The sequence below is a fragment of the Cololabis saira genome, chromosome 17 (genome assembly GCF_033807715.1).
Source record: "Cololabis saira isolate AMF1-May2022 chromosome 17, fColSai1.1, whole genome shotgun sequence".
In the NCBI taxonomy this organism is placed as follows: domain Eukaryota; kingdom Metazoa; phylum Chordata; class Actinopteri; order Beloniformes; family Belonidae; genus Cololabis; species Cololabis saira.
The window spans coordinates 1,342,812-1,414,056 of NC_084603.1; the positions used below are offsets into that span (position 1 = coordinate 1,342,812).

Below are 71,245 nucleotides of genomic sequence, written 5' to 3' on the forward strand. Positions count from 1 at the left end.
AAATGAAGGAAGTATCTTTTAAAATAATTCACAGAGTCGACCCATGTAAAGTTTTTCTTTTCTTTCTTTTTCAAAAAAACTGTGTGTTGTTTCTGTGAAGGATCAATGAAGATGTTTCATTTATTTAGTTGATCTTTCACTAAAACATGATGGAACAATATCTCTAATTTTATTTGTTTGTGTTGAACTACATTTCTCTCTTTGCTTTAAACATTTATCGTTTTGCTTCATTGATTATCCATCTGTTCAAAAAAACTATTTATATCATTAATCATATTATACTATTGGCAAAATGGTTTATTCACAAATGAAACCCCGTTATATTAATCAAAATCCTCTTTTTTTGTATTTTTGAAAATGAGGGGGGACAAAAATAATAGTGATAGTGACAAATAAAAATACTACCGTTAAAGAGTAACAAAACAACCATAACAAATGTATTATATGCACGGAAGACAATCAGGGCCATGCAGGAGAAAAATATTTGAGAGGATTTTTTTTTATTGTGCACTTCGCGAAAAATAGTAAAATGTTGAAAAAAAAGTACAAATACAACTTCAAGAATAAAGTCTAAATTTTGCCTTTTTTCTCAACATTTTGACTTTATTCACGAAATTTTTACTTTTTTTTAAACAATATATTAGAACCATTAGTCTCTCCACCAATCAAAGGCCGTCAAGGCCTTAAGTTTGTGTCTCTTTAATGTATTTCTATAGTTCATTGTTTAGATTGTGTCCTGATTTTCCACCGCTGAGAGAGTCGCCCCCTGGTGGTGGATTTGGTGTTTGCAGTTTGTCTTTCAATAAAAAAAAAATAATAAATTAAAAGAAAACAAACCCCGCCCTCTCTGTTTTTCAGCGACTTCCTGGGGGCGGAGCTTCCCACGGAACCATGACGACCAGCACGGCGACCACATCACCCCCCCTCACCCGGACACTGGCTGCTCGGCACACAGGGTTACCGTGACGACCGTCTCCACGGCGACCGTCTCCACGGCGACCGTCTCCACGGCCACCGTCTCCACGGCGACAGTCTCCACCCCGACCGTCTCCACCCCGACCGTCTCCACGGCAACGGACTGTTTTTATTTGTGCACGTAGGAAGTGCACGGCTACGTTTTTATCTTTATTTTATCTGTAAACTTGAGTTTGTTCTGAATGATTGAATGATTAAAGATCGGTTTTACGTAGCGGGTTGAGCCGTTTCCCACAATCCACCACACCCACCCAGTTTCCCATGATGCACCTGTGAAGTCGGGGGTTTCAGGTCAGGATTTTAACTCCAACCAGGAGATTCCTGCAGGGCCTTGAAATCCTGGAAAGTGCTTGAATTTCAATGTTGTGTTTTCAAGGCCTGAAAAGTGCTTGAATTTTAGTTTAGGTGCTTGAAATTATAACTTTGGGAGCAGACTGTATAGTTTAGTTTTTACAAGGAGAAATAAAATCAGTCAGAAGAAACATAACCAGATGTTTACAGCACCATACCATGAACATAATTGTGATAAAAAGCAGAAAAAATAATTCTGAGTATAAATATTCCTGTAGATATTTTACCCCAGCGATTAAGGTGCTTGAAGATTTTGAAAAGGACCCTTGAAAGTTCTTGAAAAGTGCTGGAATTTGACCTTGAAAACTGTGTAGGAACCCTGTCCAACGTCCCCAAAGCTGGTCCAGGTAACGGTACCAGGTAACGGTACCAGGCCCGGCCACACGGGGCAGCGGGTCCGAGGTCACGGGACAAGGATGCGGAACGACCCGGAACCCGGCGACAGACATCATAAGGACCAATCAGACAAAACAAAACAGGAAGTAACTTCCATTTCTGGTCCGGTTCTGGCCGGGTCTCTAGGTGGATCGGGACTCTAAGTGGGTGTGGTCTGGATCTGGTCCAGGATCTGGTCCGGTTGCTGCAGGAAACAGATGCATCAGAGATTTTAATAAACCACAGTGCTGGACACGCCCCACCCACGACCCACCGTCAATCCGACGATCCACCGACGACCCAGCAACGAGTTCAGTTATCAGAGTTATTAATGATTGTCCTTCTTTGAGTCTGATTTTGATGTTTATTTATTATTTTCCAGATAAGTCAGGTGGTGCCCCGTTTTGATTAATTAAATTTGATAAATAATTTTGATAAGTAATCTTCTTTTTTAATTATTAATAACTATCATAAGACCACTATTAATAACTCTTTAATAACTGAACCAGAACAAAGAACAAATCACATCAAGACTCCGCTGCAACAAACTCCCTGATTGAGAGGAGGTTTAAATTCCTCTGGCTCCATCTGCTGGACAAAGGAGGGAATTGCAATTAATTGATACAAATAGTAAATAGTGATTGTTTTTTCTGTTCACAGAACGACTGGTAACATTAAACGTTCAAAATATGACCCACTGACAATCCGACGACCCACCAACGATCCACCTGTTACAAAAGAGGAAGAGAGAGAATTCAGTTAATGGAGGAAACGAAACGAAACTGAAAGAAACCCAGTTAGAAGAATTCACGTGACCGCAGAAGTTCTAAACCGACCCGTCAGGCGGCCACTGGGAATGCAGAAGAGCAGGAGAGCGGGTCGGGACAACTTTCTGTCACATGACCCAGTTCCACCTCACCTATTATCTGAACAGCTCTTTTTATTTCACACTTGTGCAACAAGCTGTTTAACAGGTTAGGGTTAGGGTTAGGTATGGATACCCGCACACCGCAGGTACGGATAAATACACAAAAGAAACTACCGGCCGGTCTCACTGTTCCCGTTCTTGTCTAAACTTCTAGAACCTGTATGATCCACATCAGTCTGGCTTTAGGCCACTCAACTGAAACTGCTCTCCTGTCAGTTACTGAGACACTACGGGTTGCCAGGTCTGCTGGTCTGTCCTCAGTCCTCCTACTGCTTGACAGTGGTGTAAAGTAACGAAGTACAAGTACTTCGTTATTGTACTTAAGTAAGATTTTTGAGAATTTTTACTTTTATTGATACTTTCATTTTTCTGTACTTTTACTTTTACTTCGTTACATTTTCAAGGAAAAAATCGTACTTTTAATCCGCTATATTTAAAATTGGACACGTCGTTACTCGCTACAAAGAACAGCACAGCGGGGGCTGATTTATGGTTCCGCGTTACACCGGCGCAGAGCTACGGCGTAGGCTACGCGGCGACGCACACCCTACGCCGTAGCCTACGGCGTAGGGTGTGCGTCGATTTAACGCGGAACCATGAGGCGGACGGGAAGGAAGGGGGGCGCGTGAATATACCGAGAAGGAGCCGCAGCTCCCGGGAGAGTTGCGCCGCAGAGGCGGGCCAGAAGGCCGGAGGAACCGCCGTCGCATCGAGTACCGATGAGGACTGAAGCCTGAATTATGGTTCCGCGTTAAATCGACGCAGAGCCTCGCCGTAATGTACGGGCTCTGCGTTGGTGTAACGCGGAACTCGTGTCCATGCGCACCATTCTTTGATTCCACCCCTTCTAAGGTGGTTTTGGCATTTAAAAATTCAAAAGTCTCATCCTTTATCAGCTGGGGTTGCTTAATGTTGTCACTGCATACTACAGGCTGGGGGTGGACCTGTCAGCGGGGCCACTGGGGGACAGCAGCAGTGATGAGCAAAGGGAGAAATTATGGAAACAAACGCTAAAGGGGTCAGAATAATATCACCATTATTTAGAGTTCTAAGCAAATTCTTGGATTCTTCATTTCTTTGCAATCTTTAAAAATAATTTTGTACTTTGAATTTTGTACTTTTTACTTTTTTACTTAAGTACATTTTACACCATGTACTTTTGGTACTATATTATATTTAATTTGAGGTACTTTTTACTTTTACTTAAGTAATTTTCAAGCAGAAAATTTGTACTTTTACTTAAGTACAATATTTTTGTACTTTTTCCACCTCTGCTGCTTGACCTGCTTCCTTACACACGGTCAACCACCACATCCTCCTCTCCACATTCTCAAAGCTTCACATTTCAGGATGTGTCCTGGTATGGTTCATGTTTTACCTCACAGGAAGATCCTTCAGAGAATCAGGACAAGGATGAGTGTCCAGATCACATGATCTGGCAACAGGAGTGCCACAGGGATCTGTGCTGGGCCCCCTTCTCTTTTCACTACACACCTCTTCACCAGGTGAAATCATCAGCTCTCATGGCTTCTCCTACCACCTCTATGCTGATGACACCCAGCTCTTCCCACCTGGTGACACGGCCGTCTCAATATCGGCCTCTTTCCGATATCTCTGCATGGATGAAGGACCGTCACCTTCAGGTAAATCAGTCGTTCCTCACCTCCTCAGATAAGCAGCTGGATTCCACCACTTGTGCCCACGTCTTCTGCCAGGAATCTTGGTGTCGTGTTAGACAACCAGCCGACCCGCATTCCTGATCTGCTGCATTCCCAGTGGCCGCCTGACGGGTCGTACCTGCTCGTTTGTTTACGGGTTTAGAACTTTATATCCAGCAAGTTTCCTGATCTGGCTGTGACACATCAATAAACAATGAATGACACGCCCACAGGTGTGTTCTGAAGCCACGCCCCTCACGACTAGTTTAAATCGGGACCGAGCGCAGAGCAGCAGGACAGAGGACTCGCAGAGCCGGCGTCTTATTTAACTGATCACACACCAGGTTGTTGTTTAATAGCGAAAGAGAAAACACGCTGAACCTGTTTCCTGCAGCGAGATGGCACAGACTTCTGAGGAATACGAGGACTTCTTGCGTGAGTGGTTGTGCAACAAGCCGGTGACGGCGATACCAGGGATCGGGCCTCTGCTGGGCAGTAGGCTGGAGGAACGGGGCTTCACCACGGTGAGTCTTCCCCCCAGGTACATCCAACTGTTGTTTTGTGCTGGTCCTGAACTTTTCTCCTGTCTCCGTCTCTCAGGCCGAGAAGGTTATGGAACTTTTCGTGCAGTATGGGAGAGACATGGAGAGCTTCAAGCAGTGGCTGATGTGCGTCATCGGCTCCCCCCCCTACCAGGCCGAGATCAGCGCTCGAGCCCTGTGGCAGTGGTGCAACATCCATCTCTGAGCCCCCCCTGCTGTGCTTCTGGGACCAGGGATCTGGTCGTTTTTATGAGATGTTTGGAGGTTTTCTGAAATAAAACGAGTTTCTGTGACGAGAAGTTTGAAGAGTTTCTTTTTTTGTCTCTAACACTCAGGGGTTCCAGCACTGACAGCTCAGAATCCTATAAACCAATTTTCTCATCATTGTATGAAGCTTTTTTCTTTAAACATAGACTGTGTTTTGCCACAAAGGGGGTGCTGGTTCAGTTATCAGAGAGTTATTAATGATTTAATGATTGTCCTTCTTTGAGTCTGATTTTGATGTTTAGTTTTTTTCTGATAAGTCAGGTGGTGCCCCGTTTTGATGAATTAATTTTGATAATTAATTTTTTTTATCCTTTGGCTTGGTTTGAATATTTTTGTGTTTTTATCTACTGATGTTTTAACGTATCTTGATTCTTATCTTGGGGCCGTCCTTCTTGTTCTTTGTTCTTTTAGCCAAAGCACTTATATTATCCTGTGTTGTTGAGTGTTTGGTTTTAGATTGTATGAGGAAGCACTTACTGTAAACCAAATTTACCCAAGGGTACTATAATAAATAAATCTATCTATCTATCTATCTATCTATCTATCTATCTATCTATCTATCTATCTATCTATCTATCTATCTATCTATCTATCTATCTATCTATCTATCTATCTATCCATCTATCCATCTATCCATCTATCTATCTAATTAATTTTGATAAGTCATCTTTTTTAATTATTAATAACTATCATGAGGCCACTATTGATAACTCTTTAATAACTGAACCAGAACAAAGAACAAATCACATCAAGACTCCGCTGCAACAAACTCCCTGATTGAGAGGAGGTTTAAATTACTCTGGCTCCATCTGCTGGACAAAGACGGGAATTGCAATTAATTGATACAAATAGTAAATAGTGATTGTTTTTTTCTGCTCACAGAACGACTGATAACATTAAACGTTCAAAATAAAGTTAATAAAAATAAACAGACAAACAGAATAATCAAAACACACATAGAATTGATTAATTTATATCAATTTTTTTCAGATTCTTGTGATTAAACTCTGCTGATTTGGAATGAACTCTCTACTTTAGTCATGAGGTGTCAGATGGACATGAGAGGTTTCCTCTGATCAAGTCTCTTCTTCTCCAGATGTCGTGATCTTCGGTCAAATCGAAATTCCCCAAATGGCAAAAGCGGAATTTTCTCGAGAAAGTATTCTTCTTACATTTTTTTTATTTGTTTATGTTCAAGGAAGATTGTTTATTTATTTATTTATTTATTTATTTATTTATTTATTTATTTATTTATTTATTTATTTATTTATTTCAGTGTGTGTTTTTTGTTTCTTGTTTTTTTATTTATTATATCAGTGTGTATTATAATTATTTTAATATATTTACTTATTTTCCAGATATTAATCAATCATCTGTGTGTGCATGTGTGTTTTTTGATTAATCTGTCTGTTTATTTTTATTAACTTTATTTTGAACGTTTAATGTTACCAGTCGTTCTTAATCATAATTGCAATTCCCGTCTTTGTCCACCAGATGGAGCCAGAGAAATTTAAACCTCCTCTCGATCAGGGAGTTTGTTGCAGCGGAGTCTTGATGTTCTTTGTTCTTTGTTCTCCAGAGGGGGATTTATTCCAGAAAGCAGGTTCAACAAACTCTGAGTCTGAACCTGAACTCTGAGTTTACCCTGAGATAGGAAACTCAGAGTTTTGGGTTCCAGAACAGGATATGAGTTAGTTCAATCAACTCTGAGTTTGTTAAGCTCGAGTTAAGCGCGTGCGTGAAGAAAATAAAAAGCATCATCAGTAGAGCCCTGATACAACGATTCACCATGGCAACCGGCGACAACAAAAGATCCACATACTTCACGCCACTGGAGTAAGTCTTAATACATGCGTATCGGTAGGCTCGCCACCCGTCCCTATAAATACGGAATTGTTACGTAATTGGGAATTAAAAGTTCCGTATTGAACCAATACGGAACGCAGTTTATTCCGTATTTCACAATTGTCCCATGCACGTCTGTCACACACACACACACACTCGCACACACATGAACAACAAACTAACAATAATGAACAAAATAAAGGACAGGATATATTAAAGACAGCAGCATGTGTTGGTGCGCTCTCTGCCTGCCCTGCAGACGGCCCGCCGCTTTGCGCTCCGTTGCCTAGTTAAGCCTAAATTATGGTTCCGCGTTAAATCAATGCAGAGCCTACGCCGTAGGGTACGCAGTGACACCCACCGTACATAGTTGGTCTAACATAGAAAAAAAACGTTTGTACATGTTATGAGAACGCATTAAATGGTTAAGTTCGCCAAACCCACATTTTATATGTTTTATTGAAAATATTACCGTAATGGCCCGAATATAAGGCGACCCTGATTATAAGACGACCCCCTCTTATTCAAAACTCAAGTTTGAAAAAAGACTTTTTGAACACCAAATTAAATTTTTATACAGAAAATAATGACAGTACATCTGAAACAAATGATTATAAGAATCTATTGGAGAGAAAAAGCCTGTTATTTTGCCTCATTCAAACCATCATGTTGAAGTTTGCATCATAACTGGCCGATCTTCAACCAGATTGTTGCTACGTTTCTCCATTTTCTGTTATCTCTTCTTTTATTTTATTTTCTTCTCTTTTCTTTCTTATACTATTTTTTATTTTTCTTCTTCATGACGGGGGTTCCTTTGGCCTGGGGAGTTAAGTACAGCATTTGCTTTAAAGATATCTGGCGCCATCTAGTGTGTAAATGGGTATAACGTCTAGACCCCGAATGTAAGACGACCCCCACTTTTTCAGTCTTATTTCAATGCAAAAAACACCGTCTTATATTCGGGCCAATACGGTACACTGTGGTCTCTATTACCCATCATGCATCTCATCAGATTCAGACAATAAACTCATCCCTTTTGTCAGGTGTTGTCCCCAAGACCTTGAAGACCTTGAAGAGCTTGAGGACATTGAAGACCTTTAATACCTTGACGAGCTTGAAGACCTTGAGGACATTTAAAGACGTTGAAGGTCTTCACGGTCCTCATTGGAGGAAAACATTGAAGACAGAACAGAAAAAAGACCAGTCGGGACAAGTTGCTGATGCCGGTTATTGAAAAAGTTTCGTCTCATCAGTGAAATTAAATTAAATGAAATTCAATAAGCTTCATTTATCCCTGAAGGTCAAATAATTCCGTCCACGAGAAACAAGTAAACAGACCACGTAAGACCTGGGTAGACGGGTGTCTGAGGTCGCAGCTAAAGAGACCAGTGTCTTTTCTCAGAAAAGAAAAGGACGACATCACTGACGTCACGGGTTTGAGTCTCAGAGGACGGGGACGACTTTGTTTCAACAGGTAACTTTACACCAGAATTAACCACTAATACAGGTGGGGTTCCCCAGGGCTCTATCCTAGGACTCCTCCTATTTAATATCTACATGTTTCCACCAGCTGAGATGAGAATAAACAGCAAGATAAGTTATAATAACTACGCAGAGTTGGAACTAATGAACGAGTGGATGTGACATAACGTTCTTCTGTTAAACATAAACTAAACTGATAATAATAATACATTTTATTTGTAGAGCACTTTTTTTTTTTTTTTTAATATTTTTTTATCCCGGTTTTTTTCCCATTTTTACCACCCCGTGCTCCTACCTACTGACAGTCCTGGGCATTGCCATCCTCTACCAACCCTGGGAGTTCCTGCACTGAGCTCAGGTCTCCTCCTTAACCTGAGGAGTGATCAGCTTCTTTTCACCAGACAGGGTGGGGATTCTCCGGCCGAAGGTAGCGCGTGGAAGGATCACGTTATTCCGGCCGGATCCTCCCCACCCCATCTGTTCCCCGGTTGGCCAGAGGGGGCATGTATAGCCCAGGACTGTGTGCATGTTTTTGTGAGGGTAGCTCCCATTAACTACCCAGGGGAACACGGGGAGAACATGCAAACTCCACACAGAAAGATCCTTTCACCAACCCCACCCATGGTGTGGGCACTGAAGTCATGGGGGAACTAACACGCACTTCAGCACCCACAGCGTCCCCCGGCGGGAATCGAACCCAGGACCTTCTTGCTGTGAGACCGCTGCACTACCAGCTGCGCCACCGTGCACCCTGTAGAGCACTTTTCATTAAATAATCTCAAAGTGCTACGGATACAAAATAAAGTCAAAGTCAAAGTAGCTTTATTATCGATTCTTCACATGTCAGACATACAAGGAATCGAGAGGACGTTTCGCACTTCCATCGGTGAAACATATAAAGTGCGCAGGCACAACAGATAAAGATTTAAAAAAGATAAAGATAAAGATTTAAAAAAGATTTTAAAAAAGAGTTCACATGAATAAATACAACACAACACAGACATTTACTGGAACTGACCTGAGTGCAAAAGGCAATTTTTGTACAAAAATGTAAAACAGTTTTATAAATATATATTAAAAACACTCACTCACTCACTCATCTTCTCCCGCTTTATCCGTTGCCGGGTCGCGGGGGCAGCAGCCTCAGCAGGGATGCCCAGACTTCCTTCACCCCAGACACTTCCTCCAGCTCTTCCGGGGGGAGTCCGAGGCGTTCCCAGGCCAGCCGAGAGACATAGTCTCTCCAGCGTGTCCTGGGTCTTCCCCGGAGTCTCCTCCCGGTGGGACATGCCTGGAACACCTCCCTAGGGAGGAGGGACATGCCTGGAACACCTCCCTAGGGAGGCGTCCAGGAGGATCCGGTACAGATGCCCAAGCCACCTCAGCTGACTCCTCTCAACGTGAAGGAGCAGCGGCTCGACTCCGAGCTCCTCCCGGGTGACCGAACTCCTCACCCTATCTCTAAGGGAGCGTCCAGCCACCCTGCAGAGGAAACTCATCTCTAAGGGAGCGTCCAGCCACCCTGCAGAGGAAACTCATCTCTAAGGGAGGAAACTCATCTCTAAGGGAGCATCCAGCCACCCTGAGGAGGAAACTCATCTCTAAGGGAGGAAACTCATCTCTAAGGGAGGAAACTCATCTCTAAGGGAGCGTCCAGCCACCCTGCGGAGGAAACTCATCTCTAAGGGAGCGTCCAGCCACCCTGAGGAGGAAACTCATCTCTAAGGGAGGAAACCCATCTCTAAGGGAGCGTCCAGCCACCCTGCGGAGGAAACTCATCTCTAAGGGAGCGTCCAGCCACCCTGCAGAGGAAACTCATCTCTAAGGGAGGAAACTCATCCCTAAGGGAGCGTCCAGCCACCCTGCAGAGGAAACTCATCTCTAAGGGAGGAAACTCATCCCTAAGGGAGCGTCCAGCCACCCTGAGGAGGAAACTCATCTCTAAGGGAGCGTCCAGCCACCCTGCGGAGGAAACTCATCTCGGCCGCTTGTATCCGGGATCCCGTTCTTTCGGTCACTACCCAAAGTTCATGACCATAGGTGAGGGTAGGGGCGTAGATCGACCGGTAAATCGAGAGCTTCGCCTTTCGACTCAGCTCCCTCTTTACCACGACGGTCCAGTACATCGACCGCATTACTGCGGACGCTGCACCGATCCGCCTGTCAATCTCACGCTCCATTGTTCCCTCACTCGTGAACAAGATCCCGAGATACTTGAACTCCTCCACCTGAGGCAGGACTTCTCCACCCACCCGGAGAAGGAACACCATCCTTTTCCGGTCGAGAACCATGGCCTCGGTCTTGGAGGTGCTGATTCTCATCCCTGCCGCGTCGCACTCGGCTGCAAACCGCCCCAGCACATGCTGGAGGTCCCGGTCTGATGAAGCCAACAGGACAACATCATCTGCAAAAAGCAGAGATGAAATCCTGAGGTTCCCAAACCGGAACCCCTCCGGCCCCTGGCTGCGCCTAGAAATCCTGTCCATAAAGATTATGAACAGGACCGCTGACAAAGGGCAGCCCTGCCGGAGTCCAACATGCACCGGGAACAAGTCTGACTTACTGCCGGCAATGCGAACCAGACTCCTGCTTCGATCATACAGAGACCGGACAGCCCTTAGTAGAGGGCCCCGGACTCCATACTCACTCAGCACCCCCCACAGAATGGCACGAGGGACACGGTCAAATGCCTTCTCCAGATCCACAAAACACATGTAGACTGGTTGGGCAAATTCCCATGAACCCTCGAGCACCCTGCGGAGGGTATAGAGCTGGTCCAGTGTTCCACGACCGGGACGAAAACCGCAATGTTCCTCCTGAATCCGAGGTTCGACTATCGGCCGTATTCTCCTCTCCAGTACCCTGGCGTAGACTTTCCCCGGGAGGCTGAGAAGTGTGACCCCCCTATAGTTGGAACACACTCTCCGGTCCCCCTTTTTAAACAGAGGGACCACCACCCCGGTTTGCCACTCCAGCGGTACTGTCCCCTTCCTCCATGCAATGTCGCAGAGGCGTGTCAACCAAGAAAAACAGTGAGCAGTAAATGAAGTGAATTTAAAGTGACACAGTGGTGATATTAAAGAGGCAGTTGTTTCGTAGTCCTGAGTCCTAAACAAAAAGGAATAAAATCAAAACACATAAAAAACCAGAAGTAAAAGCATAAAAGCACAGAGACAATAAAAGCATCTATAAAAGACCAAAGACCAGTCCAGTTCTGAGAAGTTTATCCTGCAGAGTCTGCAGACTGATACTGGACCCTGATTGATTAGCTGATTGATTGGCTCTGTTTTCCTGAATCGTAACGATGACTCATCATTGATACTTCATCATGTTGCTATCTTTGTTTCATCGTCATTCTGCATCGAGACGCCTGATGGAGGTTCTGACCCGGTTACACCGACTCGGATGTGAATAAATAAAGATATAAATAAACCTGCCTTGCTGTGCTTTGCCTTGTCTTTTCTTGTTTTGTCAATTCAATTCAATTCAATTCAATTTTATTTGTATAGCGTCTAATACAACAGATGTCTCTAGACGCTTTCCAGAGATCCAGAACATAAACATAAACATAAACATAAACCCCGGCCCCGAGCAATTATTACATAAACAATGGCAGGTAAAAACTCCCCTAGTGGGAGAAAAGCCTTAAGCCAAACAGTGGCAAGAAAAACTCCCCTTTAGGAGGAAGAAACCTGGACCAGGACCAGGATCATAAGGGGGGACCCTCCTGCCGAGGGCCAGACTGGGGGAGTCGGGGACGTCAGCAGCACAGCAGGCAGGTGGAAGCAGCAGCGGGATGACCAGGGGTGGGGACCGCAGGCCAGCACGCAGCTCCCGAAGCTCCGGCCCAATCAGCAAGTCCCAGGTTGGGGTTTAGGGTCGGGGAAATGTTGAGAAGGGGCAGGGCCAGGGAGAGGAGTCTTGACGGACAAACCTCTCCCCCGCCTGACCGGGCTGTTACCCTGACCCTCTCACTCCCACACTGCAGGATCCGGTGTTTTGCATTCAGAGATGCTCTTCGCCACCAGCAGAGGATGCTGCACCATGTACAAACGAGAAAAAAGAGAAGAAAAGGGGGGGCCAGCACAAGAAACTACAGGAGCGACTCTAACACACTAGAGTTTACACTACCTAGAGATTTACCAACACCAGCTAGAGGTGTCTTGTCTTGCCTTGTCTTGCTTTGTCTTGTCTTGTCTTGTCTTGTCTTGTCTTTTCTTGTCTTGCTTTGCTTTATCTTATCTTATCTTATCTTATATTATATTATATTATCTTATCTTATCTTATCTTATCTTATCTTATCTTATCTTATCTTATCTTATATTATCTTATCTTATCTTATCTTGCTTTGTCTTGCCTTGCCTTGTCTTGTCTTGTCTTTTCTTGTCTTGCTTTGCTTTGTCTTATCTTATCTTATCTTATCTTATCTTGCTTTGCTTTGCCACCAGAGTCCCTGCCCCCCCCTCCCGTCTGGGTGCAGCAGCTCAGCGGTCCGGACGCTGGACGGGCCTCGTTCCGGTCTCATTCACGCCTGGGCTCTAATTCCAGCCAGGACCCCAGGACGCCTTTGCACCCATGGAGCACCCATGGAGCACCCATGGGCCTTCTGCCGGAGCCTTCAGCTGCTCGGCACCCAGACCATGGAACTCCCTCCCCCAGACATTAGACTTCCAGACTCCATAGAAACCTTCAAATCCAAAATCAAAACTCACTTTTCAAACTGGCTAATCGCTCTGACTGCTCTGTCTCTGGTGCCACAATACCGGTTAACGTTTGGATTAATACTGGTTGTCGTCATTTTATGCTTGTTTGTCATGCTCATGCTGTATGTTATGGTTTTATTCTTGTAAGGTGACCTTTGGCGCCACCAAATAAAAGGTATTATTTATTTTATTATTATTAAAGGACCTCCCGCCCCTCCAGGACCAGCTTCAGGACCAGGACCAGGACCAGAACCAGGACCAGGTCCGGGCCCCCCCAGCACGTCTGTTTCCGCAGAACCAGCAGCCGTGACTTCACTGGTGTAAAACCTCAGTCGTAAAAACATAATTAAAACCCATAAACACCTGGAAACCAAACACACAACTCAAACACACTCCAACCCACAGCAATTAGCGGCTGGGTGAGGGATTCCTCGGGGGGGTGACGGAGCGACGGGGGTGATGGAGCACCGCGCTCCGAGACCATCGACCCGCTGCTCCACAAACATCCATGACTCACCCGGGTCCAGATTCATCACCGACCAGAGAACAGGTATCAGGTTTCAGGCCGAGCTGCACATTAGCTTCAATTCCAACCAGGAAAACGTGGTAGAGGCTACGTTGGTCCACAATGCAAAACGTGGCGTTGTGGCCCATTCATTTTAATGGTTTCGTTAGGTTTCGTTTCTGTCACGTGACTTTCAAGTTTTCGGCTGTGGAGGAAAAATAAAATTGCTGCCATTTCTTTGATTCTCGGTCTAAATTGCAATATTTTAAGATAGTTTCGCCAGGAAAAGCAGATTTTATCATATTCATAGCAAGAAATATATATTGAAATTTCACAATATTTGTGTGTCTGTTTACCTCACGTCGAGACCGGCAACTTTTTTTTTTTTTTTTTAACTTACTCCTCTTCCGTGGCTCTCTCGCGGTAAAAACTTCTTCTTATAATTACGCGCAACCCATTCTGACACCATGTGTTGTCTGTCTTAATATCAAGGCTTGGTCTCAACATTGGTAGGGACGATATAACAGCATAACCTGCATGTACTTTTATCTGGGGACGGGACATTAATAAGACCAAACAGATTGGGTGAACGGGGGTCAGGGATACATTTGTCACGAATATGAACCTAATTAATTGATAGGCTAAATGATCAATGCAAAATAAATCTGTATTGACTTATTCTAACTTTCATGTGTATTGGTTCACCTGATACACGGTTCCATTCAAACCTTTGTTTTCAAAAACTACTAAAGAAACATTTTGAAAACGTCCAGAATATTCCAGGATTTTATTAGCAATTTAAATTGCAATATTTGAACATAACTTAAATTATATTAACATACACAATAAATGTATTAATTGTACTTATTAATAATCTCTTAACTATCCAGAATGCAAAAAATAAATATTTGTCTAAGACCATCAGCCAATCAAACGTGCGTTTGAGGAAAAAAAAATGGACCGGCAAATTCAGCAAGTGAAAATGTAAGTCTGAACATAATGAAAATAATTCACTTAATAATAATAGGGTAATTTCTATCCTTACAACATTTGGGAAGACAATCTAAATTACCTTTATATCTGAACTCATTATATAATGCAAATAAGGTTGCTTAAAAGTTGGTGGGGACAATTTGAGCCTCCTGAAAAGTTGGTAGTGTTCTGTCCCTACCGTCCCTATGCTAACCTACGCCCTTGCTTAATATATATGTATATAGCAGACCAGGCATGTAGCTGGTCTCAGCAAGACGTTTATTCCCAGACCGTTATAATCAACGACTGGCTGCCATGACAACAACAACTGATGCTTTGAGCTGGCGCTCTGCTGAAGCTACTGCGCATGTGCTAAGCACCTAGGGCATGCTGGGTAATGGAGTTCCTACACAGTAATCCATACAAAACAGAAACCAAGTGGCTTATATGCTATTTTAATTACTTTTAATATTAAGTAGTTGTGTGAACTGTTAAGATATTTGTGTAATTTTGTATAACTTTAGATGATATTATTTCAACATAGAACAACATAAAACGGCTTTTAGTGTCCCCAGAGTCACACATTTCTTCTTTGAATTTCAGCACCCCCGTGTTTTTGTGAGACAACCTGGAAATTATTGCTCGCTCCAAAAAAAAGCATGTTGTTTTTGTATTATACCTTTTATTTGACAAGACAATCACTAAATTAATTAATTTTATGCTGCGTAAATGCAACCTATAAATAATTATCCATACATATATGTTCCTTAGAATATATTGGACACTGGACAATGTAAACCTTTTTTTTGGTAATGAATTATCTCTGGCTTGACAGCTCGCCAGATTGTTTAGTGTATGTGGTGGTTTTATTTTGGAGGGGTGCAGCGTAAGCAATAATATTAAGACATTTTTTTTTTATTAATTGTCATCATTTCACTTATGTAGAGTAACATGTAGAGTAATTAATTGGGCAGCGAAGCCTCTGTGTTTTTATATTGGTTTGTCGAGTTGTTAATAAAGTAAAAAAAAAAAAAAACAGATTTAAAAGGCCCAGCCCCCAGCTTGAAAAGCTGCCAGGCAACCTGATCTCACAAAAATCCGTGAAATGCCCACGACCTCTCACCACTATTTTCCGTGGTATATACACGGAAAATGGTATAATTCCGTGTGAGCACCACGGATATTGTACCATGCAAAGTCAATGGGATCCGTGGTCGTGATATATACACGGTTTATGACATTATTATTATTTATATATTATTCTTTGTTATAGTGGCTAAATTATGAGTTTTTGTCGCGCAAGGTACTGTTTGTTACTGTCAGTTTGTAAAAGCATGTTTTTAACGCTGTAGGCACAGGAGGTTTGTTATGTATTGTTATAGGTTTGCCTATGAGGCCTATTTCGTGTCTATTTTTGCACAGTTCACTAACGCTTTGAGCTAGGAGGCTGAAATTCTAGACTCTGTATCAGGAGGTGACTCTCATCCCCTGTGCCGAGTTTCAGATCTGTGCGACCTTCGGAAGTGCCAAAGGTCACCGTGTGTGGTGCCTTTTTCTGGCCTTTTTTGTGTGTTTTTTTGAATAATTCACTAACACTTTGAGCTGGGAGGCTGATTTTTGACTATGTTGCTATGCAGAAGGCCCTTTGCTAGGATATTTTGGTCCCGTGGCTGTACGACTTCCACAGAGCTAGTTGGCGTTGCAGAGGGTTCACAGAGTTGAGACTTGGCAAGCCCAATCAAGGCCCCATATGGAGGCCACAGGTCAAGTTTTACTTGGTTTGGTCAAATATTGTGGCAACGGTGTCCGTTTGAATGTTGGAAAAGGTGAAGTTTCAAAGCCCCGCCCATCGAAAAGTACAGGTCCGATCTGCACCAAACTAACATCTGTCTGTTCAGGGGATGCCCCCAACAACAAAAAATTCAGACTCCTAGCTAAAAGCGTTAATGAACTATGCAAAAAAAGACACAAAATAGGTCCTGTTCCATTAGTCAGGAGGCTCTCAGACTTATACGATTCTACACCCTCCTAACCAGCCAGGACGTGTTGGAGGAAACACTGTTGCAGAAGTCATAGAAGTCTGAACCGTCCCAGGATGATTGACAGGTCACATGACCGAGGCCCCAAGATGATTGACAGGTCACATGACCGTCCCAGGATGATTGACAGGTCACATGACCGAGGTCCCAAGATGATTGACAGGTCACATGACCGTCCCAGGATGATTGACAGGTCACATGACCGTCCCAGGATGATTGACAGGTCACATGACTGTCCCAGGATGATTGACAGGTCACATGACCGGCGTCCCAGGATGATTGACAGGTCACATGACCAGCATCCCAGGATGATTGACAGGTCACATGACCGGGGTCCCCGGATGATTGACAGCAGACCTGGTGACGACCTTTGACCTTCTGTTAAAGTCGTGCAACATGAACTAGAAACAACAAGAAACGACACACGAGGATCAAATAAATAATAAAATAATAACTGCAGATGAAAAGAGACGAATAAACGAGTGATGAATTATAGGTGTGTGTGTGTGTGTGTGTTTCAGTGTGTATGTGTGTGTGTGTGTGTATGTGTGTGTGAGTGTGAATGTGTGTATATATATATATGTGTGTGTGTGAGTGTGAATGTGTGTGTGTGTGTGTGTATGTGTGTGTGTGTGTCGATATATGTGTGTATATATATATATGTGTGTGTTTCAGTGTGTATATATAAGTGTGTGTGTGTGTGTGAGTGTGTGTATATATAAGTGAGAGTGTGTGTTTCAGTGTGTGTATGTGAATGTGTGAGTGAGTGTGTATATGTATATATAAGTGTGTGTGTTTCAGTGTGAATGTGTGAGTGTGTTAGTGTGTTAGTGTGTGTGTATATGTGTGTGTTTCAGTGTGTATGTGAACGTCCTCGATGGCCCGTATTGATCGCTGCAGCTGCAGCTCCTGTTGCCGCAGCAACCCCCGCCAGCCCATAATCTCCCGGATCATCAATCCTGAGGAGATGAAATGAAATGGATCTAAAAATAGATGGAGCCGCCGTCGGCCAATCAGGGGGGAGTAAACCCTGGGGGGGTTATAAACACACACACACACACACACACACACACACACACACACACACACACACACACACACACACACACACACCCGGGGGGTTCGCTGAGTCATGGTGAAGTTCCTGGCCGGATCCTGCATCGTCATCCCCTCTGGATCTGGTGATGGTAGCCATGGACTAGTAGAACCAGGACTAGTAACTGAAACCAGGACTAGTAGAACTGAAACCAGGACTAGTAACTGAAACCAGGACTAGTAGACCTGAAACCAGGGGGCGGGGCAGGGCCGCAGACCAGCACGCAGCTCCTGAAGCTCCGGCCTGCAAACATGCACAAAAGAGAAAAAAGGGGGGGCGGCACAAGAAACTACAGGAACGATGGACAAAAATGAGATATTTTTGAGATAAGATATTTATAATAAATAAAAATGGAAATGGAGAAGAGAGGAAGGGAAGAGGAGAGGAGAAGAAGGGTGAGAGGCACCGCCCAGCGGATCATGTTGGTGCCCCCTGCAGCATCGGCCTATAGCAGCATATCTACCACCAAGCTATATTTTTTCGTAGGTTTTTTTCGTACGTTTTTTCGTACGTTTTTTTCGTACGTTTTTTCGTACGTTTTGTCGTACGTTTTTTTCGTACGATTTTTGTACGTTTTTTCGTACGTTTTGTTGTACGTTTTTTCGTGCGTTTTTTCGTACGTTTTTTCGTGTGATTTTTCGAATATTTTTCGTAAATTTTTCCGTACGTTTTTTCGTCCGTTTTTTCGTACGTTTTTTCGTATGTTTTTTCGTGCGTTTTTCCGTACGTTTTTTTTGTGCGTTTTTTCGTGCGTTTTTTCGTACGTTTTTTCGTGTGTTTTTTCGTACATTTTTTCGTACGTTTTTTCGTGCGTTGTTCGTACGTTTTTTCGTGCATTTTTTCATACGTTTTTTCGTACGTTTTTTCGTGCATTTTTTCGTACGTTTTATCGTGTGTTTCTTTTCGTACGTTCTTCCGTACGTTTTTTTGTACATTTTTTCGTACGTTTTTTCGTGCGTTTTTTTTCGTGCGTTTTTTCGTACGTTTTTTCGTACGATTTTTCTTGTGTTTTTTCGTACTTTTTTTCCGTACGTCTTTTCGTACATTTTTCCGTACGTTTTTTCGTGCATTTTTTCGTACGTTTTATCGTGTGTTTCTTTTCGTACGTTCTTCCGTACGTTTTTTTGTACATTTTTTCGTACGTTTTTTCGTGCGTTTTTATTCGTGCGTTTTTTCGTACGTTTTTTCGTACGATTTTTCTTGTGTTTTTTCGTACTTTTTTTCCGTACGTCTTTTCGTACATTTTTCCGTACGTTTTTTCGTACGTTTTTTCGTACGTTTTGGATCATGTCCCCCCTGCAGCATAAGCCTATAGCAGCATATCTACCACCAAGCTATATTTGAGACTAACTATTATAGTCTTGTTCTATAGCTGCAACTATGACTACTGACTCTAACACACTAGAGTTTACACTACCTAGAGATTTACCAACACCAGCTAGAGGTTTACTAAACACTAACTATAGGCTTTACTAAACACTAACTATTATAGTCTTGTTCTAGAGCTGCAACTATGACTACTAGATCTACTAGATCCAGGACTAGTAACTGGAACCAGGACTAGTAGAAGAACATGAATGTTTGAAGGTGTGTTTGTTCTTTTCCTCCGTTTCCACCATCACTCCATTCTCTTTTCCATTTCATTCACTTCCTCTTCATCCTCCTTTTCCTCCTCTTCATCACTTTCTCTGCTGTGTTTGCTTCACTGCACACAACAGTTCCTTTTAACACCCCTCCTCCCTCTTTCTCCCTCCCTCCCTCCCTCCCTCCCTCATAACTCTCCATCCCTCCCTCCCTTTCTCCCTCTCTCCATCCCTCCCTCCTCCTCTCCCTCCATCCCTCCCTCCCTCATAACTCTCCATCCCTCCCTCCCTCCCTCCCTCCCTCCTCCCTCATGACTCTCCATCCCTCCCTCCTCCCTCCTCCTCTCCCTCTCTCCGTCCCTCCCTCTCTCATCCTCTAGCAGAACGACCAGATCGCCGGCAGACGAGAAGACACAGCCGAGGAGGACGGAGCCAAAGGAGCCAAAGGAGCCAAAGGAAGGACGAGGAGAGAGAAACAGAAGAAGAACGGAGAGACAGACGGACGGAGGACGAGAGAACGAGTGAAGCACCATGGACGCTCTGAAGAAAGGATTCTCCATCGCCAAGGACGGAGTGGTGGCGGCCGCCGAGAAGACGAAGGCCGGGGTGGAGGAGGCGGCGGCCAAGACCAAGGAGGGGGTGCTGTACGTCGGTGAGAGGAGGATGGAGGGATGGAGGGATGGAGGGATGGAGGGATGATAGAGGGATGGAGGGATGATAGAGGGATGATAGAGGGATGGAGGGATGATGGAGTTAAACTGTAACATCAAACCAGAGTAAAAGAGAGAGAACAGACAGAAATCCAGGATGGAGGACGAGTTGTGTCATGGTGTAAAACTAAAATCTGATCATAAATTAACTGCAGCAGGTTTTTATTTAAAAAAAAGGGAAAGAAAAGCGAGGGAAGGGCGGAGGACGAGAGAGATTCAACACCAGGATGGAAGATTAGATCGTAAAGATGAGAAACTTTCCGTTTTTGCTTGAAGAGGACGCCATGAGACCAGAAACCAGAGAGATCGGAGACTAGGGACTAGGGAGACCAGAGACCAGAAACCAGAGACAGAGACCAGAGCAGACCTGCCAGACCGGACCCCTCTGGTCTCTGGTCTCTGGTCTCTTTTACGTTGGTTCCTAACGGTCGAACGGTCGAACGGTCGAACGGTCGATGTTGGCGGCACGTTAAAGACGTTCACCGTTCATGTTCTAAAATGACGCAACTTCTGCCTTGGGTTAAAACGTTCTTTAACCCCTTTGAATAACCGGAATTTGCTCATATTCCAGTTTTTAAAAACCCCAATATGAGCCCTGGGTTACTCCTTTTCTAACAGAACATTCGGTCATGTTTAGCCCAACAGAATATCCCCATCAAACGGAACAGGAATCTGTTTTCTGCACATGCTCTGTTCACAAGGAATCCTGGTCTTTTGAGTCCAGGAAGTTCTTATAAACACGGAGAAACCAAGACCAGGAGGAGACTAATCACTTCATAAATGTAAGGAAGGATATGAACATTTCTGCATTTGTAGACGCTAGAAAGTACCGGGATAGAAGATTTACTAAAAGGTAGGGCTGGACGATTTTGGACAAAAATAAAATCCCGATTTTTTTTCTCTGAAAACCCGATTTTCGATTTTGATTTTTTTGGTAAAACTACAAAAGACAATGGAATAAATTGTTTCAAATATTTTATCTTTATTTTTAAAGAAAAATAGCAAACAAATGTCCCTATTGGGAATGAAGTGCAATTGAAAGATCCTGTAAATCCTCCTTGAGTTTAGTAAAGTGACAACATTTACAATGTTCTTGACCAAACAAAGACTAGACGAGTTCTGTCTGTAATGCAGCTGCAAAAAAGGGACATCCATTTTCCCATTTTCCTTTTTTTAACATCGATTGTGATTCCGATTTAGATTTAAAATCGATTCATCGCACAGCCCTACTAAAAGCCCTACAAAAGTTGGTTGAAGCAGGATTTGTAGGAACGCCAGACCAGATCAAGCTCCACTGGAAGACGCTGGACTGGAAAACGTCAAAAATACCATTGTTGTTGTTGTGGATTTGGATACAGGAAGAAGGAGCAGAAATGATGGGAATTGTGTCATGATGTTCTCCGTGCATCGCTGGTTTGATCCAGATAAATGATTCATCACCATGGATACAGGGATAACCCTGTTAGCTCAGCATGGAAACACAATATTCCCAATGTTTTAGAAACCGGAATATTAGCAATAACCCCAATTTTGACTGCATGGAAACGTAGTCGGTAAGGGGCGTGGCCACCTCTAGATGAGGGGCGTGGCCACCTCTCTGCAGCCAATCAGGGAGACAGATCTCCGAACTTCTACGATTCCTGTTTTCTGCGGAGGAAAAGAGGGCGGGGCCTCAGAACAGCCAGCCAATAAGGACACAGCTGTCATCCACCACTCTGCGGATGAGAGGAGGGAAAGAAAGGAGGGAGGAGGGAAAGAAAGGGAGGGAGGAGGGAAAGAAGCTCTGAAATGTTAAAGCAGGGTGTGAAGATTCCTGCGTTAGATTTGAAGACGCTGGTCTTCAGAACGAAGGACGAACTCAACGAACCCAAACCTGGAGGAAAGGACTCGGGTCTGGATCCAGACCTGCACGTCCTCTAGTCCTGGTTTCAGTTACTAGTCCTGGTTTCAGTTACTAGTCCTTGTTTCAGTTACTAGTCCTGGTTTCAGTTACTAGTCCTGGTTCTAGTTACTAGTCCTGGTTTCAGTTACTAGTCCTGGTTCTAGTTCTACTAGTCCTGGTTTCAGTTACTAGTCCTGGTTTCAGCTCTACTAGTCCTGGTTCTAGTTCTACTAGTCCTGGTTTCAGCTCTACTAGTCCTGGTTCTAGTTCTACTAGTCCTGGTTTCAGCTCTACTAGTCCTGGTTTCAGTTACTAGTCCTGGTTTCAGTTCTACTAGTCCAGCAGCACAGTAGTCATGTGGAAGCAGCAGCGGGATGATCAGAGGGGGGGGGCCCGGGAACACAGGCCAGAACGCAGCTCCCGAGGCTCCGGCCTGCAAACATGCACAAAAGATAAAAAAGGGGGGCCGGCACAAGAAACTACAGGAACGATGGACAAAAATGATAGCTATGAGATATTTATAATAAATAAAAATGGTAATGGAGAAGAGAGGAAGAGGAGAGGAGAAGAAGGGTGAGAGGCACCGCCCAGCGGATCATGTCGGTCCCCCCTGCAGCATAGGCCTATAGCAGCATATCTACCACCAAGCTATATTTGAGACTAACTATTATAGTCTTGTTCTATAGCTGCAACTATGACTACTGACTCTAACACACTAGAGTTTACACTACCTAGAGATTTACCAACACCAGCTAGAGGTTTACTAAACACTAACTATAGGCTTTACTAAACAGAAAGGTTTTAAGTTTAGTTTTAAAGGTGGAGGTGGTGTCAGCCTCCTTAACCCAGATTGGAAGTTGGTTCCATAGTAATGGTGCCTGATAGCAGAACGCCCGCCCTCCAAATCTACATTTAGATACTCTAGGAACTACGAGTAAACCTGCACTCTGAGAACGGAGAGCTCTGCCAGGAACATAAGGCACTATCAGGTCTTGCAAATAATGCAGAGCTAAGCCGTTTTGGGCTTTATATGCAAGTAATAAAATTTTAAATTGGATTCTGAATTTTACGGGTAACCAATGGAGCGACGCTAACACTGGAGAGACGTGGTCTCTCCTGCTGATTCCTGTCAGTACTCGTGCTGCTGCATTTTGGATCAGCTGGAGCCTATTCAGCAAATTACTTGGACATCCTGCTAACAACACATTACAGTAATCCAGTCTAGAAGATACAAACGCATGAACTAGTTTTTCTGCATCACTCTGCGAGAGGACACATCCGTCCTTTATTCCCTCGTTTATCTGAGGAGAATACGACAGTTAAATGCTGCTCCGTTCTCTAGTTTATGTGTTTCCTGAAAACACATAAACAACAGAAAGTGCTGAACCACCGACGGCGTCGCGGCGTCGCCGGTGATTCAGGTCGTCTGAGGAGGGGAAGGGAAGAAAAGCCTAACGACGCCTTGGGTCACATGATCATGAAACAGTCCTTTCATAATGTTTGTCTTTGATTTTTTGTTATAAAAGGACTTTGAACGTATCTGTTCCTGCAGAACCGGGTCGGTCCAGTTCTGCTGCCGCGTTTGCCTTTGGGCTCAGTTAAGACTTAAACTCATAGTAGCAGCAGGGGCGTCAATGTTTGTTATATAACTACAAATGCAAATCAGAACAACATGATCGATTTCACTAGTTATTTTACACTGCAAAAACTCAAAATCTTAACAAGAATATTTGTCTTATTTCTAGTTAAAATGTCAAATTTTTAGTCAAAAGAATCTCATTACACTTAAAACAAGACTCAAAAAACAACCATTTTCACCTGTTTCAAGTAGATTTTCACTTAAAAAAAGTAGAACATTTTTTTTGCTTGTAATGAGAAGATAAATCTTGTTCCACTGGCAGATTTTTCTACTTATTTCAAGTGAAAATCTACTTGAAACAGGTGAAAATGGTCAAATAACAAGTTATTTTTCTGGTAATGACTCTTGTTTTAAGTGTAATGAGACTAAAAATGACTAAAAATGAGACATTTTAACTAGAAATAAGACAAATATTCCTGGTAAGATTTAGAGTTTTTGCAGTGAGTGAGACTGCATTTGAAAAAGTTCCAGTTTTCTTGACCACACAGATCAGATACATAAACTTCTGTGATGAGTATTTGCTGGACGTGTTGATTGATACTCTAGTTAATGTGACTCGTAACCTTGCCGTACCTTAGTAAGACTGAATTGACGCCACTGAGCAGCGGGAAGTTGCAGGTGACAGGTGCACAAAGAAAAAACTGCTTTAAAATGAACCAGAAAACATGTTTCATGTAAATGTACTTCATTTCTACAGCCCTTTCCAGCCTCCTCTAGCTGAGCCAAAGTGCTTTACAGAATAAAACATACAGAAATACAATATACAATCATAAGACAGAGCAAAAAATAAATAGAATAAAATAAAAAGAGTAAAAAGTGTGACAGAGGGAAGTGAGTGTGACAGGAGCTGTTACCATGGTAACAACTCCCCTCCCAGCGGCAGGAAGTGCCGTTGGGAGGGGAGTTGTTACCATGGTAACAGCTCCCCCTCCCAGCGGCAGGAAGTGCCGTGTGGCTCTGAGTAGAACGTCCCAATTAATGCATAAATACTACTGATATTTACTCAAAAGTGTGCCGAAATTAAGTATATTTTTTGAGTTTATACTGTTTAGTTTGGCATTTTGGACGCACCGATGGTTTGAGGATGTCAGCCCTGCCAGGCTCACGCACCGATAAAAGCTCCGATAAATAGGGCGGGGCAAGGCCGTTGAGGGCTTTAGAAACTAACATTAAAGTTTAAAATCAATTCTAAAATGGACAGGAAGCCGATGGAGTGAATAGAGGGACGGAGTGATGTACTCTCGTCTTTTAGTGTTTGCTAACAGACGGGCAGCTGCTTCTGCACTAGCTGAAGGCTAACAGAGACTTGGAGACGCTAACATATGTAGCATTACAATAGTCTGATCTGGAACTGATTAGAGCGGGAACAGCTTTCTCCAGGTCGGGACGATTTAAAGAAAATGGGTAACTGATAAAAACTTGTCCTAATGACGCAGTGGTGTAAAGTAACGAAGTACAAGTACTTCGTTATTGTACTTAAGTAAGATTTTTGAGAATTTGTACTTTTATTGATACTTTCATTTTTCTGTACTTTTACTTTTACTTTGTTACATTTTCAAGGAAAAAATCGTACTTTTAATCCGCTATATTTAAAATTGGACACGTCGGCTACAAATTAAAGTCTTACATTAAATGAAAATGTAGGCTATTGTCGTGAGAACAGCACAGCGGGGGCTGATTTATGGTTCCGCGTTACACCGGCGCAGAGCTACGGCGTAGGGTCCGCGGCGACGCGCACCCTACGCCGTAGCCTACGGCGTAGGGTCTGCGTCGATTTAACGTGGAACCATAAGGCGGACGGGAAGGAAGGGGGGCGAGTGGATTGCCCGTGATTGCCCGGCGGCGGCTCCGTGACGAGACACCTGGGGCGGACGGGGAGACTCGGCCTCCCCGTACGGTACGTGTCGCCGCGTACCCTACGCCGTACGTTGGTGTAACGCGGAACCATAAATCAGCCTTGAGCGGCAGCGGCAGCGAGCGGAGAGACAAATAGAGATCCAGAGAAAGACAGAGAAACAGACAGAGATACAGACTGAGAAACAAATGGACGGACGGATAGACAGAAGGACGGAGAGACAGACAGAGGGAGAGATAGAAGACAGACAGAGTTCCTCCTCTTCTCAGCTCCATCACAGTTTCCTGCTGGATGAAAACAGCTCTGAGTTTCTGGATCAGCTGACGCTGAATCACAAAGACTCTTGTGTCGACCGTCACATGCCGACCAGCAGGCCGACAACCGGGCCGCCCGCCAGGCCGCCCTCGGACTGAATTATCTCCAGAATCTGGACCTGGACCAGGACCAGCAGGGCTGGCCGGGCTGCAGTCCCTGTGGGGGCCACCAGAGGGCCCCATGATCATGTGACCTGTCTGAATCAGGGAGATTCCTGGAGCTGCTGCTCCGTCTGTCCTGGAACCAGGGCCGCCGCGAGGGGTTTTCGAACCGTGCGACCGCACGGGGCCTCGCGCTATGGGCGTTTTTTTTTGTTTTTTTTTCTTCCTTTTTTCCCCTTATAAATATCAACAGTCATGTTCCATTACAGACCTAAATGTGTACTAGTCTGTGCATATCAATAAATATATGTGCAATGATGCGCGTGTCTGTTGTTCAATACAACTGATCAGACCAAGCGCAGACACAAGCTGCTCTGATCCAGACGGTGGAGTTGGAACAAACTGTCACACAATGTCGAGAGAACGAGACAGATTCAGGAAATTTCCATCAGGGGATGAAAAAAGAAAAAAACTAAAGAAAATGGAAGAGTTTAGTGCCTCTCTGAAAGGCTCGGCCTGGAACCATGGATCAATAATTCAGATGTTCAGCAAAAACCAGACTCAGAGTCAGCTGACTGCCCCCCCCCAAACCCCCAGGACCTGGACCAGGACCAGGACCAGGACCAGGACCAGGACCAGGACCAGGACCTGGTCTGTGCTGGTGGGGGCCGGTTTCACACCAAAACCCTCTAGAAAGAGTCAACAGACGCCACAGGAACATGTGAATGTTTCATGAAGAGACAGAGATGTTGATCCTCTGGAGGGAATCGCTGAGGATTCTGGGAGTTTTCCTGCAGCCTTCTGAATCTTTAGAGTAGTAAAGTTCATCTTATCATCCCATCTTATTTACTGACAGGTTTTTAGGGGGGGCAGTAGTCAGGAAACCGGCCGTGGGCTAAGGACGAGCTAAAGTACGAGCTAAAGTACGAGCTAAAGTACGAGCTAAAGTACAAGCTAAAGTACGAGCTAAAGTACGAGCTAAAGTACGAGCTAAAGTACGAGCTAAAGTACAGGCTAAAGTACGAGCTAAAGTACGAACTAAAGTACAGGCTAAAGTACGAGCTAAAGTACGAGCTAAAGTACAAGCTAAAGTACGAGCTAAAGTACGAGCTAAAGTACAGGCTAAAGTACGAGCTAAAGTACAGGCTAAAGTACGAGCTAAAGTACGAACTAAAGTACGAGCTAAAGTACAGGCTAAAGTACGAGCTAAAGTACAAGCTAAAGTACGAGCTAAAGTACGAGCTAAAGTACGAGCTAAAGTACGAGCTAAAGTACGAACTAAAGTACGAGCTAAAGTACAGGCTAAAGTACGAGCTAAAGTACGAGCTAAAGTACAGGCTAAAGTACGAGCTAAAGTACGAGCTAAAGTACAAGCTAAAGTACGAGCTAAAGTACAGGCTAAAGTACAGGCTAAAGTACGAGCTAAAGTACGAGCTAAAGTACAGGCTAAAGTACAGGCTAAAGTACGAGCTAAAGTACGAGCTAAAGTACGAGCTAAAGTACGAGCTAAAGTACGAGCTAAAGTACGAGCTAAAGTACGAGCTAAAGTACGAGCTAAAGTACGAGCTAAAGTACGAGCTAAAGTACGAGTTCTGCTGAGTTTGTTCTCGTCTGGTTCTGATCGACTTCTGGATGTTTTTCAGGAAACAAGACGATGGAGGGAGTGGTGACGGGAGTAAACACAGGTGAAGGAGGCTAACACGGAGCTAACATGCAAGCTAATATACATGCTAAGATGCAAGCTAATATACAAGCTAACGTAAACCTAATATAAAAGCTAACACACAAGCTAAACTACAAGCTAACATACCATCTAACATGCAGGCTAACATAAAGTTAATATACAAGCTAACACACAAGCTAAAATGCAAGTTAATATGGAAGCTAACATATAAGTTAACGTACAAGCTAACATGAAGCCAATATACAAGCAACATACAAGCTAATATACAAGCTAACATACAAGCGAATATACAAGCTAATATTAAAGCTAACACAAGCTAACATGCAAGCGAAGGTGAAAGCTAATATACAAACTTACAGAAAAGCTAGTATGGAAGCTAATATACAAGCTAACATACAAACATTTTCCCCCTCACTTCCACGGTAAAGTACCAGTTTTCTGCAGCAAATGTTTTCAGACGAGTTGCAGCTCTCAATCATTTTATGATTTTACAATTGGTTCAAAAGTTGTTGTAATAAAACACTTCAACTATGACTGAAGCAAATATCTGAATGAAAACACCGACTTTGTTCATCTTAAATGTAATGATCAACAAAATACAGTTGAAAAAAAATACATTTAAGTTTAATTATTTTTCTGGGATTTTATTTCTAAATGTTTCCGTGTTTCCTGTCGTTAGTGTCGCAGAAGTCGACCGACCAGGCTAACGTAGCAGCGGACGCCGCGGTGGCGGGAGCTAACGAGGTTGCCCAGGCAACGGTGGAGGGGGCGGAGTCTGTGGCGGTCGCCAGCGGATTCGTCAGCACGGTAAGAGACGCGTCATGTGACGTCATGTTTGTTTACTCTCTTTAAAACTATTTTAAGGAAAACATTGATTTAAAATTTAAAAAAAAACTAAAAACTAAAAAAATAATTCTTCTGATTTTCTGTCATATATTTAACAGTCTAGAAAAAGGAGCATATTTAATATGTACTTTAATATTTTAATTCCTTTCTGGTTGATTGCTAATTCCTTCATTAACTATCATTGGCCACGGTTACATGATGTTTCTTAATTCAGAATTAGTTATTCCGAATTAAGTAATTCCGAATTAAACTATTTTCCTTTGAGTTTACATGGAAATAGTAATTCTGAATTCAGGTTTACATGGAAAACACGTTTGATCGGCTTTAATTTCATTTTAATTTGTATGTTTCCTGTTTCCATGTGTTCTTTTAATGATTTCTATTTATTAAATAAATGGTCTCTGCTCTTGACCAGCGTTTACTGCTGCTGCATCTGGAAACTTTGTTAGGAAAACCAGCCCAGCGGAATATAAGATCATGGAGACAGACGGGCGAGGGAACGAGCAGAAAGAAAGACTTATTATACTTAAAGCAGAAAGATTTATTTATTTATTTTTATTTAATTTATTTATTTATTTTTTCTTTTCTATTATTTCTTTTAATTTCATTTTATTATTTTATTTCATTTTTTTTATTCATTTTTTTTTCTTTGAATGAGTGTAAACATGATCGCAGAATTATTCTATTCAGATTTAAAATCAGAATAAACCAGCCACTTCGGAATTAAGTTTAATTCGGAATGGCCATTTTCATTCAGAATTAGGTGTTTACATGGTCATTTTTACTAATTTTAAATCGGATTTAATTTTAATTCTGAATTAAAGAGGAATTAAACTTCCCGTGTAAACGCACTCACTGTGTTGATAATGTTGATTGTTTTGTTGTCTGTTGTTCATGAACCTCTGCTGATTGGCCGAGAGCAGGAGGAGGCGGGACCAGTGACGACTGAGGAGGTGCCTGATTGGTCGGGGGGGAGGAGGGGGCGGGGCATGATGCTAGCTGCTAACTCCCTCTAACAGCATGACCAGCCCCCGGGTCTCGCACTCAGAAGGCACGCCGGTTTCCCCCAGTGTCCAGCCGCGGTACTGCAACAGAAAATCCCATGGGACCAGAAAGCTTTTTTCCCATAGACCGCAATAGTAAAAGATCGTCCTCTAAAACTGTTCACAGGAACCTCCAGCTGGAATCACCGGCAATTACTAATCTTTGTATTCTATATTTTTAAGTCATGGACTTTATATCCGTCAAAAATGTTTTATAACGGCCAGAAAAGTCAGAGATTTTTTCGGCGTATGCGCTGGCTGAGCAGAATGCATTGAAATGAATGAGCGGCCATTTTCAATCTCCCATCCAGTTCTATAATACATCCATGGTATTAACCAGCATCGGCTAAACGCCACCGCCTTTTTCTTCTTCTTCTTCTTCTTCTTCTTCTTCTTCTTCTTCTTCTTCTTCTTCTTCTTCTTCTTCTTCTTCTTCTTCTTCTTCTTCTTCTTCTTCTTCTTCTTCTTCTTCTTCTTCTTCTTCTTCTTGGTGCAAATGGGCGGAGCAAACAGGCCTGTAAACCAGCTGGACACGCCCACTTTAGCTCAGTTAGCCTGGTAGCCTCGCCCTATGCTAACCTATGCTAACTAACCCCTGATGCTAATTAATCTGATTTGATTGATTCTGATCAGATCCATCCAAACATCCTCATCTCAAGCGTTGGCTCCTGAACCGGCATTAGCATCATTAGCATCATTAGCATCGCTAGCTCTGGTTCTGATACTAACTCTCACCTTTTCTGCAGGTGGACCAAACCAAAACAGCGGCGGGGGGGGAGTCGGACCCGGCGCCGCAGTAGGTGAGAACCAGGAGTTGAAATATCCAAACAAACTAGCAATGAAACCGTCTGGATTTCACCAGCAGGTTTTACTACGATGGAAAATAATAAATAATAAATTCAGCCTCGTGATGTCCCAGTGAGGAACGATAGAGCAACACTGAGTAGGAGGAACTCTACGGAAGAGAATCAGGGCCATGCAGGAGAAAAATATTTATTTTTTATTGTGCACTTTGAGAAAAAAGTCGAAATGTCGAGATTGATGCTCAAATACAATTTCAAGAAAAAAGTCAGAATTTCGCCTTTTTTCTCAACATTTCAACTTTTTTCACGAAATTTTGACTTTTTTCTCGAAATTGTACTTCAACATTAATCTCGACATTTTGACTTTTTTCTCGACATTTCCACTTTTTCTCGAAGTCGTAATGAAAAAAAAATCTTCCTCCTCTAAAATCTTATTTCTATTTTTCTCCCGCCTGGCCCTGATTCTCTTCCGTAGCAGATCTGTGTTCATGGAAGACTGGACGGTGAAACTAATGTGATCAATTACACGTCTAATGGATGGGACTGGAGAAATACTTCTAGTGGATGATTTTAATGCAGAATATAACACTAATAGTCTAGACGGATTTCAGAAAAAAGGCCTTTTATAAGAAGTAAGGAGCATTTATGGGTACAAGTCGGGAACCGGCCTACCTTACATATTTCAAGGGTGCTGAGCCCAAAAAAACTGGTACCCGAGTGAAATTTTGAGTTTTTGACCTTCTAATTTGCATATTAAAATGGCCGCCAAATTGCCCATCTTGCACAGTTATTAGACCATTTCCTCCTTTTTTCTTGTAAGTAGGCAATCAAGATGAGGAGATTGATCGATTTCTAGATCGATAGTCAAGGGTCAAACAAGGATATAGTGGAGGCTCAGTGCCTTTTTTATGTATATATATATATATATATATATGCCAAATACCAACTTTTAAGGTGAAATTAAGCATTATTTGTGTCATTTTTTAAGGCCGACATAAATATTAAATAAAAGTTACTCTGAAATCTTCCCTGTTGATATGACATATGATGTACACAATATTATATGATAACAAAGAAAAAAATCCATTGCAAGTTGTCTGGGATTTCATGTTTTTTTTTTTTTTTTTTTGGCAAATCAAGCATTTGTTCTCTAAATTCTCTAAAAACCCAGGTAGAAAGGGACAAATATTCAAAAAGAGACCACCATGAAACGTACCAAGTTGAATATTTAGATCAGTACATAGCATGGTCAGTCCCATCGCTGAGGACCTTTTGCCTGAGGTGAATTAACAGCAAAGAGGATCGTAACAGTTTCACACACTTTGGTACCTACAGCCACCTGCAGCCACCTTTAGCCACCTGCAGCCACCTACAGCCACCCATAGCCACTTATAGCCACCTGCAGCCACCTATAGCCACCTGCAGCCACCTATAGCCACCTGCAGCCACATATAGCCACCTGCAGCCACCTACAGCCACCTATAGTCACCTGCAACCACCTACAGCCACCTATAGTCACCTGCAGCCACCTACAGCCACCTATAGTCACATGCAGCCAACTACAGCCACCTATAGCCACCTGCAGCCAACTACAGCCACCTATAGCCACCTGCAACCACCTACAGCCACCTACAGCCACCTGCAACCACCTACAGCCACCTATAGCCACCTGCAGCCACCTATAGCCACCTGCAGCCACCTGTAGCCACCTATAGTCACCTGCAGCCACCTATAGCCACTTGCAGCCACCTATAGCCACCTGCAACCACCTATAGCCACCTGCAGCCACCTGTAGCCACCTATAGTCACCTGCAGCCACCTATAGCCACCTATAGCCACCTATAGCCACCTGCAGCCACCTATAGCCACCTGCTACCACCTACATTCACCTATAGCCACCTGCAGCCACCTGCAGCCACCTATAGCCACCTGCAACCACCTATAGCCACCTGCAACCACCTATAGCCACCTGCAGCCACCTACAGCCACCTATAGCCACCTGCAACCACCTATAGCCACCTGCAGCCACCTATAGCCACCTGCAACCACCTATAGCCACCTGCAGCCACCTACAGCCACCTATAGTCACCTGCAGCCACCTATAGCCACCTGCAACCACCTATAGCCACCTACAGCCACCTATAGTCACCTGCAACCACCTACAGCCACCTATAGTCACCTTCAGCCACCTGCAACCACCTATAGGCACCTGCAGCCACCTATAGGCACCTGCAGCCACCTATAGGCACCTGCAGCCACCTATAGCCACCTGCAACCACCTACAGCCACCTATAGTCACATGCAGCCAACTATAGCCACCTACAGCCACCTACAGCCACCTGCAACCACCTACAGCCACCTATAGTCACATGCAGCCAACTACAGCCACCTATAGCCACCTGCAACCACCTACAGCCACCTACAGCCACCTGCAACCACCTACAGCCACCTATAGTCACATGCAACCACCTGCAACCACCTATAGCCACCTGCAGCCACCTATAGCCACCTGCAACCACCTATAGCCACCTGCAGCCACCTACAGCCACCTATAGCCACCTGCAACCACCTATAGCCACCTGCAGCCACCTATAGCCACCTGCAACCACCTATAGCCACCTACAGCCACCTATAGTCACCTTCAGCCACCTGCAACCACCTATAGGCACCTGCAGCCACCTATAGGCACCTGCAGCCACCTATAGGCACCTGCAGCCACCTATAGCCACCTGCAACCACCTACAGCCACCTATAGTCACATGCAGCCAACTACAGCCACCTATAGCCACCTGCAACCACCTACAGCCACCTACAGCCACCTGCAACCACCTGCAGCCACCTATAGCCAAATGCCGAAAATCGGGGCTGTTATGCACTGCAATGTGTACATGTCAGAGTGATGACCAATGTCCTTGTTTAAATGTGGAGTTGTAGTCCTCAAGCATACCAATGCAATGGGTAACCAAAGAACGTGGAAAAGGACTGCAGAAAGAAATAATAATCAAAATGAAATTCCAAAGACAAATGGACAAACTAGAAAGGTATACAAACAATTTACCAAAACAAGTGACCTATGGAACTTACAGAAGAAGACAGATGAAAGCAAAGCAATTCAGCTAGAAACATGAAAGAAAATATACAGAAACAAGATGTGATCTGTAGAACTGTTCAAGGGAAGTTTCATGTTTTTTTTTCCCTATTCACTCGATTTTTCGATGTTTGAATTAAGAGCATTATGCTTTGTTTGCATAAAAAAATGAATTCTCAGACAACTTGCAATGGTGTTTTTCTTAATTATTATGTAATATGGAATACATCACATATCATATACACACTGGGAACATTTAAGAGTGATATTGACTGAATATTTATGTCGGCCTTAAAAATGACACAAATAATGCTTAATTTCACCTTAAAAGTTGGTATTTTGCATATATATATACATAAAAAGGCACTGAGCCTCCACTATATCCTTGCTCTGACCCTAGACTATAGATCTAGACACTTAATTCATCATCTTTGAATGCCTACTTACAAAAAAACTTGGGGAAAATGGTCCAACGACTGAGCAAGACAGGCAGTTTGGCGGCCATTTTGATATGCAAATTAGAAGGTCAAAAACTCAAAATTTTGCTCGGGTACCGTTTTTTTTGGATTCAGCACCCTTGAAATATGTAAAGTAGGCCGGTTCCCGACTTGTACCCATAAATGCTCCTTACATTCACTTTTTGGTACTTCCCGTCTAGTCTATAATTGCTCCATTGAGATCTACAACTTCTCTTGCCTTTTGGTGAAATGCTGCCACCAAGTGGTCAGAAGAGGTATCGCTACATACAGTAGAGACCCCCGTGTGTTCAGGGTGGAATGTTCTTAAAGTTTTTTTTAGATAGTTCTTACACTGACACGTTTTTAAGGAGGAATGTTTTTAGACTGACCTGTTTTTAAGGTGGATTTTCTTAGAATTAAATTTTTCTATGGTGGTATGTTCTTAAACTGACATGTTCTTAAGGAGGAATGTTCTTAGAATGAACATGTTTTTAAGGTGGAATGTTCTTAAAGTGTTTTTAAGGAGGAATGTTCTTAGAATGAACATGTTTTTAAGATGGAATGTTCTTAGAATGAACATGTTTTTAAGGAGGAATGTTCTTGGATTGACCTGTGTGGAATGTTTTGAGGGAACCTCTCCTTATTTTCTTCTTCTTCCCCCAGGCTGATCGTCGTCCCTGAGAGAAGAAGAAACCTGTGTGCTGTGTTTTACCTGACGACCCCTAACCTCCCTGACGTTGCCGTGGTTACAGGCCCCGCCCCCTAACATCCCTGACGTTGCCATGGTTACAGGCCCCGCCCCCTGGGTTACAGGCCCCGCCCCCTAACCTCAGACGTAATAACAGACTTTAACTGCATGCTGCTTCAGAATCACCTGAAGAGACTAAACTAAACTCCCCACTAACCACAACTCACCTCTTTGTTTTATAAACGTGGCTGAAATAAAGTTTGAATTCTGACGTCTGGCCTCCTTCCTGCTTCTGATCCATCCATCCATCAATCCATCAATCAATGTTTATTTGTACAGAACTTTTAAAGCAGCTCAACGTAACTTTCAGCTTTTCTGAGTTTGGCGGCATCTTTTGGACAAAAGTGGTAGTGTTTTACCAGAAAGAACACTACGTTTCCCATGATGCACCAGCGGTACTGCCGGAAAACTCCTGTCCCGTCGCTGCATTTGTTTTGAGAGAAGACGGGACGCTTTTCTGTTTCACCAAGTGAACAGACGGAACGCAAAAAAAAGATGTTAAACTGCTGGAAAGGAACTGGAATTTACCGGGATACCTTAAACAAGGAAGCCAGGGAGCGGTATATGGAGAAAATAATGATTAATAACGGTCTGGATCCATATGAAATCCCTACTGAAGGATGGAGCTCCTCGTCGGAGCTGCAATCTTTAGAAGGATTTACTGCCGCAGTTCTGCACAACCCACGTCTTACTACCTTGTTTAGGAGTGTTTGGCAGCTGCTTTGGTAAATGTTTGACTCGCCATGTGTTTCAATAAATAAGTATAATAGTACAATATACAGTACATGTTTTGTATTACTCTTACTTCTCTTTTCTTTTTTTTGACTGCTATATTATGAAGAGGCTCCGAGGCGTGAGCAATATTTTTGTTTTCCGCGTGAGATTATTTTTTTCCTCTACAGCTACAAATAGAGTTAATATATTTTCCTCAACAAACTAGTTTTATCTGAAGATTGGGGTTAATTGCACCGCAGAGAGCTGGCCAGCAACTGCGTTTAGCTGGAGAAGTGGGGAATAAAACCTGTGTTTTGATCCGACCCGGTCTGTGTGAGTGTTTGTGGTTTACTGTGTGGAAGGTTATGTTTGGTCGTTACAGCCGCGATCCAACCGAGCCAACGACTCTTTCACTCTTTTACTTTGTTATATCAGATACTTGGCCTGTGTCCTTCTGCCTCCGAGCAGGAAAGCGTTGAAAAGTTAAACCATTAGGATCTTTTCCCCACGTCTGTTATGTGGAGCTGCTGCAGCCATAACGCAGCAACAGGTTCTGCTGAGCTCTGCGCTCCACGCCCCGCCCATTTTCATCTCGACTACGAATGGGGAAGGAGGGGGAAGTGACGTATGCCGTAAAGCAGTCAAAGTCGTAACGATTTGTAGTTTTTTAGTGTGGAAGGGTTCCTACCATGCTCCTCAAAGTTACATAGTGCCAGTGAAGGCGATACAGACCCCTCAGACCATGACAGAGGTTCATTAAACCTGTTGGAAGTTGATGTACCATCACAATGACTCTGGAAATATGATATTAAGGTGGAAAAGTTACATAGTGCTGCTTTAAAGGGATTGTGACATGAAAAACACATTTTTCTTGATTTTTTGTGTTTAGTTGGGTGTTGTAGTGGCTATTTGTCCTCCCAAGGCGAATTATAACAAAGTAAATAAATAAATCAAAATATTCAACTCAAAGTATCAAACTATAATAATCAAACGGCCACTGAGACACCTAGGGAGTGGATTTACGCAGGATACAGAAAGTCCATTGTCCAGGCAAAAATATAGTTTCCAATGGTTTATTTTCCTGGCAAACAAACGAACAAAGATCTTTGACGCCTCTCTTGCCCTGGTAAAAAACCATCTGCCCTCCCAGGTGCCCGGCTCACCTGTGTCTGCCAACCCATATATGTAATCTCACCTGGTGCGCTCCAGCTACCCAGTACCTTCAAAATAAAACATGGTTAAGTAACAAAATAAACTTAATCAATACTAAATATCATAAACAAATTAAAAGTGTATTCCCAAAACTAAAACCACAAAAACTAACTAAATAATAAATGATTAAATAATACAAAGTGACAAATAGCTCCTACAGGTGTCTTGACATCAATTACACCCAAAAAAAAAAGAACTTTTAACATTCAGTGTATTGTGTGCTTTTTGGGAGTTTCCGCATAATCAGAAATATAATAATCAGATCAGACGAGACAACCCGCAGAATTTAAGCATATTACTAAGCGAAGGAAAAGAAACTAACAAGGTTTCCCTCAGTAGCGGCGAGCGAAGAGGGAAGAGCTCAGCGCCGAATCCCCGTCCGAGCGGCGGGCGTGGGAAATGTGGCGTACGGAAGACCGCTTGCCCGGTGTCGGTCGGGGGCCTGAGTCCTTCTGATCGAGGTTCAGCCCGTGGACGGTGTGCAAGACAAGGCAATGATTGACAGGAAAGGGGGAAAAGGACGCGTTTATCACAGGCAAAAAACACCGTCATAAAAAAAGCCAGGAATGGAGTACTGGAGTGAAGTTTTTCTTGTTACACCTTTTAGACACATTTGAGGGATGTTGGCCAAGACTTTTCATAGTGTTAAAAGCATGTTAAAAATTATGTCACAATACCTTTAAAACCACCGTTGACCAAAGTCCAGCTCCAATCAAATAAAAACGACTCAGTAAATGTTTCCTGTAACTCAGAAGTCTCTAGTTTCTCTACAGACCACCAGGTCTAGATCCAGACCTAGGACTACATTTAAACTTTCATTTTAACTTCTCTCCTCCAAATGTTCATCATTTCTATTTTAGTGTTTTGTTTTGTTAATAATAAACATGTCACAAGTGTGGATGGAGAGAAGAGGCGTTACCATAGTAACCATAGCAACAGGAACAATGTCTGCTCTGTTTGTGTCATTAACACTTATGACTCGTATTAATATCCAGTTCACACGCACGCACACACACACGCACACACACACACACACACACACACACACGCACACACGCACACACACACACACGCGCACACGCGCACACGCGCACACGCGCACACACGCACACACACACACACACACACACACGCACACACGCGCACACACGCACGCACGCACACACGCACACGCACACGCACACGCACACGCACACGCACACGCACACACACACACACACACACACACACACACACGCACACACACACACACACACACACACACACACACACACACACACACACACACCTGTCCTCTCGGCCAATCACAGAGCAGCCTGATACCTGATACCGGAGCCGCCGGTCTGACGGGTCCAGAGGAACCATGAGAACCTGCTCAGGTGTTTCTGGATCCACCTGGACCCCACCCAGGACAGGTGGGGTAGGCCCCGCCCCCGAGGCCCCGTGACCGGGCCCTCTGCAGCTGGTGCAGCCTCGTCTCTCCAGGCTGCAAAATAAATCCCCGTCTCATTAACAGAGCCTACACATTCCCAACAACGGGGCTTACAAGCATTTATTTATTTATTCTTTATTTCATTCATTGATAAACTAAAACAACAAAAAATGTAATATAAACACAAACGTTCCTAAAGTCTGAATGAAAGGGAGCAGAAAGAAGAATCACAATCACAATCATCTTTATTCTCCAAGTTTGAACATTGACCGACAAGGAATTTAACTCCGGTAATTTCGCTCACTGAACCAGATTTAAAAGTAGCAACAGTAAATAAACAAATGTGGAACTTATTAACATTTATACAATTAAAAAACTGAAAGGTGCAGCAGAATGAGGTAGAAGCATCTTATTTAATCTGTTCCTTTTTACCAAGAAATCAATTTACAAAGAACGTAAATTAAAAAACAACAACCAAGTAAAGAAAAAACTAAAATAAAATAAAATATCTGCCGACACAGACACAAACATTCCTTTTTAGTTCCTAAATTACAATTCAGTTAATATCATTCAAACAACAATCTTTAAACCTTTCATGACGATGGGTATGTCAATCAAACTTAACTAACATATTCATTCTATTTCCTTAACATTCTGGCTTTAATTGTTCTTTTGAATGTAATGTTTGATTTGATTCTTTGGTTTCTTTATTCAGATTGTTCCATATTAACTGATTTATTTCACAGAAACACAACGTTCCATCAGTTTAGTCCTGAATCTTGGTTTTTTAAACATCTCTGTTCCTTTTAAATTAAACTTGCTTTCTCGTCGAGTCTTACCAGATATAAGAGCAGAACATTACAGACTATTAGAGGTCGTGAAAGATCATTCTCAAATTTGTTAAAATCATAATACCATTGTTCGTAATAATGATGTTTATTTGCAGCAGGAAACGTATAATTGACTCAGGAGTGTAACCGGTTCTCTCTCGCTGCAGGAACACTTTAAAACATGTTTGAAAGAAGAGAAGAGGTGAAATATTTAAGACTTAATTTCTACAAAGGGTTATTTGAATTTTTTAAAACCTGTTTTGTTGACCTTTTTTTTTTTTAAATAAATTATATTTTTCGGACTTTATAGATCTATCCCAGCAAGTTATTCATCAACAAGCAGCAGCACCTACGACGGAGTATTAGGGCCAAATTTAGACAAAAAAAAAAAAAAGGAAATTACGAGAATAAAGTCATAATGTTGCGAGAATAAAGTCGTAATATTACGAGGATAAAGTCGATAAAGTCGTAATTTATGAGAATTAAGTCGTAATATTACGAGAATAAAGTCGTAATATTATGAGAATAAAGTCGTAATATTATGAGAATAAAGTCGTAATATTACGAGAATAAAGTCGTAATATTACAAGAGTAAAGTGTTAATTTATGAGAACTCTAACAGGAAGAGTGTGTTAAAATGTTGAATATTGAGCATCTTGTGAAGTTATATTTATATATTTATAATATATTTAATATTACGATTTTATTCTCATAATATAACGACTCTATTCTCATATTATTATGACTTTATTTTCGTAATTTCCTTCTTTTTTTTTTCTTAGTTTGGCCCTAATACTCCGTCGTAGCGACCTGCACTGTTTGACACACAATCTAAAGCGTTTGATTGTATTTATCAGCACCAAAGATAGTGGAAACCACTACAATTAATGATATAATATGACAAAGTCCAACATGAATGAACATGATGAATCTCTGCTAAAAACGTGGTTCATCTCCGATCAAGGTGGACAAAATATGAGTCTATCTTGGCCAATTTGGCTTTTTCTTGCTCCTTTTTTCTTTTTCTTTGCTTTTCATAGGCTGCAGGATTAATTACTGTGTTGATGAGTGATTCATGATGACGTTGATGACGAATGATTTCACCCAAAATACATTTGGAGATTAAAGCTGCAAGCAGCGTTGATCGGGCCCTCGCACTCCTGGCCAACGCCCCTCCCTCCAGGTCCCCCCAAAAAGAGAATATTCAAAATACGATAAATGTAAAAAAAAAAAATTAAACAAGATTTATCTTCTTATTACAAGCAAAAAAATCTTGTTCCACTGGCAGATTTTTCTACTTATTTTAAGTGAAAATTTACTTGAAACAGGTGAAAATAGTTGTTTTTTTTCCAGTGATGAGTCTTGTTTTAAGTGTAATGAGATTTCTTTTGACTAAAATGAGACATTTTAACTAGAAATAAGACAAATATTCTTGTTAGGATTTTGAGTTTTTGCAGTGATCCATTTTACTTTTACTACATTTGGAGATTATACTCGGAATTATTGTTTTAATGTTAATTGAGTGTGAAAATCTCTGCACAACATATTATACAATGCTTTATACCTAATATGAACCAAGTGGTGCCACAAAAATAATAAAAAAAATCTCTCGAATCTCTGCGTCATGGCTGATTTATGGTTCTGCGTTACACCAACGCAGAGCCTACGGGGTACGGATCGCGTCACCGCGTACCCTACGCCGTAGGCTCTGCGTCGATTTAACGCGGGACCATAAATCAGGCTGAAGTCTCTGCTCCTGCAGACTCATCAGATTCCTCAGGAGGGAGGAACGCACATGCGCACACGCCCCGACGCCCAGACCTGTGAGACGGGTCTCCGTGACGTCACCAGGTGTGTTACCTGCATATAAAAGGTGCAGCTCGTTGGAACCTTCACTCCTTCACAACATTCTCATCATGAACTTCCTGTCGGACGCGCTGGGAAACGACGGCATCGCCAAGATCGCGGGGGCCAAAGTCGGTGAGTCTGAACAGAACTTTAACTCCGGGTCCGGGTCCGGGTCTGGATCTGGATCTGGTCCAGGTCCAGGTCCAGGTCCCGGGACTAGTCTTTATTCTGCAAGTGTTAAACCTGCTGCTCGTTCATGTGAGAAAAACGCTTTATCTGTTGTTCTAATAAAAACTATAATTATAAAATAAATATAAAAAAATCCTTAAAAATATAGTATATTAAACACAGATTTGTAAAGCAAAATAAAAATATAGAATAAAATTATACAAAATAAAAAGACCTGTTTCACTTAAAGTCCGAGTGTTTGGTGGAGTTCCAAATGTGTTAAAAATACAATATTTGGATAAAGCAGGGCACTGTTTCACTAAATTACATATTTATTACATTAAAAAGTCTAATCACGAATCACACAGAAAGAAGCTTATTTTATCTGTCCTTTTTTCCTAAGAAATCAAATTCAATTAATGTAATAATAATAATAATAATTATTATTATTTAAAAAAAAATTACACATTACACAATTTAAAAAAACAAAACACCAATCGACTTCTCTCAGTTAAAGTTGTTTATTTTAATCTTTAATTAAATGGAAATCTAATATTTGAAGTATGTTTTGTCCCCGTTTAGAAGCTAAAATAATCTCGTTTTCCATCTCCATCTCTCACAAAACCGCAGATGCAAAGTGGAAGCAATGCATTGTGGGATTTGTTGTTTTTATTTTCAGTTTATTTATCTGGAGACTTGATGAAACCAGAGAAAAACATAAACATTAACTCAGGTTTGATTTTAATTGGATGAGTCCAGAAGGGGGCGTGGCTAAAGAAAGCAACATGTTGGTTCTTTCTCTGTTATTTATTGATGTCATAATATAAAAGTGAAAGTTGGAACATTAGAATTTATTGCAAAACTTCATTCGTAGTAAATTCAACTAAAGGTCAAACAGATATATTATTTCCCACTACATGCAAAGTGAGATATTTCAAGACTTTATTTGTTATAATTTTGATGATTATGGCTCACAGTTTATGAAAACCCCAAATAAAAAATCTCAAATTGTTTGAATGATTTTATTATTTATTAATATTTTATGAAATCAATAAACAATTCAAAATTATAACAAATAAAGCCTTAAAATATCTTTCTTTGCATGTAATGACACTATGTAATATACAAGACTGTCTCAGAAAATTAGAATATTGTGATAAAGTTCTTTATTTTCTGTAATGCAATTTAAAAAAAAAAAATGTCATACATTCTGGATTCATTACAAACAACTGAAATATTGCAAACCTTTTATTATTTTAATATTGCTGATCATGGTTTACAGTTTAAGATTAAGATTCCCAGAATATTCTAATTTTTTGAGATAGGATATTTGAGTTTTCTTAAACTGTAAACCATGATCAGCAATATTAAAATAATAAAAGGCTTGCAATATTTCAGTTGATTTGTAATGAATCCAGAATGGATGACATTTTTGTTTTTGTAATTGCATTACAGAAAATCACAATATTCTAATTTTCTGAGACAGTCTTGTATTAGTTTCACCTTTTAAGTTGAATTACTGAAATAAATGAACTTTTACACCATATTCTAGTTGAATTATTGAAATAAATTAACTTTTACACCATATTCTAGTTGAATTATTGAAATAAATTAACTTTTACACCATATTCTAATGTTCCGACCTTCACTTGTATCTATATTCTACATCTGGGCTGATGTTACATATGGAGCACAGGAGGCTACTTTAAACTTTAAATCAAAACATTTAGTTTTTTCATATAAAATAAATACATTTTCTATGCAGTTCAGAAGTCTCTTTTTTTTTACCAGAACCAGAACCAGAACCAGAACCAGAAGAACCAGGAGGGTTGAGCTGCAGCACATTCCTGTGGTTCTGCTGGTTCAGGTCCAGCCGGGCTGCAGGGCGTCGCCCCGGTCCCCGCCCCGGTTAACGACCTTTAACCACCTCTTTGTTCGTTGCCATGGCGACGGAGAGGGAGGACCCAGTCAGAACCTGCAGGGAAAAGTACCGGTGCCACGCCCCGTTAGTCACCCGGTATCATTTACGGGCCTGAACCAATAAATAAATAAATAATTAATTAAATAAATAAATCTGTTCAAGTTCCTTTAATGTCACCATGGAACCCCCTGATTCGGTTCGGGAATCAAATGTCACACTTTAAAGTTAAGGAACCAAAATGACTTCATCACGATGGTAATAATGATAACAATAACTAGAAAATTTCTGGAAATTTTGAAGTGCCACGGGACTACTGCCGGATGATTGCGATTTTGATGACATTTCCTATGTCAAACCATTCAAAAGTTATTGCAGAAAATAGGTAATAGGCTAACTGAACCGCTAACAGAACAGCTAACGGGACCGCTAACAGAACCGCTAACGAGACCGCTAACGGGACCACTAACGGAACCGCTAAAAGAACAGCTAACGGAACCGCTAACAGAACCGCTAACAGGATCGCTAACGGGACCGCTAACGGGACCGCTAACGGGACCGCTAACGGAACCGCTAATGGGACCGGATCGCTAACGGGACCGCTAACGGGACCACTAATGGGACCGCTAACGGGACTGCTAACGGGACCGCTAACGGGACCGCTAACGGAACCGCTAATAGGACCACTAACGGGACCGCTAACGGGACCGCTAACGGGACTGGATCGCTAACGGGACCGCTAATGGGGCCGCTAACGGGACCGCTAACGGGACCGCTAACAGAACCGCTAACCGGGCCGCTAACAGATATATATATATATATATATATATATATATATATATATATATATATATATATATATACCATGAACCGGCTCCCAGCAGGACTGGGGATCGGCTAAGGTCAGGGGTCAGATTTCTCCATTTTCCAGGTTAAAGTATATGAAGTCTTTACTGAGCAGCCCCCGGGTCTCGCACTCAGAAGGCGCGCCGGTTCCTCCCAGTGGCCAGCCGCGGTACTGCAACAAAAAATCCCATGGGGCCCAGAAAGCTTTTTTCCCATAGACCGCAATAGTAAAAGATCGTCCTCTAAAACTGTTCACAGGAACCTCCAGCTGTAATCACCGGCAATTACTAATCTTTGTATTCTATATTTTTAAGTCATGGACTTTATATCCGTCAAAAATGTTTTATAACGGCCAGAAAAGTCAAAGAAAAGTCTCTTTGTGTCCGTGCACTCCAAATATATATTATATTAATATATATTATGTAATTATATTATATTAATACATTAATAATATATGTAATACTATACATGTAATAATATACATGAATTAATATATTATTTTAATATATATTATGTAATTATATTAATACATTAATAATAAATGTAATACTATACATGTAATAATATACATTAATTAATATATTATATTAATACATATTATATTAATACTTGCGTCATTGCCCCGGGGCATGATGGGAGGCCCCAGAGCATCATGGGAGGTGACTCAACTGAGCATGCTCTATGGGCCCGTGTAGGCGGAAGTAAACCCGGAAGTCAGGAACTTTTTCAGCGTATGCGCTGAGTGAGCAAACTCCATTGAAATGAATGGGCAGCCATTTTCGATCTCCCATCCAGATTTTATTAATAGATCCATGGTACTGACTCAGGTTGCTAGGGGCAACAAGAACCTTGCACTTCAGGAAGGCAATCTGACAATCTTATTTTTATTCAGATATTGCTTAAAATGTCTGAGGAACGGCAGTTCGAAAACAAAGTGAGATTTTTTTAAAGAAATTTTTTATTACATTACAGTGAATGGAGACCGAGGCAGGAATTGGCGCCGCTTTATCCTCCCCCGTTTAAATGTTGTGCATACCCCGCCTGTCAAAGTCACATTTTATGAATCCCAACATCTATGTCTACATTCTGACCATAAATTATCTTTCTAGCTTTCACGGTTCGGCCGTGAGCTCGAGTTACAAATAAAAATTAAGGTCATTTTTTTACTGTCCCTCCCACTCTAAACAATGAGAGGTCCACTCTAAATTTGACAAAAAAGTGATTTCCAGTCCTCGCTTGAGCGCTCATATCTTGAAAAGTGTACATCTTAGGAAAAAACAGTTTCAGGTTTGGAGAGAGAAGAGAAGTTTTCCTCCGTTTTGAAGTTTGAATGACATTTTTACGTGCAAGTATGAGAAAGATACGTGACTCAGAAAAAAGGTGAATTTTGGTTTTTTTCGAACCTCCTTCCACCCACAGTGTGACATTCTGCCCCATTCACTTACATGGGAAAATCTCCCCATTAGTTTGGAAATTTGGAAATGTTTTTGCACTTCGAGTAACGGTGTGCGAGTGGTGAGGCCCCAAACTTCTCCCAATGCATTCCGGATGGCGCTAAAAGCGCACGTTTTTGCACGTTGCGCAAAAACGTGAATGCCAATCGCTAATAAAAGTCATAGCACACGATTCCTGCTTAAGGCGCACGTTTCTACGTTTTTACTTTTCGCGTTTTCTTAAAGCTGCGGGACTAGTTACGCGCCGAAGTTTGTCCGGAAAATGAATAATAAGATGAAACGCACACAATAACAATAGTGCCTCTGCCTGCGCTAAGAGGCACTGCTCCTCCATAGCTATTGCAGAGCTATGGAGGAGCAGTGCCACTTGGCGCTGCCGTGGCACTGATAAAAAAGCATGTATATCTATATTTGTGTTATCCTGCAGGTGAGATGGTGGAGGACACCCTGAAGAAAGCTCTGGGTGGAGACGACAAGAAGGAGGCGGAGAAGGGCGGAGCCGAGGGCTCCGGAGAGGGCGGGTTCGGCCTCGGAGACGCCCTCTCATTGGTCGGAGGGAAGAAGGAGGAGGACAAGGGCGGGTTCGGCATCGGCGACGCCCTCTCATTGGTCGGAGGGAAGAAGGAGGAGGACAAGGGCGGGTTCGGCATCGGCGACGCCCTCTCATTGGTCGGAGGGAAGAAGGAGGAGAGCGGAGGAGGAGGAGGTGGGTCCAACCTTTGGCTTTACAGCAACGTTACGACGTTCAAAGGTCCTCTAGACCAGGGGTGGCCAACCAATCAGAGGCTAAGAGCCACTATTGGTTCCTGTGTTACTGCAAACATCAACTACCCATAATCCCTCACTCCCTGCTCTCTCTGAGACGTAAAAATAACTTTAGAAAACGGAAAGATGGAATCCTGCAATCTGATTGGTTGTTAACTGTGGTATAATGATCTGATTGGTTGTTAACTGTGGTATAATGATCTGATTGGTTGTTAACTGTGGTATAATGATCTGATTGGTTGTTAACTGTGGTATAATGATCTGATTGGTTGTTAACTGTGGTATAATGATCTGATTGGTTGTTAACTGTGGTATAATGAGCTTATACCACGGCTTCTATTCTAAAGTCTCATCACAGCAGATAATTCCGCGTCAGGGAAGCAACAATGTTTCCATGACAACCAACTGGTACAGATTTATGACGGTTACAGCAGGTAGCAAAAAGTAGCTGGTGTTTATTTATAATAATTAATGAGTCATGTTGAGGGTAAACGTTGATCTCCGGGGAGGAGCTAACGTTAGCGGGGAGGAGCTAATGTTAGCGGGGAGGAGCTAACGTTAGCGGGGAGGAGTTAACGTTAGCGGGGAGGAGCTAACGTTAGCGGGGAGGAGCTAACGATGGATGGATGGAGGAGTTCCTGTCTCCGACATGTGGAGCTACATCTGGAGAGATGAACTATTGTTTTACACAGTGGGAATATTTTTACTGGATAATATGTATTTCTGATTAATTAAAATCTACATAAAATAGATTGTGTATTCCTCTTTCATGTTTACATTATTGCTAACAGTTTTATAAAAGCAGCTGTGATATAATGATCCTCAACTGTGATATAATGAGCGTATACCACGGCCTGTCAGTCTGGCGCCTCAACTGTTGTTCTCTCTCCTCAGGGCTGGATGTGAAGAACGGTCTGGGAGGACTGTTCGGGTAGAACCTGGTTCTGGTCCTGGTTCTGGTTCTGGTTTCGGGTCGTCTCCGTCACACGTCCACCTGTGACCTCTGACCTCCACCTGTGACCTCCGACCTCCGGAGACGCTTCGCCACCTTTTACAGATGTCGTCATTTTACAGATTAATCAATAATGAAACAATCGTGTGTTAAGTGATTAAATTCAGGAAAATGTAAAATTAAACAAAATGAAAGTGTCAAACTGTCTCCTGAGTTTCCTTCAGCCGGGCCGACCGGAGCTGCTTAGCCGAGCTTTAAAAAGTTATTACTAGTGATGTACAGATCAGTACTGAAATACTTCTGATTCCAGATCTGTTTGCTCTAAAAATCCATCGATCGATCTGAAACCGATTCTCAAACTAAAATATCAATATTTTTAATACTTCAGTCATTTGTGGTAATTATATCATTAACAGGAATACGGTGGAAAGTAACTAAACTATTCAGATTTAGTCTAAATGACACGCTGCTGGTAGAACCTACTTTTCATTTTTATAGTAATTCTTACTTTTGTTGGTTTTATTATACTTAGCATCTTATTTTAGTGAATAAACACCTTTTCCAAACTCTGGTTTTTCTGTTGTTGTATCAGCTCGACTGTATCGTGAATGAGGCCGATACCTCAGTATGCTTCTATAATATAAATATTATATATATATATATATATATGTTGTTACGGCCCCTAACAGGCTCAATAAAGAGGTCGAACATAATTACCAAAAGTCAAGTAGTTGCGTTATATAAAAAATGAGTTTATTCATAAACAAACAAAAATGAACTCCAAACCACAAAACAATTCCTAACAAACGATGATGAGCCAGCAAAAGAAACAAAGGAAGGGAAAGAGACACAGACCAACCCACAAAGGGCCGTCAGATCTGGGCTCTTCCCTCTACCCTAACCAAGCCAACAACCAACTAAACCTATCAGAAACAAAACCGGAAAACATGACAACTGGACCCATCAGAATTAAAGTAGAAATTATAACAAACAAAGCCTCCCCCAATCAGCCTGACTGAGTTCACCTGTGGGGAAAAGAAACACACAGATTGTTAACATCACTTATGACCAGCAGGGGGGGAGGATGTAACATATGTGTATATAGAGTCCTTACAAACACTAGGAAACTGGACCACATTACACGGGTCATGAAATCACTACACTGGCTTCCAGTTAGTCAAAGGATAGAGTTTAAAATCTTACTGCTGGTCTACAAAGACCTGAATGGTCTTGGACCAAAATACATGCTGGATCTGTTAGTTCCTATGAAGCTCCCAGACCCCTGAGGTTCATCTGGATCTGTTAGTTCCTATGAAGCTCCCAGACCCCTGAGGTTCATCTGGATCTGGTTTGTTGTGGTTCCAGAACCAGAACCAAGCAAGGTTCATCAGCGTTCAGTTATTCTGCTCCTCACCGGTGGAACAAACTTCCTGTAGACCTGAGGTCTGCTGCAACTGTAGATCCTTTAAATCAGGATAAAAACATTACTGTTTACTCAAGCGTACTCTTAAATTAAACTTACCTGCTGTACTCTACTGCCCTTATTTTTAACAGATTGGGCTTTTATTATTTGGTAACACTTTACAATAAGGGTCCCTTAATTAACGTTAGTTAATGCATTATTAAGCATTAATTAACAGTTTAATAATAGTTAAATAACCATTATTATGTATTACTTAACATTAATTAGCATATTAGTTAATGCATTAATAAACAGTTAGTTAATGCATTATTAAGCATTAATTAACAGTTTAATAATAGTTAAATAACCATTATTATGTATTACTTAACATTAATTAGCATATTAGTTAATGCATTAATAAACAGTTAGTTAATGCATTATTAAGCATTAATTAACAGTTTAATAATATTTAAATAACCATTATTATGTATTACTTAACATTAATTAGCATATTAGTTAATGCATTAATAAACAGTTAGTTAATGCATTATTAAGCATTAATTAACAGTGTAATAATAGTTAAATAACCATTATTATGTATTACTTAACATTAATTAGCATATTAGTTAATGCATTAATAAACAGTTAATTAATGCCTACTGCTCAGAGTTAATTAATACATTAGTAAGCATTAATAAACGTTACATGATGTAATTATTTATCCTTATGAATGCATTACTTAGTATTAAGTAATACATTAGTTAATACATAAGTAAAACGTTAATAATGTCCCTAGTAATCATTTACTAATGGTGTTTATTTAATGTTACTTAATGCATATTCACTCCAAATAAACACATAATACATAATAATGGTTATTTAACTATTATTAAACTGTTAATTAATGCTTAATAATGCATTAACTAACGTTAATTAAGGGACCCTTATTGTAAAGTGTTACCTATTATTATCATCTTATTCAATCTTATTTGTTATTTGCTGTCTAATTATGTCGAATTATTTACTGTCTAATTATGTTTTGCCGCTTTTAATGTCAATGTAAAGCACTTTGAATTACCTTGTGTTGAATTGTGCTATATAAATAAATTTGCCTTGCCTTGCCTATATATATATATATATATATATATATATATATATATATATATATATATATATATATATATATATATATATACATATATATATATATATATATATATATAATTATGCTTCTGACTTTAAATAAATAGCTAAAAAAGTGACTGATGTCTTTTATACTTTAACTATCTAAAATAGATTTACCAGCACATCAGGTGTTTTTGCAGAAGTATCAGTATCTAATCAGTATCACTGATACCAGCATGAATGTTACTCAATCGGATCGGAGAGGATATCGGTGGTAACGATCATCATTAATTAATACTGTAAATAACTAGTCGCATTGGTTGTGATTTCAGAACAAGTGCATTTAAAATGCATATAAATCTCAGCTGGTTAATGGTAAGGGAAAGATTACTTTATTCGTTATTAATATTTATAAGAAATGTATCCATATCCAAAACCCTGCAGGTTCTACACAGAAAACTATGTTACAGTTCAGAAAATCACAGAAAACTATGTTACAGTTCAGAAAATCACAGCTACAGCACGAGACGCTGCCAAAAACAAAGATAAACTATAGTCAGAGAAGGGTGACGTACAGAGCTGTGTATGAATGGAACTACTAGCATGAAAGAATTCAAATTATTAGTAAAGAAACATCTCTGAAATAAATACATATAAAACGTATTTAATTATTATTAAATGGCTGTTTACTAAAAATGGTCATGGGTTCAAGTATAAGTGATTATAACTTAAACTCATTGTCGATGACTCTACATTGTTTGAATTGGTTGATGCTTTTTAAAGAAGGTATGATTTTGTATTATAAATGCATTATATCTAAATGTTTAACGGAATGACTGTCACCTTAATGTGAGTGTCAAAAGGAGCACTGGTCTTATTTGACAGAAATCTAGAATATATTTTGTAGTAGAATTTCCTTTTTTTTTTACTTTTTTCTTTTTCTATGTTTCGTTTCTTTTTCTTTACTACCTCTTTAGGTTTGCTTTTAATTTTTGTCTTGTATTGTATATTCTGTGTCGGACCCCAGGAAGAATAGCTGCCGTTTTGCTGCAGCTACTGGGCTTTCAAATAAAACTATAAACTATACTAAGAAGTGAGTAGCTTTTAACCTTGTGGAAACTAAAACTGATGATAAAACTGATGATACTCTCCAGCAGCAGGAAGTATCGTCTCCTCCCAGGATTCTGTCATTCCAACGGTGTGATATTGACCTTCTGACCTGTTACAAATATCTCAGCATTTTAATCAACGATCAGCTTTCTTTTACATCGCAGGTCTGGGGTCCCTGATTAAAGATCAGTGGGCCGAGCAGCGACCCCTGCGGAACTCCACATGTGACCTTAAACAATCACTATGTTAAACACACTATTTTCTATTTTTTAACTAAACTTTTGACTAAAATTAACTAAATCTGTAACTGTGTTTCTTTTTTTCAGAAAATGTATAATCATTTCTGTAGGTTTTATCACGTTTAATCAGGTTTTGTTTTATCAGGTTTGATCACGTTTGATCATGTTTTATCGGTTTTTATCAGGTTTTATCAGGTTTGATCAGGTTTTAACGAGCGTAAATGTGCAGGACTCACCTGGATTTATCTGAGGAGTGTTTAGGAGTCACACACACGCACGCACGCACGCACGCACGCACGCACGCACGCACGCACGCACGCACGCACGCACGCACGCACGCACGCACGCACGCACGCTCCTCCCACTCACCTGCAGTCAGAACTCAGGGCAGCAACAACAGCAGTGATTCATTTTACTAGAAAATCAGCTTCTGTCAACAACTGAGTATTTGAATAAAGTTTATCTTGAAGTCGCAGCCTGGGATCAGGTGGAACAGGTCGGACCGGTCCGGGGACACGCCCCATTCCTCACCTGGCTCACCTGAGGGGCGTCGACGTCTCCAGTCTCACCTGAACCTGAATCTCACCTGAACCTGCAGAGGAAACACAGACACAGAAATGGACAAGCTGGCCCGGATGGTGGGGGACAAAGTGGGTGAGTACGACCACATGGGTGGGAACCGACCCCCGCCAGGGTCAGGTGATCTTCCCCGGGTCAGGTGACCCAGGGGGGGGTCACCTGACCCGGGGGCGTATAGAACAGGCTTTAGGACCTGCTGGTCTCTGGCGTCTCCACCAGCCGGGTATGAGACCACGCCCACCATTTTAGATTAGATTATACTCAACTTTATTATCATTGCACATGTCAAAGTCCAGGGAATGCAGTTAATCCAACCAGAAGTGCTTATGCAGTGAAATAAACACAACGTACAGCATATACTGTACACATATATACACATACAAGACTGTTTCAGAAAATTAGAATATTGTGATTTTCTGTAATGCAATTACAAAAACAAAAAATGTCATCCATTCTGGATTCATTACAAATCAACTGAAATATTGCAAGCCTTTTATTATTTTAATATTGCTGATCATGGTTTACAGCTTAAGAAAACTCAAATATCCTATCTCAAAAAATTAGAATATTCTGGGAATCTTAATCTTAAACTGTAAGCCATAATCAGCAATATTAAAATAATAAAAGGCTTGCAATATTTCAGTTGATTTGTAATGAATCCAGAATGGATGACATTTTAGTTTTTTTAATTGCATTACAGAAAATCACAATATTCTAATTTTCTGAGACACTCCTGTATTTATATATATATATATATATATATATATATATATATATATATATATATATATATATATATATATATATATATATATATATATATATATATAAATATGTATGTACACAGTGCATATTAATAAATAACTGTTGTTATAAGGTGCAGGCTCAGATATGAATTGGTGAATATAAATATTATGAACAGATGAGATGTGATTATATGATTTACAACAGATTAGAGTTACAGTATGTACATGGGTGATTGCAGCATTCACAGTGTGGAAGTATTTACAGTATTTACAGCAGTATTTATAGTATTTACAGTATTTACAGCAGTATTTATAGTATTTACAGTATTTACAGCAGTATTTACAGTATTTACAGTATTTACAGCAGTATTTACAGTATTTACAGTATTTACAGCAGTATTTACAGTATTTACAGTATTTACAGTATTTACAGCAGTATTTACAGTATTTACAGCAGTATTTACAGTATTTACAGTATTTACAGTATTTACAGCAGTATTTACAGTATTTACAGTATTTACAGCAGTATTTACAGTATTTACAGTATTTACAGTATTTACAGCAGTATTCACTTCGTTCACTTCTGGGGGCCTGGGAGGCAGAGTGGGAGGCCTGGGGAGGCCCTTGCTGAGGAACCGGAGAAAGGACGTTTGTGGCTGAGGAGAAGGGATCAGATCTGGGGGTCTCAGCAGTAGGACGGGTCAGCTGCAGGGGGGGGGGCAGGGAGACGTCCCTGGTACCGGCACCCGGAGCTGGTCCGGGGTTAAAGCTGTAAGGTTTCTGGGGGAGGTGGACCAGTTGGTAGAGCGTTAGGCCATGTGGTTCAAGCCCTAGTTCCTCCATGAACCTGAAGGTCAGTGGTTCGAACCCTAGTTCCTCCTGTGTCCACCAAAGTGTCCTTGGGCAAGACACTGAATCCCCCGGTTGCTCCCGGTTGTCAGGCCAGCGCCGTGTGTGGCAGCTCCGCCGACAACCGGTGTGTGAATGTGTGAATGGGTGAATGTCTGCAGTGTAAAGCGCTTTGGGGCTGTAGTAACAGCTGGAAAGCGCTATATAAGTGTAAGCCATTTATTTACCATTGTTGTGATCGAACTGATCACCCCGGGTTTGTTGATTGAGCTGGAAAAGTTAAAGAAAGACACAAAGACTGGGATATAATGAATAGTGGGCCTCTCTCTCTCTGCAGCCTGCTCCTTTAACCGTCCTGCTAAATCTGCCTGCTCTGTGTGGGTGAGGCTGGTTTATTACTTTTAGAGAAAGGGGGAGAGATGGCCCAAAGTTTATTGCTGGGGGCCCCCCTTATCTCGTGCCTGGTACACAAAATGGTTTTTTTCAGTGAAAAGTCAGAAGAATGCACATTAGTTTAAATACACAGACACATTTAGTTAATCAGCACATGCAGTTTACATATTCAGTGTGGTTTTGAATTATTTTATCCAACACCATTTATCATTTCAAGCCAGCCAAACTCCGATGAGCGCTGAGGCTGATGACCCTGCAGCTGACCGAGGGTTAGGGTTAGGGTTAGACCGAGGGCGTTGTAGGAGGCGCGTCAGGCACGTTTGCTCAGCAGGATTAACACCATAACTGTACAATCAATCTAGCGGCTAAGTTTGTTTTTCTTCCGGTAGTCGTAACTTCCGGTAGTCGTAACTTCCATTAGACGTAACTTCCGTTAGACGTAACTTCCGGTAGACGTAACTTCCGTTAGACGTAATTTCCGTTAGACGTAACTTCCGTTAGACGTAACTTCCGTTAAACGTAACTTCCGTTAGACGTGACTTCCGGTAGTCGTAACTTCCTGTAGACGTAACTTCCGTTAGACGTAACTTCCGTTAAACGTAACTTCCGTTAGACGTGACTTCCGGTAGACGTAACTTCCGTTAGACGTAACTTCCGTTAGACGGGACTTCTGGTAGAATTAACTTCCATTAGACGTAACTTCCGGTAGACGTAACTTCCGGTAGAAGTAACTTCTGGTAGACGTAACTTCCATTAGACGTAACTTCCCGTAGACGTAACTTCCATTAGACGTAACTTCCAGTAGACGTAACTTCCAGTAGACGTAACTTCCATTAGACGTAACTTCCATTAGACGTAACTTCCGTTAGACGTAACTTCCATTAGACGTAACTTCTGGTAGACGTAACTTCCTGTAGACGTAACTTCCATTAGACGTAACTTCCATTAGACGTAACTTCCATTAGACGTAACTTCCTGTAGACGTAACTTCCTGTAGACGTAACTTCTGTTAGACGTAATTTCCATTAGACGTAACTTCTGGTAGACGTAACTTCCTGTAGACGTAACTTCCATTAGACGTAACTTCTGGTAGACGTAACTTCCTGTAGACGTAACTTCCATTAGACGTAACTTCCTGTAGACGTAACTTCTGTTAGACGTAATTTCCATTAGACGTAACTTCCGGTAGACGTAACTTCCTGTAGACGTAACTTCCGGTAGACGTAACTTCCATTAAACGTAACTTCCTGTAGACGTAACTTCCGGTAGACGTAACTTCCTGTAGACGTAACTTCTGTGTGACGTAACTTCTGTTAGACGTAACTTCCGGTAGACGTAACTTCCTGTAGACGTAACTTCTGTGTGACGTAACTTCCGGTAGACGTAACTTCCATTAGACGTAACTTCCATTAGACGTAACTTCCAGTAGACGTAACTTCCGGTAGACGTAACTTCCTGTAGACGTAACTTCCGTTAGACGTAATTTCCATTAGACGTAACTTCCGTTAGACGTAATTTCCATTAGACGTAACTTCCGGTAGACGTAACTTTCATTAGACGTAACTTCCAGTAGACGTAACTTCCATTAGACGTAATTTCCGGTAGACGTAAGTTCCTGTAGACGTAACTTCTGTTAGACGTAACTTCCGGTTAACGTAGCTTCTGTTAGACGTAATTTCCAGTAGACGTAACTTCCGGTAGACGTAACTTCTGTTAGACGAAACTTCTATTAAACGTAACTTCCGTTAGACGTAATTTCCGGTAGTCGTAACTTACGGTAGACGTAACTTCCTGTAGACGTAACTTGCGGTATACGTAACTTCCCGTAGACGTAATTTCCGGTAGACGTAACTTCTGTGTGACGTAAGTTCCGGTAGACGTAACTTCCGGTAGACGTAACTTCCGGTAGACGTAACTTCCGTTAGACGTAACTTCCGTTAGACGTAACTTCCCGTAGACGTAACTTCTGTTAGACGTAACTTCCAGTAAACGTAACTTCTGGTAGATGTAACTTCCGGTAGACGTAACTTCCGGTAGACGTAATTTCCGGTAGACGTAACTTCCGGTAGACGTAACTTCCGGTAGACGTAACTTCTGTGTGACGTAAGTTCCGGTAGACGTAACTTCCGGTAAACGTAACTTCCGTTAGACGTAACTTCCGTTAAACGTAACTTCTGTTAGACGTAACTTCCGGTAGACGTAACCTCCGGTAGACGTAACTTCTGTTAGACGTAACTTCTGGTAGTCGTAACTTCTGTGTGATGTAAGTTCCGGTAGACGTAACTTCCGGTAGTCGTAACTTACGGTAGACGTAACTTCCGGTAGACGTAACTTCCCGTAGACGTAACTTCCGGTAGACGTAACTTCCGGTAGACGTAACTTCTGTTAGACGTAACTTCCGTTAGACGTAACTTCCCGTAGACGTAACTTCTGGTAGACGTAACTTCCGGTAGACGTAACTTCCGGTAGACGTAATTTCCGGTAGACGTAACTTCCGGTAGACGTAATTTCCGGTAGACGTAACTTCCGGTAGACGTAACTTCCGGTAGACGTAACTTCCGGTAGACGTAACTTCCGGTAGACGTAACTTCCGGTAGACGTAATTTCCGGTAGACGTAACTTCCGGTAGACGTAACTTCCGGTAGACGTAACTTCCGGTAGACGTAACTTCCGGTAGACGTAACTTCCGGTAGACGTAACTTCCGTTAGACGTAACTTCCGGTAGACGTAACTTCCGGTAGACGTAACTTCCGGTAGACGTAACTTCCATTAGACGTAACTTCCGGTAGACGTAACTTCCGGTAGACGTAACTTCCGTTAGACGTAACTTCCGTTAGACGTAACTTCCGGTAGACGTAACTTCCGGTAGACGTAACTTCCGGTAGACGTAACTTCTGTGTGACGTAAGTTCCGGTAGACGTAACTTCCGGTAAACGTAACTTCCGTTAGACGTAACTTCCGTTAAACGTAACTTCTGTTAGACGTAACTTCCGGTAGACGTAACCTCCGGTAGACGTAACTTCTGTTAGACGTAACTTCTGGTAGTCGTAACTTCTGGTAGACGTAACTTCCGGTAGACGTAACTTCTGTGTGATGTAAGTTCCGGTAGACGTAACTTCCGGTAGTCGTAACTTACGGTAGACGTAACTTCCGGTAGACGTAACTTCCCGTAGACGTAACTTCCGGTAGACGTAACTTCCGGTAGACGTAACTTCTGTTAGACGTAACTTCCGTTAGACGTAACTTCCCGTAGACGTAACTTCTGGTAGACGTAACTTCCGGTAGACGTAACTTCCGGTAGACGTAATTTCCGGTAGACGTAACTTCCGGTAGACGTAATTTCCGGTAGACGTAACTTCCGGTAGACGTAACTTCCGGTAGACGTAACTTCCGGTAGACGTAATTTCCGGTAGACGTAACTTCCGGTAGACGTAACTTCCGGTAGACGTAACTTCCGGTAGACGTAACTTCCGGTAGACGTAACTTCCGGTAGACGTAACTTCCGTTAGACGTAACTTCCGGTAGACGTAACTTCCGGTAGACGTAACTTCCGGTAGACGTAACTTCCATTAGACGTAACTTCCGGTAGACGTAACTTCCGGTAGACGTAACTTCCGTTAGACGTAACTTCCGTTAGACGTAACTTCCGGTAGACGTAACTTCCGGTAGACGTAACTTCCGGTAGACGTAACTTCCGTTAGACGTAACTTCCGTTAGACGTAACTTCCCGTAGACGTAACTTCCGGTAGACGTAACTTCCGGTAGACGTAACTTCCGGTAGACGTAACTTCTGGTAGACGTAACTTCCGGTAGACGTAACTTCCGGTAGACGTAACTTCCATTAGACGTAACTTCCGGTAGACGTAACTTCCGGTAGACGTAACTTCCGGTAGACGTAACTTCCGTTAGACGTAACTTCCGGTAGACGTAACTTCCGGTAGACGTAACTTCCGGTAGACGTAACTTCCGTGAGATGTAACTTCCGTTAGACGTAACTTCCGTTAAACGTAACTTCTGGTAGACGTAATTTCCGGTAGACGTAACTTCCGGTAGACGTAACTTCTGGTAGACGTAATTTCCGGTAGACGTAACTTCCTGTAGACGTAACTTCCGTTAGACGTAATTTCCATTAGACGTAACTTCCGGTAGACGTAACTTTCATTAGACGTAACTTCCAGTAGACGTAACTTCCATTAGACGTAATTTCCGGTAGACGTAACTTCCTGTAGACGTAACTTCTGTTAGACGTAACTTCCGGTTAACGTAGCTTCTGTTAGTCGTAATTTCCAGTAGACGTAACTTCCGGTAGACGTAACTTCTGTTAGACGAAACTTCTATTAAACGTAACTTCCGTTAGACGTAATTTCCGGTAGTCGTAACTTACGGTAGACGTAACTTCCTGTAGACGTAACTTCCGGTAGACGTAACTTCTGTGTGACGTAAGTTCCGTTAGACGTAACTTCCGGTAGACGTAACTTCCGTTAGACGTAACTTCCGTTAGACGTAACTTCCCGTAGACGTAACTTCTGGTAGACGTAACTTCCGGTAGACGTAACTTCCGGTAGACGTAATTTCCGGTAGACGTAACTTCCAGTAGACGTAACTTCCGGTAGACGTAACTTCTGTGTGACGTAAGTTCCGGTAGACGTAACTTCCGGTAAACGTAACTTCCGTTAGACGTAACTTCCGTTAAACGTAACTTCTGTTAGACGTAACTTCCGGTAGACGTAACCTCCGGTAGACGTAACTTCCGTTAGACGTAACTTCTGTTAGACGTAACTTCTGGTAGTCGTAACTTCTGGTAGACGTAACTTCTGGTAGTCGTAACTTCCGGTAGACGTAACTTCTGTGTGACGTAAGTTCCGGTAGACGTAACTTCCGGTAGTCGTAACTTCCGGTAGACGTAACTTCCTGTAGACGTAACTTCCGGTAGACGTAACTTCCCGTAGACGTAATTTCCGGTAGACGTAACTTCCGGTAGACGTAACTTCCGTTAGACGTAACTTCCGTTAAACGTAACTTCCGTTAGACGTAACTTCCGTTAAACGTAACTTCCGTTAGACGTAACTTCCGTTAGACGTAACTTCCGTTAAACGTAACTTCTGGTAGACGTAACTTCCGTTAAACGTAACTTCCGGTAAACGTAACTTCCGTTAGACGTAACTTCCGTTAGACGTAACTTCTGTTAGACGTAACTTCCATTAGACGTAACTTCCTGTAGACGTAACTTCCGTTAGACGTAACTTCCGGTAGACGTAACTTCCGGTAGACGTAATTTCCGGTAGACGTAACTTCCGGTAGACGTAACTTCCGTTAGACGTAACTTCTGTTAGACGTAACTTCCGTTAGACGTAACTTCCGGTAAACGTAACTTCCGTTAGACGTAACTTCCGGTAGACGTAACTTCCATTAGACGTAACTTCCATTAGACGTAACTTCTGTTAGACGTAACTTCTGGTAGTCGTAACTTCTGGTAGACGTAACTTCTGGTAGACGTAACTTCCGGTAGTCGTAACTTCTGGTAAACGTAACTTCCAGTAGACGTAACTTCCGGTAGACGTAACTTCCGTTAGACGTAACTTCTGTTAGACGTAACTTCCGGTAGACGTAACTTCCGGTAGACGTAACTTCCATTAGACGTAACTTCTGTTAGACGTAACTTCTGGTAGTCGTAACTTCTGGTAGACGTAACTTCCGGTAGACGTAACTTCCTGTAGACGTAACTTCCGGTAGTCGTAACTTCTGGTAAACGTAACTTCCAGTAGACGTAACTTCCGGTAGACGTAACTTCCGTTAGACGTAACTTCCGGTAAACGTAACTTCCGTTAGACGTAACTTCCGTTAAACGTAACTTCTGTTAGACGTAACTTCCAGTAGACGTAACCTCCGGTAGACGTAACTTCCATTAGACGTAACTTCTGTTAGACGTAACTTCCATTAGACGTAACTTCCGTTAGACGTAACTTCCATTAGACGTAACTTCTGGTATACATAACTTCTGGTAGTCGTAACTTCTGGTAGACGTAACTTCTGGTATACATAACTTCTGGTAGTCGTAACTTCTGGTAGACGTAACTTCCGGTAGACGTAACTTCTGTGTGACGTAGGTTCCGGTAGACGTAACTTCCTGTAGACGTAACTTCCGGTAAACGTAACTTCCCGTAGACGTAATTTCCGGTAGACGTAACTTCCGTTAGACGTAACTTCCCGTAGACGTAATTTCCGGTAGACGTAACTTCCGGTAGACGTAACTTCTGTTAGACGTAACTTCCGTTAGACGTAACTTCCCGTAGACGTAACTTCCGGTAGACGTAACTTCTGGTAGACGTAACTTCCATTAGACGTAACTTCCGGTAGACGTAACTTCCATTAGACGTAACTTCCGGTAGACGTAACTTCTGGTAGACGTAACTTCCATTAGACGTAACTTCCGGTAGACGTAACTTCTGTTAGACGTAACTTCCGTTAGACGTAACTTCCCGTAGACGTAACTTCCCGTAGACGTAACTTCCCGTAGACGTAATTTCCGGTAGACGTAACTTCCATTAGACGTAACTTCCGGTAGACGTAACTTCCATTAGACGTAACTTCAGGTAGACGTAACTTCCGGTAGTCGTAACTTCTGGTAAACGTAACTTCCGGTAGACGTAACTTCCGGTAGACGTAACTTCCGTTAGACGTAACTTCCGTTAGACGTAACTTCTGGTAGACGTAACTTCCATTAGTCGTAACTTCCAGTAGACGTAAGTTCCGGTAGACGTAACTTCCGGTAGACGTAACTTCTGGTAGACGTAACTTCCGTTAGACGTAACTTCCTGTAGACTTAACTTCTGGTAGACGTAACTTCCGGTAGACGTAACTTCCAGTAGACGTAACTTCTGGTAGACGTAACTTCCATTAGTCGTAACTTCCGTTAGACGTAACTTCCGTTAGACGTAACTTCCTGTAGACTTAACTTCTGGTAGACGTAACTTCCGTTAGACGTGACTTCCGTTAGACGTAACTTCTGGTAGACGTAACTTCCATTAGTCGTAACTTCCCGTAGACGTAATTTCCGGTAGACGTAACTTCCGGTAGACGTAACTTCTGGTAGACGTAACTTCCGTTAGACGTAACTTCCTGTAGACTTAACTTCTGGTAGACGTAACTTCCGGTAGACGTAACTTCCAGTAGACGTAACTTCTGTTAGACGTAACTTCTGTTAGACGTAACTTCCTGTAGACTTAACTTCCGTTAGACGTAACTTCCGTTAGACGTAACTTCCATTAGACGTAACTTCCTGTAGACGTAACTTCCGTTAGACGTAACTTCTGGTAGACGTAACTTCCGTTAGACGTAACTTCCGGTAGACGTAACTTCCGTTAGACGTAACTTCCGGTAGACGTAACTTCTGCTAGACGTAACATCCATTAGACGTAACTTCCAGTAGACGTAACTTCCGTTAGACGTAACTTCTGATAGACGTAACTTCTGATAGACGTAACTTCTGGTAGACGTAACTTCTGGTAGACGTAACTTCTGTTAGACGTAACTTCCGGTAGACGTAACTTCTGATAGACGTAACTTCTGTTAGACGTAACTTCCGGTAGACGTAACTTCCGGTAGACATAACTTCCGGTAGACGTAACTTCCGGTAGACGTAACTTCCTGTAGACGCAACTTCCTGTAGACGTAACTTCCATTAGACGTAACTTCCTGTAGACGTAACTTCCGGTAGACGTAACTTCCTGTAGACGCAACTTCCTGTAGACGTAACTTCCATTAGACGTAACTTCCTGTAGACGTAACTTCCATTAGACGTAACTTCCGTTAAACGTAACTTCCGGTAGACGTAACTTCCGGTAGACGTAACTTCTGTTAGACGTAACTTCCAGTAGACGTAACTTCCGGTAGACGTAACTTGCGGTAGACGTAACTTCCGCTAGACGTAACTTCCGGTAGACGTAACTTCCATTAGACGTAACTTCCGTTAAACGTAACTTCCGGTAGACGTAACTTCCGGTAGACGTAACTTCCATTAGACGTAACTTCCGTTAGACGTAACTTCCAGTAGACGTAACTTCCGGTAGACGTAACTTGCGGTAGACGTAACTTCCTGTAGACGTAACTTCCGTTAAACGTAACTTCCGCTAGACGTAACTTCCGGTAGACGTAACTTCCATTAGACGTAACTTCCGTTAGACGTAACTTCCAGTAGACGTAACTTCCGCTAGACGTAACTTCCTGTAGACCTAACTTCCATTAGACGTAACTTCCTGTAGACGTAACTTCCATTAGACGTAACTTCCTGTAGACGTAACTTCCATTAGACGTAACTTCCATTAGACGTAACTTCCGGTAGACGTAACTTCCATTAGACGTAACTTCCTGTAGACGTAACTTCCATTAGACGTAACTTCCTGTAGACGTAACTTCCATTAGACGTAACTTCCGTCAGACGTAATTTCCGGTAGAAGTAACTTCCGGTAGTTGTAACTTCTGGTAGACGTAACTTCCGGTAGACGTAACTTCCGGTAGACGTAACTTCCCTTAGACGAAACTTCCGTTAAACGTAATTTCCGGCAGACGTAACCTCCATTAGACGTAACTTCCATTAGACGTAACTTCAGGTAGACGTAACTTCTGTGTGACGTAACTTCCGGTAGACGTAACTTCCGGTAGACGTAACTTCCGGTAGACGTAACTTCTGTGTGACGTAACTTCCGGTAGACGTAACCTCCATTAGACGTAACTTCCATTAGACGTAACTTCCGGTAGACGTAACTTCCTGTAGACGTAACTTCTGTGTGACGTAACTTCCGGTAGACGTAACTTCCGGTAGACGTAACTTCCGGTAGACGTAACTTCCGGTAGACGTAACTTCCGGTAGACGTAACTTCCGGTAGACGTAACTTCTGCTAGACGTAACTTCCGTTAGACGTAACTTACATTAGATGTAACTTCCATTAGACGTAACTTCCGGTAGACGTAACTTCCTGTAGACGTAACTTCCATTAGACGTAACTTCCATTAGACGTAACTTCTGTTAGACGTAATTTCCTGTAGACGTAACTTCTGGTAGACGTAACTTCCATTAGACGTAACTTCCATTAGACGAAACTTCCATTAGACGTAACTTCTGGTAGACGTAATTTCCTGTAGACGTAACTTCTGTGTGACGTAACTTCCATTAGACGTAACTTCCGTTAGACGTAACTTCCGGTAGACGTAACTTCCTGTAGACGTAACTTCTGGTAGACGTAACTTCCATTAGACGTAATTTCCGGTAGACGTAACTTCCTGTAGACGTAACTTCTGGTAGACGTAACTTCCATTAGACGTAATTTCCGGTAGTCGTAACTTCCGGTAGACGTAACTTCCGTTAAACGTAATTTCCGGTAGACGTAACTTCCGGTAGACGTAACTTCCGTTAAACGTAATTTCCGGTAGACGAAACTTCCGTTAAACGTAATTTCCGGCAGACGTAACCTCCATTAGACGTAACTTCCGTTAGACGTAACTTCCATTAAACGTAATTTCCGGTAGACGTAACTTCCGGCAGACGTAACCTCCATTAGACGTAACTTCCGTTAGACGTAACTTCCTGTAGACGTAACTTCCATTAAACGTAATTTCCGGCAGACGTAACCTCCATTAGACGTAACTTCCGTTAGACGTAACTTCCTGTAGACGTAACTTCCGTTAGACATAACTTCCGTTAGACGTAACTTCCTGTAGACGTAACTTCCGTTAGACGTAACTTCCGGTAGACGAAACTTCCGTTAAACGTAATTTCCGTTAGACGTAACTTCCATTAGACGTAACTTCCTGTAGACGTAACTTCCAGTAGACGTAACTTCCGGTAGACGTAACTTCCAGTAGACGTAACTTCCGTTAGACGTAACTTCTGGTAGACGTAACTTCCGTTAGACGTAACTTCCATTAGACGTAACTTCTGATAGACGTAACTTCCTGTAGACGTAACTTCTGATAGACGTAACTTCCTGTAGACGTAACTTCTGATAGACGTAACTTCCTGTAGACGTAACTTCCGGTAGACGTAACTTCCGTTAGACGTAACTTTCAGTAGACGTAACTTCCGGTAAACGTAATTAAGAAACATCACGTAACCGTGGCCGTGGCTGAAGGTGTTTGTGTTTGCGCTGCAGGGGACATGGTGGAGGATGCAGTGAAGAACGCTCTGGGCATCGAGGACAAGGACAAGGACAAGGACGACGGAGGAGGAGGATTCATGTCGCTGTTCGGAGGAGACAAGAAGAAGGAGAAGGAAAAGGAGAAGGAGGGAGGAGGAGGAATATTCTCTTTTGGACACGACAAGAAGGACGACAAGGACGACGGAGGATTCTTCTCCAAGATCTTTGACAAGGACGATGACGACGACGGCAGGAAGCAGAAGAAAAGCGGGTTTGAAGGTCTGTTCGCTGAAGGGGAGGGGCCAGGAGAGGCTGGGGGCGGAGCTCTGGGAGGAGGCGGAGCTCTGGGAGGAGGCGGAGCTCTGGGAGGAGGCGGAGCCTACGACCAGGGAGGCGGAGCAAAGACCATAACGCCGTCGGACAGAGGTACGAAGTTTTAATTAAAAAACACTTTTACGGTCACATCAGATCCCTGTTCTCTCGTTCTCTCATTCTCTCCATCCTGATGATCATCCCTGTTCTCTCTTTTCTCTCCATCCTGACGATCATCCCTCTCTTCCAGATCTGTTTGATGATCTGATGGACGTGGCTGACGAGACGGCTGCAGGGAAGTAGACGACCCCGAACCAACTCTGACTCCTGCACGTCCACATTTACAAACATCTCTCCTTTTACTGTATTTACTGTATTTACTGTATTTAATGTATTTACTGTACGTCCACAACTCCGTCGTATTCATGATTAGAAAAGAAAACTGAAAACTGTAAACGTATCTAAGGCCAAGTTTCCACATATCCGGGTATTTACAAAAACTGATATTTCCCTCTACGTTTATAAAAATCCCATCATCTCCAGGAACCTGCATAAATATCTGTTAAGGTGCTATGAGCAGCCAAACCTACAGGGGGCAGTGTAACGAGAAGATAAAGTCATGCTAGCCAATCAGAATCCTGGAAAAAAACATCAACAAATGACACGAGTAACTTCCAGTTACTTCCAAGATGAACCAGTCTTTGGTTTGGAGTGACAGAGAAGTGGAGTTACTTATCAACATTTTGACTTTTTTACCGACATTTCGACTTTTTTCTCAAAATTTCAACTTTTTCTCGACTTTTTTCTCAAAATTTTGACTTTTTTCTCAAAATTTTGACTTTTTTATCAAAATTTCGACTTCTCAAAATTTCGACTTTTTCTCGACTTTTTTCTCAAAATTTTGACTTTTTTATCAAAATTTCGACTCTTCTCAAAATTTCGACTTTTTCTCAACTTTATTCTCAAAATTTAGACTTTTTTTCGGCCACCTATCCCCCCTTTTTCTCGACATTTCATCTTTTTTCACAGAATTTCATCTTTTTTCACAAAATGTCATCTTTTTTCTCAAAATTTCTAGAAAACAGATAATTCCCCCTCTACGTTTATAAAAATCCCATCATTTCCAGGAACCTGCATAAATATCTGTTAAGGTGCTATGAGCAGCCAAACCTACAGGGGGCAGTGTAACGAGAAGATAAAGTCATGCTAGCCAATCAGAATCCTGGAAAAAAACATCAACAAATGACACGAGTAACTTCCAGTTACTTCAGAGATGAACCAGAGTGTTTGGTTTGGAGTGACAGAGAAGTGGAGTTACTTCTAAGTGTGACGTTAGAATATAAAACAGGTAAAACACAAGAAAATATTGACGGTTACAAACTAATTCTAACCACAGGTGTCACTCATGACGCTGGTGACGTTTCTGTCTCATAATGTGACGTTCTGAAGAATAAATGTCCGTTTCTCTCCGTTTACAAGCAAACGTGGAGACGGAGGTTTGAAAAATCTACACTTTGGTCATTGTTTTTGGGTATTAGGCCATCAGAATTTATCCGAAGTGTTGTTTTACTCTACTCTTCTTCACACTTGTGTAAATAAATTCTGATTAATTTGAATGAGAGAAGTTGTTTGTGCTTATTTTACACATTTTTCATGTTCTAGTTTCCTATTTCCATTTATGAATTACTGCAATATTGTCTGCAACTTATCCAACTTTTCTCAGTAAATTACTGATAATCCAACAAAGATTCTTCAGAACGATCTCAGTCTGGTCGACATGAACCATCTCCACCTTTTTATGAAATATTCACTATTATTCTTCATAAACTTCATGTTTTTCACTCACTTGTTTGTGCAGAAGTTTATCAATAAAAAACAAGATCTTCCTGTCACTTTCCAGCAGTTTTTTACTTTTTTCATCTGATTTTAATTCATATCCAACTAGACAGTGTTAATCTTCATTTACCCTTCTGTCCAACATCTGCTCATTAATTTAATATTTCATTTAGAAAACTCTGGAATGACTTGAATTTGTCGCTGAATCAACTTTATCTTTTACCTCCTTCAGGAAGTTATTAAAAAAACATCTTATTCTGTCTTAACCTTCAATGTCTTTAATATAATCCAGACCTCGTCTCCATGTTCTCTTTTACGTTTATATTTATAATTGTTTTAATTTATGGAAATAAAGCAGAGAAGAAGAAACGTGGAGGACGAAGGACAGACGGACAGACTGACTTAATCAGGTTTATTACTAACTTTATTATAGCAGAAGCTGAGTGTGTGTGTGTGTGTGTGTATATGTAAGTGTGTGTGTGTGTGTGTGTGTGTGTGTACGTGTGTGTCTATGTGCGGCTGGTTCAGGGTGTGTGTATGTGTGTGTGCATGTACATGTGTGTATGTGTTCAGGGTTTACACTGCATCTCCAGGGTTTTACTCTCTTCCCTCCAGGGAATCGTCCAAACCTCAGCGTGACACTGGAACGTCTGGAAAACACGACAGAAACGTCAGACGGTTCCAGGAACTAAAATGTTCCGGATGAAACACCCAGATTTAGTTTCATATAAACCGTTTCGGCCCGAATATAAGACAGTGTTTTCTGAGTTGAAATAAGTGAAAAAGTGTTGGTCTTCCATTCAGTCTAGCCGTTACACCATCTCACCACTAGATGGAGCCAGAGATCTGTTACACCATCTCACCACTAGATGGAGCCAGAGATCTGTTCCACCATCTCACCACTAGATGGAGCCAGAGATCTGTTACACCATCTCACCACTAGATGGAGCCAGAGATCTGTTACACCATCTCACCACTAGATGGAGCCAGAGATCTGTTCCACCATCTCACCACTAGATGGAGCCAGAGATCTGTTACACCATCTCACCACTAGATGGAGCCAGAGATCTGTAAATGCTGAACTAAACTCCCCGGGACAAAGCAAACCCCTGAACCAAGAAGAAAAATAAAAATAGCGGTAAGAAAGAAAAGAGAAGAGATAACAGCAATTGGAGAAACGTAGTTTCTCCAATCTGGAGAAAAGTGTGTGGAAGATGTACTGTCATTATTTTCTGTATAAAAATTGAATTTGGTGTTCAAAAAGCCTTTTTTCAAACTTGATCAGGGTCGTCTTATATTCGGGCCGATACGGTAATTATTATATTATATATTATATTATATTATATATAATATTTTTGTCATCACTAATGTTTCCCTTCTCTTCCTCGTCTTCACAGACGTCCTGATAAACTCATGCTAGCTCAGTTAGCATCAGCTAAAGTTACGTTAGTTAGCATCGATTAGCTCAGTTACTATCAGCTAATGTAATGTTAGCTAGCATCAGTCAGCTCAGTTAGCATCAGCTAATGGAATGTTAGTTAGCATTGGTTAGCTCAGTTAGCAGCAGCTAATGCTACATTAGCTAACATCATTCAGCTCAGTTAGCATCAGCTAATGCTACATTAGCTAACATCATTCAGCTCAGTTAGCATCAGCTAATGTAATGTTAGTTAGCATCAATTAGCTCAGTTATCATCAGCTAATGTAATGTTAGCTAGCATCAGTTGGCTCAGTTAGCATCAGCTAATGGAATGTTAGTTAGCATTGGTTAGCTCAGTTAGCAGCAGCTAATGCTACATTAGCTAACATCATTCAGCTCAGTTAGCATCAGCTAATGCTACATTAGCTAACATCATTCAGCTCAGTTAGCATCAGCTAATGTAATGTTAGTTAGCATCGATTAGCTCAGTTATCATCAGCTAATGTAATGTTAGCTAGCATCAGTCAGCTCAGTTAGCATCAGCTAATGGAATGTTAGTTAGCATTGGTTAGCTCAGTTAGCAGCAGCTAATGCTACATTAGCTAACATAATTCAGCTCAGTTAGCATCAGCTAATGCTACATTAGCTAACATCATTCAGCTCAGTAAGCATCAGCTAATGCTACATTAGCTAACATCATTCAGCTCAGTTAGCATCAGCTAATGCTACATTAGCTAACATCATTCAGCTCAGTTAGCATCAGCTAATGCTACATTAGCTAACATCATTCAGCTCAGTTAGCATCAGCTAATGCTACATTAGCTAACATTATTCAGCTCAGTTAGCATCAGCTAATGCTACATTAGCTAACATCATTCAGCTCAGTTAGCATCAGCTAATGCTATGTTAGCCAGCTTCACAAACCCGGCTGATTCTTCAGCTCTAATCATCTTAACGGTTTTAACTCCACACTGGATGTTTGAAGCAGCCACCCCACCAGTCTGGACCCCCAGACTCCAGATCCCCAGACCCCCCAGACCCCCCAGACCCCCCAGACCTCCCAGGATCCCCCCAGACCCCCCTGGACCCCCAGACCTCCTCACCTGGTGCAGACGCCCCGGGGGCTGGAACTCACAGCGGGTCAGATCGTTGTCGTCGTCTCGTTTCCGACAAACTGTTCTGGAAATGTCCAGATCTACGACGTAGAGGACGCCTTTGACGATCTGGGACACACACACACACACACACACACACACACACACACACACACACACACACACACACACACACACACACACACACACACACACACACACACACACACACACACACACACACACACACACACACACACACACACACACACACACACACACACACACACACACACACACAGGTTTCAGGTCCTGCAGTTCCTCCCCCGGCCACAGGGGGGCGTCCAGACCAGAACTCTGGACAGTCCAGAACCTGGTCTGGTTCCACGTTGTCCCCCAGCAGACTTAGAACTGGTCCCTGGTTGAGGGACCAGTTCTAAGTCTGGACCCCCTTTACCCTCTGGGTTAATGAGCACATGGGAAGTTTAATTCAGAATCATAATTAAATCCCATTTAAAATGAGTAAAAATTACCATCTAAACACCTAATTCCAAATTAAACTTAATTCCGAAGTAAGTGTCTGGTTTATTCTGATTTTAAATCTGAATAGAATAATTCCAGATCATGTTAACACTCATTCCTCTTTAAATTAATTCCGGTCTTTCTTTCTGCTCGTTCCCTCCCCGTCTGTCTCCATGATCTTATATTCCACTGGGCTGGTTTTCCTAACAAAGTTTCAAGATGCAGCAGCAGTAAACGGTGGTCAAGAGCAGAGACCATTTATTTAATAAATACAAATCATTAAAAGAACAGATGGAAACAGGAAACATCAAAATGGTGATCTTTTCAAAGTTGTAGCGGCTAAGTTAGTTTTTCTTCCAGTAGTTTAACTTCCGGTCCCCCCCTATCCAATCAGAACCTTCCCAACCCCCAGACCTGGAGAGGAATTGGAGAAAGACCATCAAACGTGTTTCCATGGAAACCTCCATTCAGAATTACTATTTCCATGTAAACTCCAAGGAAAATAGTTTAATTGTGAATTATTTAATTGGGAATAATTCATTGTGAATTAAAAAACATCATGTAACCCTGGCCAGTGTGGCCGGAGGTGGAGCTGCACCTGCAGGACCAGAGGACCGGTGGTCTCACCTGCCGCCGGGCTCGGTGGACGGCCGCCGGCCTGAAGAGAAACGCGTCGTTGGACCGGCTGTTGAAGGACGAGGCCGCGGTGATGACGACCCGCCGGAGACCCGGGTCGTCCCCGCTGACGTTGGACCAGGACCCGGGGGCTGAGCGGTGACTCCCCCCCACCGCCGCCGCCGCTACGTCTAGAAGAGAAGGACAAACGCTGACAGGAAGTGGAGTCTGAAGACCTGGACCGTGTAGACCTTAAAGGCCTCAAACCGGCTCCAGCAGGCCAGCACGCAGCTCCTGAGGCTCCGGCCTGCAAACATGCACAAAAGAGAAAAAAGGGGGGCCGGCACAAGAAACTACAGGAACGATGGACAAAAATGATAGCTATGAGATACTTATAATAAATAAAAATGGAAATGGAGAAGAGAGGAAGGGAAGAGGAGAGGAGAAGAAGGGTGAGAGGCACCGCCCAGTGGATCATGTCGGTGCCCCCTGCAGCATAAGCCTATAGCAGCATATCTACCACCAAGCTATATTTGAGACTAACTATTATAGTCTTGTTCTATAGCTGCAACTATGACTACTGACTCTAACACACTAGAGTTTACACTACCTAGAGATTTACCAACACCAGCTAGAGGTTTACTAAACACTAACTATAGGCTTTACTAAACAGAAAGGTTTTAAGTTTAGTTTTAAAGGTGGAGGTGGTGTCAGCCTCCTTAACCCAGATTGGAAGTTGGTTCCATAGTAATGGTGCCTGATAGCAGAACGCCCGCCCTCCAAATCTACATTTAGATACTCTAGGAACTACGAGTAAACCTGCACTCTGAGAACGGAGAGCTCTGCCAGGAACATAAGGCTCTATCAGGTCTGGTAAATAATGCAGAGCTAATTAAACAATGTAACAATTCAAGGGCTGTTATTGTAACCCCTCTAGGTTTTTGCACTTTGGACCAACGTAGGCAGGTTTTTATGTGAGACTGGGTTGCATGGAGAACAATCTTTGCGGAGCTCTTTCCAGAAACGGTCACTCAACTGAAGCTGCTCAACCTGAAAAGAGTGAAAACCTTTCCTAGAAACACCAGGACCAGGAGAGGCTTGTAGCACCCTAGAATTATAATAATATTACATTATAGGGTGCTACAAGGCTGGATACGAGACTGGTCTGGTCCTGGTTCTGGTCTGGTTCTGGGTCTGGTCCTGGTTCTGGTTCTTACCCAGGGCGGTGATCAGGACGATCATCAGCAGCGTCTTCACCTCCATCCGTCTCTTCCTCTTCCTGTTGCCGCGGCGACACAGAACCTCAGACCAGCTGCTGCTTCCTGTCTGCAGAGACCACGGTGATGTCACTTCCTGTCACTTCCTGTCACTTCCTGTTCTTCAGGGCTCTGCACAGCTGACGGTAATCCACTGATAGGACTCCACCCCCTTGCTTTCAGCCAATCAGGAACCAGAACCGGTTCCACAGCTGGCCCAATCAGCCGGAGCCTCTTTTCTTCTTCTTCTTCTTCTTCTTAGCTGGGAGGGGATATGTGAAAAATCATAAAGACTGTGCACTTGGAGACAAGTGTTTGATATTTACATGTTAGTTATGGACATAAGGTTTTCAAACAAATGGTGACGCCCCCTAGTGGCCGGTTTGCTCCCGCTGAAAAGACCAAAGGTCAAATCTCAGCTTCTCTTAGTCCAAGATTGTTGTATATTGTCACTTTCTCTACTTTTTTGGTGCTAGGAATTTAATTCTGAGATAAATTTCCTATTTCAAGGTAATGTTGAAGGTCAAATTTAATTTTCAAGGTCATTTTTGGCCCAAAAATCTCCATATCTCTAGAATGAAGTCACATATTAAGATTATAGAGGATCTAGATCCTATTTTAACCCCCAAGGATGCAGTTTTCTGTTTATTGGACAGGTCACTATCACTGTAGTGTCAATAATCTGATTGGGAGAGAACAGTGGCTTCATTCATTCATTCATTCATTCATTCATTCATTCATTCTAGCCAGGCACATTAGTGAAACGATCGTTCACTTTGTGAGACAAGTGCCAAATTTTGCACAAAGTATGTTCTAGGTCTACTTTTTCAAAAAAGCCCGTTAGCCATGCAAAAAAACAATATGACTGCCGTTTTCCAAAATGGCTGCCACAAAAGCCGTTTTTATGTGTTTTTCGACCTCACAACGTGTCACATCGCATTATGAGCTTGTAGATCGGCGATTATCATAAACATTTTTTATA

At 42.2% G+C, this 71,245-nt stretch overlaps 6 protein-coding genes across 7 annotated transcripts in view; 5 read left to right on the top strand and 1 right to left on the bottom strand.

Annotated features, from left to right (window-relative positions):
* Positions 1-1,189, top strand: part of abhd12 (abhydrolase domain containing 12, lysophospholipase) — a 20,733-nt gene extending 19,544 nt beyond the window's left edge. Inside the window, exon 12 of the mRNA XM_061744748.1 lies at positions 859-1,189. Within this exon, the coding sequence (XP_061600732.1) occupies positions 859-895 (37 nt within the window). The 3' untranslated portion in view covers positions 896-1,189. The remainder of the gene's footprint in view (positions 1-858) is intronic.
* Positions 1,190-4,572: 3,383 nt separating this feature from the next.
* LOC133463916 (barrier-to-autointegration factor-like protein) lies at positions 4,573-5,121 on the top strand. The gene is made up of 2 exons (XM_061745698.1): positions 4,573-4,811; positions 4,888-5,121. The coding sequence occupies exons 1-2, from the start codon at positions 4,686-4,688 to the stop codon at positions 5,032-5,034; spliced, it is 273 nt and encodes a 90-aa protein (XP_061601682.1). The 5' UTR covers positions 4,573-4,685; the 3' UTR covers positions 5,035-5,121.
* A 14,555-nt stretch (positions 5,122-19,676) lies between these two features.
* sncga (synuclein, gamma a) lies at positions 19,677-34,704 on the top strand. 2 transcript variants are annotated; one of them, XM_061744863.1, is made up of 6 exons: positions 19,679-19,973; positions 27,467-27,508; positions 28,187-28,314; positions 29,277-29,306; positions 30,143-30,196; positions 34,409-34,704. In XM_061744863.1, the coding sequence occupies exons 1-5, from the start codon at positions 19,853-19,855 to the stop codon at positions 30,194-30,196; spliced, it is 375 nt and encodes a 124-aa protein (XP_061600847.1). In that variant the 5' UTR covers positions 19,679-19,852; the 3' UTR covers positions 34,409-34,704. The 2 variants fall into 2 exon arrangements, with proteins under 2 accessions (XP_061600848.1, XP_061600847.1); XM_061744864.1 differs by lacking the exon at positions 29,277-29,306 and having other exon boundaries at positions 19,677-19,973.
* Positions 34,705-40,508: 5,804 nt separating this feature from the next.
* Positions 40,509-46,834, top strand: LOC133463770 (uncharacterized). Its single transcript, XM_061745483.1, has 3 exons — positions 40,509-40,661; positions 45,343-45,621; positions 46,575-46,834. Exons 1-3 carry the CDS (start codon positions 40,598-40,600, stop codon positions 46,613-46,615), a joined length of 384 nt encoding a protein of 127 aa, XP_061601467.1. The 5' UTR covers positions 40,509-40,597; the 3' UTR covers positions 46,616-46,834.
* A 4,084-nt stretch (positions 46,835-50,918) lies between these two features.
* Positions 50,919-65,144, top strand: LOC133463400 (uncharacterized). The gene is made up of 3 exons (XM_061744927.1): positions 50,919-51,162; positions 63,224-63,634; positions 63,771-65,144. Exons 1-3 carry the CDS (start codon positions 51,126-51,128, stop codon positions 63,821-63,823), a joined length of 501 nt encoding a protein of 166 aa, XP_061600911.1. The 5' UTR covers positions 50,919-51,125; the 3' UTR covers positions 63,824-65,144.
* Positions 65,145-65,763: 619 nt separating this feature from the next.
* LOC133463964 (cystatin-F) overlaps positions 65,764-71,245 on the bottom strand; it is a 7,570-nt gene continuing 2,088 nt past the window's right edge. The window contains exons 3-6 of the mRNA XM_061745806.1: positions 70,225-70,525; positions 69,020-69,198; positions 67,880-67,999; positions 65,764-66,006 (exon numbers count right to left, since the gene is read on the bottom strand). Of these exons, the coding sequence (XP_061601790.1) occupies positions 65,926-66,006; positions 67,880-67,999; positions 69,020-69,198; positions 70,225-70,270 (426 nt within the window). The 5' untranslated portion in view covers positions 70,271-70,525 and the 3' untranslated portion in view covers positions 65,764-65,925. The remainder of the gene's footprint in view (positions 66,007-67,879; positions 68,000-69,019; positions 69,199-70,224; positions 70,526-71,245) is intronic.

What these genes read in the sequence shown, in the direction of transcription:
- LOC133463916 (XM_061745698.1), top strand. Translation starts at nt 4,686, where the DNA reads ATGGCACAGACTTCTGAGGAATACGAGGACTTCTTGCGTGAGTGGTTG. An exon ending in AGGAACGGGGCTTCACCACG is followed by an intron (nt 4,812 to 4,887) that starts GTGAGTCTTCCC and finishes TCCGTCTCTCAG; the next exon opens with GCCGAGAAGGTTATGGAACT.
- sncga (XM_061744863.1), top strand. Translation starts at nt 19,853, where the DNA reads ATGGACGCTCTGAAGAAAGGATTCTCCATCGCCAAGGACGGAGTGGTG. An exon ending in GGAGGGGGTGCTGTACGTCG is followed by an intron (nt 19,974 to 27,466) that starts GTGAGAGGAGGA and finishes GATGTTTTTCAG; the next exon opens with GAAACAAGACGATGGAGGGA. An exon ending in GACCAGTGACGACTGAGGAG is followed by an intron (nt 29,307 to 30,142) that starts GTGCCTGATTGG and finishes CCTTTTCTGCAG; the next exon opens with GTGGACCAAACCAAAACAGC.
- LOC133463770 (XM_061745483.1), top strand. Translation starts at nt 40,598, where the DNA reads ATGAACTTCCTGTCGGACGCGCTGGGAAACGACGGCATCGCCAAGATC. An exon ending in GATCGCGGGGGCCAAAGTCG is followed by an intron (nt 40,662 to 45,342) that starts GTGAGTCTGAAC and finishes GTTATCCTGCAG; the next exon opens with GTGAGATGGTGGAGGACACC. An exon ending in GGAGAGCGGAGGAGGAGGAG is followed by an intron (nt 45,622 to 46,574) that starts GTGGGTCCAACC and finishes CTCTCTCCTCAG; the next exon opens with GGCTGGATGTGAAGAACGGT.
- LOC133463400 (XM_061744927.1), top strand. Translation starts at nt 51,126, where the DNA reads ATGGACAAGCTGGCCCGGATGGTGGGGGACAAAGTGG. An exon ending in GATGGTGGGGGACAAAGTGG is followed by an intron (nt 51,163 to 63,223) that starts GTGAGTACGACC and finishes TTTGCGCTGCAG; the next exon opens with GGGACATGGTGGAGGATGCA. An exon ending in CATAACGCCGTCGGACAGAG is followed by an intron (nt 63,635 to 63,770) that starts GTACGAAGTTTT and finishes CCTCTCTTCCAG; the next exon opens with ATCTGTTTGATGATCTGATG.